The following is a 72,089-nucleotide window of genomic DNA, read 5'->3' as shown; positions in this document are numbered from 1 at the left end:
AATCTAAAACAATTCCTCCATTAATTCTTAACAACTATACCAATAATTTATAACCATATTCTCCCATTAATTCAAAGTAATTGTGCTCTTAATTTATAACAGTTGTACCATTAATCGGAAGCAACTCTACATTCATTGATTTAAATCAGTACCATCAATGTGAGTGAATTAATGATTTATATTGTATTATTTTATTAACGAAATCTTTCAGGTCCCTGGATTGCTATTTTATTTCTATATAGCATTATTTTTTAATTTTAAATACAGTACTTAATTTCTCATTTCACTATCTTGTATAAAAGCAGTGGTAACGCAGAGTGTAATTTTAAGATGTAATTTTCCATGTCTGCTAAAAGCCAAGGAAACAACACCATATTCATGGAATCAAGGAAGCAAGTGTAGTTTAACCGAAGGCAACGACATCTTATCTGTAGCTGCACATGAGTCATAGGACATTTCAAATAGTGTTGTTGTTTTGCCTCGGAGTACCAAAACCGTTAGATTACAAGTAATTTAAAAACAAATAAACTCCGGACAAAACAATGCCGCCGCTACAATGTCGCTTTATTATAAAATAATTTTACATCTCTGCTTCCAATGCGTAAAAACTCATATGTAAACGGGACCCGAGCGTAGTTACCTCCTCGTGGTGGGTCCCGGTAATTGGTATCGTTTTCCAAATAATAATACACCAAGTACTATTTCGAATATTAGTATTATTATTCGAAAACGATATCAAGCTAAAAACTACTTGAATATAGTCTGGTCTTGATCACCCAAAATAGTTTTGGTGATCTAAACTGGACTAATACCCCCCCGCGGGGGCAACGTGGGACATCGTGGGACATCGCAGGACACCGTGGGATGCGAGCGTATTAGCTTTAATTAATCATAAGATAGATACCTATGTTATGTACATTGTAAGCTCATTCTGTACAAAGATACTTATCTATCTTGGAACGACAAATAAACATCTCGTCTCTCTTGATCCCCTCGCTTACCATACTGGAAAAATTGTTCCCGCGATATATCGGTTCGCGATCACTCAGTTCTTTCAAACTGTCGCGTGGCGTACTCGCTCGCGTGTATTTCGGGTGCGTGCGGGTCAATGTGCTCTAGACAACTCTTCGGATTCGTAAGTCGCCCAAGGACAGCTCTGTCTTGGTGACTGCTCAACGTTTGCATCGGGTCACGGGAGTTGTCGTCGTGCCGGTGATGCTTGCTAATCTGTTGGGGATTCAGTCGTGGATCTGCAGTCCTGTCCGATTGGTACTTCGGTACTCGGTCAGGGACCAGCAATTTCACGTCCTCCGTAATCCTGTTCGGCCCCGCGGGAGTGGACCCCACTGTTCAGTTGAGGTATTGCCTTCGTAATCCTGTTCAGCGGTCCCTCCCCGTGAGTGGACCCCACTGTTCAGTTGGGGCCTCGTGCCTTGGTAATCCTGTTCACCGGTCCCTCCCTGTGAGTGGACCCCACTGTTCAGTTGGGGCCTCTTGCCTTCGTAATCCTGTTCAGCGGTCCCTCCCCGGGTTCCACTTGTTCAGTTGGAGTGTGTCAAGTTGCTGGCCTATGTGCTGGATCCACGGCTGAATTACTAGTGGATCACTGGCATCATCTGTCGGCGCCATCGACCGCGACTCGTGTAAGTTTCGAACGGCGAAACAGGAATCGAGTTACGGCCAATTCTTGGGCTTTCCGTTGAACCTCGGGGTTATCTCGTGTACGGGGGTACGTCGCGTAGGTTTGTTAGTTCTTTCGAGAGATCGCGATCTCGTCCGTTTCGGGACAGTGTCAGTAGCTTCATCTTCTTCTTTTCGCTCCAAGTTAGATAAATGTGTCTTTGATACCGAATGTTGCCAGTAGGGATGCGAATTATTGTTTATTTGTACTGATCGATGTAATCGTTGTGTGGGAGATAGATGATGCGTTACGTATGCCTTGTTCTACGTTTGTAAAGATTCATGTTAGCGCTGCGTTGGAGATATGTGTTTCGCAGTTAGACTACGAAACAACTATTTCTTTACGCAGGCCCATGGTCAAGTAGTGTCAAAACTGGACATTCTGCCAATAGGTTGAATGTCGAGATCGATGTGTAGTGTTAAATAACCCATGGGCGGGTCTCGTGCGTAGTCACCTCCTCGTGGTGAGACCTGGTAATTGGCATCGTTTTCCAAAAATTAATCAGTCGATTAATCTTTGGAAAACGATACCAAGCCAAGAACTACGCAACAGTCCAGTTTGGATCAACAAAAGCCCCTAAGATCATTTTGGATGATCTACACTGGACTGCACTATTAATTTATAACATTTAAGCCATTAATTTACAATATTTACGTCATGAATTTACAACAATAAGTCACAAATTCATAACATTTAAGCTATTAATTTTTACATTTATACCATTAATTCCTAACACTCAAACTATTAATTTATAACACGTAAGCTATTAATTTATAACATTTAAGCAAATAATTAACAACGATTAAACTATTAATTTATAACAATTGAAACAATAATTGGCACATTTAAAACATTAATTTATAAGAATCAAACCATTCCTCGAGGAATCAGTAAGTCTCGCGCTAATAGCCCAATACATCGATAGATTTAACGAAGAAATACGTAACCGCGATTACAACCAATTAGATCATATTATTTGCTACATAATTAATAACTGTATCACGTACAGCGATGCAGGCGGTATTGAAGAAATAAAGCCATTTTATGTTACAACTATAACGAGTAAATTTAATCGTTTAACTTGTGAAGAATTAAAAAGGTACCTGACTTCTAAATAAGCATTAAATAAGAATCTTAAATATCGCAAACAGTGATGTAGGTGTTACTCAAGAAAAAGAACGTATTATTTTTTAATTAGCACGAGTAAATGAACGAATATCGATAATATAATATAACGCTTAATATGAATTTTATCTGTCTGATTATTTAATAGCTTAACTTATTTCACAGTAACGTCATCGACTGCACTTAGGCTCCTTTCCCTTTTTGTCCAAACTAATCGATAGTCGAAAACTAGTATCATGTAGGTGTGAATATAGTCTTAGTTTGTAGAAACTATTAAAATGATAAAAATGGATATCGTATTAAATCGTAAAAGATGGCTATTTACGATAAAAATTAAGAAATCGTTCAATTTGATTTTGTTACAATGGAAAAACCGTCTCCTGCTATGTCAAAAAATCGTTACCGTTTGATTAACAAACCGACGCCTTGTTATGTTATATAAGGAACACGGAGGTCGCGCGCGAGCTCTTTTGTGCCTGAAATTCCGGAGAGTGAACATCGAAGAAGAACATAAATATCAGGTAAGTAAGAAAAAATATCAACAACAACATTGTAACTAGTAATTTATAACGTCTAAACTATTAATTTACAACACTTAAGCTATTAATTTATAACATTCAAGCCATTAATTTATAACATTTAAGGAATTAATTATAACGTCTAAACTATTAATTTATAACATTTATGCTATTAATTTATAACATTTAAGCCATTAATTTCTAACTTTTGAACTGTTATTTTATACATTTAGCCATTAATTTATAACATTTAAACTATTAATTTATATCATCTAAGCCATTAAATTATAACATTCAAGCTATTAATTTATAACATTTAAACTGTTAATTTATAACATTTAAACCATTAATTTACAGCATTTAATGTGTTATTTTATACATTTAAGCCATTAATTTATAACATTTAAGCTATTAATTTATAACATTTAAGCCATTAATTTCTAACTTTTGAACTGTTATTTTATACATTTTGCCAATAATTTATAACATTTAAACTATTAATTTATATCATCTAAGCCATTAAATTATAACATTTAAGCTATTAATTTACAACATCTAAGCCACTAATTTACAATATTTAAACTATTAATTTATATCATCTAAGCCATTAATTTATAATATTTGAGCCATTAATCTAAAACAATTCCTCCATTAATTCTTAACAACTATACCAATAATTTATAACCATATTCTCCCATTAATTCAAAGTAATTGTGCTCTTAATTTATAACAGTTGTACCATTAATCGGAAGCAACTCTACATTCATTGATTTAAATCAGTACCATCAATGTGAGTGAATTAATGATTTATATTGTATTATTTTATTAACGAAATCTTTCAGGTCCCTGGATTGCTATTTTATTCCTATATAGCATTATTTTTTAATTTTAAATACAGTACTTAATTTCTCATTTCACTATCTTGTATAAAAGCAGTGGTAACGCAGAGTGTAATTTTAAGATGTAATTTTCCATGTCTGCTAAAAGCCAAGGAAACAACACCATATTCATGGAATCAAGGAAGCAAGTGTAGTTTAACCGAAGGCAACGACATCTTATCTGTAGCTGCACATGAGTCATAGGACATTTCAAATAGTGTTGTTGTTTTGCCTCGGAGTACCAAAACCGTTAGATTACAAGTAATTTAAAAACAAATAAACTCCGGACAAAACAATGCCGCCGCTACAATGTCGCTTTATTATAAAATAATTTTACATCTCTGCTTCCAATGCGTAAAAACTCATATGTAAATGGGACCCGAGCGTAGTTACCTCCTCGTGGTGGGTCCCGGTAATTGGTATCGTTTTCCAAATAATAATACACCAAGTACTATTTCGAATATTAGTATTATTATTCGAAAACGATATCAACCTAAAAACTACTTGAATATAGTCTGGTCTTGATCACCCAAAATAGTTTTGGTGATCTAAACTGGACTAATACCCCCCCGCGGGGGCAACGTGGGACATCGCAGGACACCGTGGGATGCGAGCGTATTAGCTTTAATTAATCATAAGATAGATACCTATGTTATGTACATTGTAAGCTCATTCTGTACAAAGATACTTATCTATCTTGGAACGACAAATAAAGATCTCGTCTCTCTTGATCCCCTCGCTTACCATACTGGAAAAATTGTTCCCACGATATATCGGTTCGCGATCACTCAGTTCTTTCAAACTGTCGCGTGGCGTACTCGCTCGCGTGTATTTCGGGTGCGTGCGGGTCAATGTGCTCTAGACAACTCTTCGGATTCGTAAGTCGCCCAAGGACAGCTCTGTCTTGGTGACTGCTCAACGTTTGCATCGGATCACGGGAGTTGTCGTCGTGCCGGTGATGCTTGCTAATCTGTTGGGGATTCAGTCGTGGATCTGCAGTCCTGTCCGATTGGTACTTCGGTACTCGGTCAGGGACCAGCAATTTCACGTCCTCCGTAATCCTGTTCGGCCCCGCGGGAGTGGACCCCACTGTTCAGTTGAGGTATTGCCTTCGTAATCCTGTTCAGCGGTCCCTCCCCGTGAGTGGACCCCACTGTTCAGTTGGGGCCTCGTGCCTTGGTAATCCTGTTCAGCGGTCCCTCCCTGTGAGTGGACCCCACTGTTCAGTTGGGGCCTCTTGCCTTCGTAATCCTGTTCAGCGGTCCCTCCCCGGGTTCCACTTGTTCAGTTGGAGTGTGTCAAGTTGCTGGCCTATGTGCTGGATCCACGGCTGAATTACTAGTGGATCACTGGCATCATCTGTCGGCGCCATCGACCGCGACTCGTGTAAGTTTCGAACGGCGAAACAGGAATCGAGTTACGGCCAATTCTTGGGCTTTCCGTTGAACCTCGGGGTTATCTCGTGTACGGGGGTACGTCGCGTAGGTTTGTTAGTTCTTTCGAGAGATCGCGATCTCGTCCGTTTCGGGACAGTGTCAGTAGCTTCATCTTCTTCTTTTCGCTCCAAGTTAGATAAATGTGTCTTTGATACCGAATGTTGCCAGTAGGGATGCGAATTATTGTTTATTTGTACTGATCGATGTAATCGTTGTGTGGGAGATAGATGATGCGTTACGTATGCCTTGTTCTACGTTTGTAAAGATTCATGTTAGCGCTGCGTTGGAGATATGTGTTTCGCAGTTAGACTACGAAACAACTATTTCTTTACGCAGGCCCATGGTCAAGTAGTGTCAAAACTGGACATTCTGCCAATAGGTTGAATGTCGAGATCGATGTGTAGTGTTAAATAACCCATGGGCGGGTCTCGTGCGTAGTCACCTCCTCGTGGTGAGACCTGGTAATTGGCATCGTTTTCCAAAAATTAATCAGTCGATTAATCTTTGGAAAACGATACCAAGCCAAGAACTACGCAACAGTCCAGTTTGGATCAACAAAAGCCCCTAAGATCATTTTGGATGATCTACACTGGACTGCACTATTAATTTATAACATTTAAGCCATTAATTTACAATATTTACGTCATGAATTTACAACAATAAGTCACAAATTCATAACATTTAAGCTATTAATTTTTACATTTATACCATTAATTCCTAACACTCAAACTATTAATTTATAACACTTAAGCTATTAATTTATAACATTTAAGCAAATAATTAACAACGATTAAACTATTAATTTATAACAATTGAAACAATAATTGGCACATTTAAAACATTAATTTATAAGAATCAAACCATTCCTCGAGGAATCAGTAAGTCTCGCGCTAATAGCCCAATACATCGATAGATTTAACGAAGAAATACGTAACCGCGATTACAACCAATTAGATCATATTATTTGCTACATAATTAATAACTGTATCACGTACAGCGATGCAGGCGGTATTGAAGAAATAAAGCCATTTTATGTTACAACTATAACGAGTAAATTTAATCGTTTAACTTGTGAAGAATTAAAAAGGTACCTGACTTCTAAATAAGCATTAAATAAGAATCTTAAATATCGCAAACAGTGATGTAGGTGTTACTCAAGAAAAAAGAACGTTTATTTTTAATTAGCACGAGTAAATGAACGAATATCGATAATATAATATAACGCTTAATATGAATTTTATCTGTCTGATTATTTAATAGCTTAACTTATTTCACAGTAACGTCATCGACTGCACTTAGGCTCTTTTCCCTTTTTGTCCAAACTAATCGATAGTCGAAAACTAGTATCATGTAGGTGTGAATATAGTCTTAGTTTGTAGAAACTATTAAAATGATAAAAATGGATATCGTATTAAATCGTAAAAGATGCCAATTTACGATAAAAATTAAGAAATCGTTCAATTTGATTTGTTACAATGAAAAAACCGTCTCCTGCTATGTCAAAAAATCGTTACCGTTTGATTAACAAACCGACGCCTTGTTATGTTATATAAGGAACACGGAGGTCGCGCGCGAGCTCTTTTGTGCCTGAAATTCCGGAGAGTGAACATCGAAGAAGAACATAAATATCAGGTAAGTAAGAAAAAATATCAAACAACAACATTGTAACTAGTAATTTATAACGTCTAAACCATTAATTTACAACACTTAAGCTATTAATTTATAACATTCAAGCCATTAATTTATAACATTTAAGGAATTAATTTATAACGTCTAAACTATTAATTTATAACATTTATGCTATTAATTTATAACATTTAAGCCATTAATTTCTAACTTTTGAACTGTTATTTTATACATTTAGCCATTAATTTATAACATTTAAACTATTAATTTATATCATCTAAGCCATTAAATTATAACATTCAAGCTATTAATTTATAACATTTAAACTGTTAATTTATAACATTTAAACCATTAATTTACAGCATTTAATGTGTTATTTTATACATTTAAGCCATTAATTTATAACATTTAAGCTATTAATTTATAACATTTAAGCCATTAATTTCTAACTTTTGAACTGTTATTTTATACATTTTGCCAATAATTTATAACATTTAAACTATTAATTTATATCATCTAAGCCATTAAATTATAACACTTAAGCTATTAATTTACAACATCTAAGCCACTAATTTACAATATTTAAACTATTAATTTATATCATCTAAGCCATTAATTTATAATATTTAAGCCATTAATCTAAAACAATTCCTCCATTAATTCTTAACAACTATACCAATAATTTATAACCATATTCTCCCATTAATTCAAAGTAATTGTGCTCTTAATTTATAACAGTTGTACCATTAATCGGAAGCAACTCTACATTCATTGATTTAAGTCAGTACCATCAACGTGAGTGAATTAATGATTTATATTGTATTATTTTATTAACGAAATCTTTCAGGTCCCTGGATTGCTATTTTATTTCTATATAGCATTATTTTTTAATTTTAAATACAGTACTTAATTTCTCATTTCACTATCTTGTATAAAAGCAGTGGTAACGCAGAGTGTAATTTTAAGATGTAATTTTCCATGTCTGCTAAAAACCAAGGAAACAACACCATATTCATGGAATCAAGGAAGCAAGTGTAGTTTAACCGAAGGCAACGACATCTTATCTGTAGCTGCACATGAGTCATAGGACATTTCAAATAGTGTTGTTGTTTTGCCTCGGAGTACCAAAACCGTTAGATTACAAGTAATTTTGAAAACAAATAAACTCCGGACAAAACAATGCCGCCGCTACAATGTCGCTTTATTATAAAATAATTTTACATCTCTGCTTCCAATGCGTAAAAACTCATATGTAAATGGGACCCGAGCGTAGTTACCTCCTCATGGTGGGTCCCGGTAATTGGTATCGTTTTCCAAATAATAATACACCAAGTACTATTTCGAATATTAGTATTATTATTCGAAAACGATATCAAGCTAAAAACTACATGAATATAGTCTGGTCTTGATCACCCAAAATAGTTTTGGTGATCTAAACTGGACTAATACCCCCCCGCGGGGGCAACGTGGGACATCGTGGGACATCGCAGGACACCGTGGGATGCGAGCGTATTAGCTTTAATTAATCATAAGATAGATACCTATGTTATGTACATTGTAAGCTCATTCTGTACAAAGATACTTATCTATCTTGGAACGACAAATAAAGATCTCGTCTCTCTTGATCCCCTCGCTTACCATACTGGAAAAATTGTTCCCACGATATATCGGTTCGCGATCACTCAGTTCTTTCAAACTGTCGCGTGGCGTACTCGCTCGCGTGTATTTCGGGTGCGTGCGGGTCAATGTGCTCTAGACAACTCTTCGGATTCGTAAGTCGCCCAAGGACAGCTCTGTCTTGGTGACTGCTCAACGTTTGCATCGGATCACGGGAGTTGTCGTCGTGCCGGTGATGCTTGCTAATCTGTTGGGGATTCAGTCGTGGATCTGCAGTCCTGTCCGATTGGTACTTCGGTACTCGGTCAGGGACCAGCAATTTCACGTCCTCCGTAATCCTGTTCGGCCCCGCGGGAGTGGACCCCACTGTTCAGTTGAGGTATTGCCTTCGTAGTCCTGTTCAGCGGTCCCTCCCCGTGAGTGGACCCCACTGTTCAGTTGGGGCCTCGTGCCTTGGTAATCCTGTTCAGCGGTCCCTCCCTGTGAGTGGACCCCACTGTTCAGTTGGGGCCTCTTGCCTTCGTAATCCTGTTCAGCGGTCCCTCCCCGGGTTCCACTTGTTCAGTTGGAGTGTGTCAAGTTGCTGGCCTATGTGCTGGATCCACGGCTGAATTACTAGTGGATCACTGGCATCATCTGTCGGCGCCATCGACCGCGACTCGTGTAAGTTTCGAACGGCGAAACAGGAATCGAGTTACGGCCAATTCTTGGGCTTTCCGTTGAACCTCGGGGTTATCTCGTGTACGGGGGTACGTCGCGTAGGTTTGTTAGTTCTTTCGAGAGATCGCGATCTCGTCCGTTTCGGGACAGTGTCAGTAGCTTCATCTTCTTCTTTTCGCTCCAAGTTAGATAAATGTGTCTTTGATACCGAATGTTGCCAGTAGGGATGCGAATTATTGTTTATTTGTACTGATCGATGTAATCGTTGTGTGGGAGATAGATGATGCGTTACGTATGCCTTGTTCTACGTTTGTAAAGATTCATGTTAGCGCTGCGTTGGAGATATGTGTTTCGCAGTTAGACTACGAAACAACTATTTCTTTACGCAGGCCCATGGTCAAGTAGTGTCAAAACTGGACATTCTGCCAATAGGTTGAATGTCGAGATCGATGTGTAGTGTTAAATAACCCATGGGCGGGTCTCGTGCGTAGTCACCTCCTCGTGGTGAGACCTGGTAATTGGCATCGTTTTCCAAAAATTAATCAGTCGATTAATCTTTGGAAAACGATACCAAGCCAAGAACTACGCAACAGTCCAGTTTGGATCAACAAAAGCCCCTAAGATCATTTTGGATGATCTACACTGGACTGCACTACTAATTTATAACATTTAAGCCATTAATTTACAATATTTACGTCATGAATTTACAACAGTAAGTCACAAATTCATAACATTTAAGCTATTAATTTTTACATTTATACCATTAATTCCTAACACTCAAACTATTAATTTATAACACTTAAGCTATTAATTTATAACATTTAAGCAAATAATTAACAACGATTAAACTATTAATTTATAACAATTGAAACAATAATTGGCACATTTAAAACATTAATTTATAAGAATCAAACCATTCCTCGAGGAATCAGTAAGTCTCGCGCTAATAGCCCAATACATCGATAGATTTAACGAAGAAATACGTAACCGCGATTACAACCAATTAGATCATATTATTTGCTACATAATTAATAACTGTATCACGTACAGCGATGCAGGCGGTATTGAAGAAATAAAGCCATTTTATGTTACAACTATAACGAGTAAATTTAATCGTTTAACTTGTGAAGAATTAAAAAGGTACCTGACTTCTAAATAAGCATTAAATAAGAATCTTAAATATCGCAAACAGTGATGTAGGTGTTACTCAAGAAAAAAGAACGTATTATTTTTTAATTAGCACGAGTAAATGAACGAATATCGATAATAAAATATAACGCTTAATATGAATTTTATCTGTCTGATTATTTAATAGCTTAACTTATTTCACAGTAACGTCATCGACTGCACTTAGGCTCCTTTCCCTTTTTGTCCAAACTAATCGATAGTCGAAAACTAGTATCATGTAGGTGTGAATATAGTCTTAGTTTGTAGAAACTATTAAAATGATAAAAATGGATATCGTATTAAATCGTAAAAGATGGCAATTTACGATAAAAATTAAGAAATCGTTCAATTTGATTTTGTTACAATGGAAAAACCGTCTCCTGCTATGTCAAAAAATCGTTACCGTTTGATTAACAAACCGACGCCTTGTTATGTTATATATGGAACACGGAGGTCGCGCGCGAGCTCTTTTGTGCCTGAAATTCCGGAGAGTGAACATCGAAGAAGAACATAAATATCAGGTAAGTAAGAAAAAATATCAAACAACAACATTGTAACTAGTAATTTATAACGTCTAAACCATTAATTTACAACACTTAAGCTATTAATTTATAACATTCAAGCCATTAATTTATAACATTTAAGGAATTAATTTATAACGTCTAAACTATTAATTTATAACATTTATGCTATTAATTTATAACATTTAAGCCATTAATTTCTAACTTTTGAACTGTTATTTTATACATTTAGCCATTAATTTATAACATTTAAACTATTAATTTATATCATCTAAGCCATTAAATTATAACATTCAAGCTATTAATTTATAACATTTAAACTGTTAATTTATAACATTTAAACCATTAATTTACAGCATTTAATGTGTTATTTTATACATTTAAGCCATTAATTTATAACATTTAAGCTATTAATTTATAACATTTAAGCCATTAATTTCTTACTTTTGAACTGTTATTTTATACATTTTGCCAATAATTTATAACATTTAAACTATTAATTTATATCATCTAAGCCATTAAATTATAACATTTAAGCTATTAATTTACAACATCTAAGCCACTAATTTACAATATTTAAACTATTAATTTATATCATCTAAGCCATTAATTTATAATATTTGAGCCATTAATCTAAAACAATTCCTCCATTAATTCTTAACAACTATACCAATAATTTATAACCATATTCTCCCATTAATTCAAAGTAATTGTGCTCTTAATTTATAACAGTTGTACCATTAATCGGAAGCAACTCTACATTCATTGATTTAAATCAGTTCCATCAATGTGAGTGAATTAATGATTTATATTGCATTATTTTATTAACGAAATCTTTCAGGTCCCTGGATTGCTATTTTATTTCTATATAGCATTATTTTTTAATTTTAAATACAGTACTTAATTTCTCATTTCACTATCTTGTATAAAAGCAGTGGTAACGCAGAGTGTAATTTTAAGATGTAATTTTCCATGTCTGCTAAAAACTAAGGAAACAACACCATATTCATGGAATCAAGGAAGCAAGTGTAGTTTAACCGAAGGCAACGACATCTTATCTGTAGCTGCACATGAGTCATAGGACATTTCAAATAGTGTTGTTGTTTTGCCTCGGAGTACCAAAACCGTTAGATTACAAGTAATTTAAAAACAAATAAACTCCGGACAAAACAATGCCGCCGCTACAATGTCGCTTTATTATAAAATAATTTTACATCTCTGCTTCCAATGCGTAAAAACTCATATGTAAATGGGACCCGAGCGTAGTTACCTCCTCGTGGTGGGTCCCGGTAATTGGTATCGTTTTCCTAATAATAATACACCAAGTACTATTTCGAATATTAGTATTATTATTCGAAAACGATATCAAGCTAAAAACTACTTGAATATAGTCTGGTCTTGATCACCCAAAATAGTTTTGGTGATCTAAACTGGACTAATACCCCCCCGCGGGGGCAACGTGGGACATCGCAGGACACCGTGGGATGCGAGCGTATTAGCTTTAATTAATCATAAGATAGATACCTATGTTATGTACATTGTAAGCTCATTCTGTACAAAGATACTTATCTATCTTGGAACGACAAATAAAGATCTCGTCTCTCTTGATCCCCTCGCTTACCATACTGGAAAAATTGTTCCCACGATATATCGGTTCGCGATCACTCAGTTCTTTCAAACTGTCGCGTGGCGTACTCGCTCGCGTGTATTTCGGGTGCGTGCGGGTCAATGTGCTCTAGACAACTCTTCGGATTCGTAAGTCGCCCAAGGACAGCTCTGTCTTGGTGACTGCTCAACGTTTGCATCGGATCACGGGAGTTGTCGTCGTGCCGGTGATGCTTGCTAATCTGTTGGGGATTCAGTCGTGGATCTGCAGTCCTGTCCGATTGGTACTTCGGTACTCGGTCAGGGACCAGCAATTTCACGTCCTCCGTAATCCTGTTCGGCCCCGCGGGAGTGGACCCCACTGTTCAGTTGAGGTATTGCCTTCGTAATCCTGTTCAGCGGTCCCTCCCCGTGAGTGGACCCCACTGTTCAGTTGGGGCCTCGTGCCTTGGTAATCCTGTTCAGCGGTCCCTCCCTGTGAGTGGACCCCACTGTTCAGTTGGGGCCTCTTGCCTTCGTAATCCTGTTCAGCGGTCCCTCCCCGGGTTCCACTTGTTCAGTTGGAGTGTGTCAAGTTGCTGGCCTATGTGCTGGATCCACGGCTGAATTACTAGTGGATCACTGGCATCATCTGTCGGCGCCATCGACCGCGACTCGTGTAAGTTTCGAACGGCGAAACAGGAATCGAGTTACGGCCAATTCTTGGGCTTTCCGTTGAACCTCGGGGTTATCTCGTGTACGGGGGTACGTCGCGTAGGTTTGTTAGTTCTTTCGAGAGATCGCGATCTCGTCCGTTTCGGGACAGTGTCAGTAGCTTCATCTTCTTCTTTTCGCTCCAAGTTAGATAAATGTGTCTTTGATACCGAATGTTGCCAGTAGGGATGCGAATTATTGTTTATTTGTACTGATCGATGTAATCGTTGTGTGGGAGATAGATGATGCGTTACGTATGCCTTGTTCTACGTTTGTAAAGATTCATGTTAGCGCTGCGTTGGAGATATGTGTTTCGCAGTTAGACTACGAAACAACTATTTCTTTACGCAGGCCCATGGTCAAGTAGTGTCAAAACTGGACATTCTGCCAATAGGTTGAATGTCGAGATCGATGTGTAGTGTTAAATAACCCATGGGCGGGTCTCGTGCGTAGTCACCTCCTCGTGGTGAGACCCGGTAATTGGCATCGTTTTCCAAAAATTAATCAGTCGATTAATCTTTGGAAAACGATACCAAGCCAAGAACTACGCAACAGTCCAGTTTGGATCAACAAAAGCCCCTAAGATCATTTTGGATGATCTACACTGGACTGCACTATTAATTTATAACATTTAAGCCATTAATTTACAATATTTACGTCATGAATTTACAACAGTAAGTCACAAATTCATAACATTTAAGCTATTAATTTTTACATTTATACCATTAATTCCTAACACTCAAACTATTAATTTATAACACTTAAGCTATTAATTTATAACATTTAAGCAAATAATTAACAACGATTAAACTATTAATTTATAACAATTGAAACAATAATTGGCACATTTAAAACATTAATTTATAAGAATCAAACCATTCCTCGAGGAATCAGTAAGTCTCGCGCTAATAGCCCAATACATCGATAGATTTAACGAAGAAATACGTAACCGCGATTACAACCAATTAGATCATATTATTTGCTACATAATTAATAACTGTATCACGTACAGCGATGCAGGCGGTATTGAAGAAATAAAGCCATTTTATGTTACAACTATAACGAGTAAATTTAATCGTTTAACTTGTGAAGAATTAAAAAGGTACCTGACTTCTAAATAAGCATTAAATAAGAATCTTAAATATCGCAAACAGTGATGTAGGTGTTACTCAAGAAAAAAGAACGTATTATTTTTTAATTAGCACGAGTAAATGAACGAATATCGATAATAAAATATAACGCTTAATATGAATTTTATCTGTCTGATTATTTAATAGCTTAACTTATTTCACAGTAACGTCATCGACTGCACTTAGGCTCCTTTCCCTTTTTGTCCAAACTAATCGATAGTCGAAAACTAGTATCATGTAGGTGTGAATATAGTCTTAGTTTGTAGAAACTATTAAAATGATAAAAATGGATATCGTATTAAATCGTAAAAGATGGCAATTTACGATAAAAATTAAGAAATCGTTCAATTTGATTTTGTTACAATGGAAAAACCGTCTCCTGCTATGTCAAAAAATCGTTACCGTTTGATTAACAAACCGACGCCTTGTTATGTTATATATGGAACACGGAGGTCGCGCGCGAGCTCTTTTGTGCCTGAAATTCCGGAGAGTGAACATCGAAGAAGAACATAAATATCAGGTAAGTAAGAAAAAATATCAAACAACAACATTGTAACTAGTAATTTATAACGTCTAAACCATTAATTTACAACACTTAAGCTATTAATTTATAACATTCAAGCCATTAATTTATAACATTTAAGGAATTAATTTATAACGTCTAAACTATTAATTTATAACATTTATGCTATTAATTTATAACATTTAAGCCATTAATTTACAGCATTTAAAGTGTTATTTTATACATCTAAGCCATTAATTTATAACATTTAAGCAAATAATTTATAACATTTAAACTATTAATTTCTAACATTTAAGCCATTAATTTCTAACATTTAAGCAATTAATTGACAACATCTGAGCCACTAATTTACAACATTTAAACTGTTGTTTTATACATTTAAGCTATTATTTTATAACATTTAAGCTATTAATTAACAACATCTAAGCCATTAATTTACAACATTTAAAGTGTTATTTTATACATTTAAGCCATTAATTTATAACATTTAAGCTAATAATTTATAACATTTAAGCCATTAATTTCTAACTTTTGAACTGTTATTTTATACATTTAGCCATTAATTTATAACATTTAAACTATTAATTTATATCATCAAAGCCATTAAATTATAACATTTAAGCTATTAATTTACAACATCTAAGCCACTAATTTACAATATTTAAACTATTAATTTATATCATCTAAGCCATTAATTTATAATATTTAAGCCATTAATCTAAAACAATTCCTCCATTAATTCTTAACAACTATACCAATAATTTATAACCATATTCTCCCATTAATTCAAAGTAATTGTGCTCTTAATTTATAACAGTTGTACCATTAATCGGAAGCAACTCTACATTCATTGATTTAAATCAGTACCATCAATGTGAGTGAATTAATGATTTATATTGTATTATTTTATTAACGAAATCTTTCAGGTCCCTGGATTGCTATTTTATTTCTATATAGCATTATTTTTTAATTTTAAATACAGTACTTAATTTCTCATTTCACTATTTTGTATAAAAGCAGTGGTAACGCAGAGTGTAATTTTAAGATGTAATTTTCCATGTCTGCTAAAAACCAAGGAAACAACACCATATTCATGGAATCAAGGAAGCAAGTGTAGTTTAACCGAAGGCAACGACATCTTATCTGTAGCTGCACATGAGTCATAGGACATTTCAAATAGTGTTGTTGTTTTGCCTCGGAGTACCAAAACCGTTAGATTACAAGTAATTTAAAAACAAATAAACTCCGGACAAAACAATGCCGCCGCTACACTGTCGCTTTATTATAAAATAATTTTACATCTCTGCTTCCAATGCGTAAAAACTCATATGTAAATGGGACCCGAGCGTAGTTACCTCCTCGTGGTGGGTCCCGGTAATTGGTATCGTTTTCCAAATAATAATACACCAAGTACTACTTCGAATATTAGTATTATTATTCGAAAACGATATCAAGCTAAAAACTACTTGAATATAGTCTGGTCTTGATCACCCAAAATAGTTTTGGTGATCTAAACTGGACTAATACCCCCCCGCGGGGGCAACGTGGGACATCGCAGGACACCGTGGGATGCGAGCGTATTAGCTTTAATTAATCATAAGATAGATACCTATGTTATGTACATTGTAAGCTCATTCTGTACAAAGATACTTATCTATCTTGGAACGACAAATAAAGATCTCGTCTCTCTTGATCCCCTCGCTTACCATACTGGAAAAATTGTTCCCACGATATATCGTTTCGCGATCACTCAGTTCTTTCAAACTGTCGCGTGGCGTACTCTCTCGCGTGTATTTCGGGTGCGTGCGGGTCAATGAGCCCTAGACAACTCTTCGGATTCGTAAGTCGCCCAAGGACAGCTCTGTCTTGGTGACTTCTCAACGTTTGCATCGGATCACGGGAGTTGTCGTCGTGCCGGTGATGCTTGCTAATCTGTTGGGGATTCAGTCGTGGATCTGCAGTCCTGTCCGATTGGTACTTCGGTACTCGGTCAGGGACCAGCAATTTCACGTCCTCCGTAATCCTGTTCGGCCCCGCGGGAGTGGACCCCACTGTTCAGTTGAGGTATTGCCTTCGTAATCCTGTTCAGCGGTCCCTCCCCGTGAGAGGACCCCACTGTTCAGTTGGGGCCTCGTGCCTTGGTAATCCTGTTCAGCGGTCCCTCCCTGTGAGTGGACCCCACTGTTCAGTTGGTGCCTCTTGCCTTCGTAATCCTGTTCAGCGGTCCCTCCCCGGGTTCCACTTGTTCAGTTGGAGTGTGTCAAGTTGCTGGCCTATGTGCTGGATCCACGGCTGAATTACTAGTGGATCACTGGCATCATCTGTCGGCGCCATCGACCGCGACTCGTGTAAGTTTCGAACGGCGAAACAGGAATCGAGTTACGGCCAATTCTTGGGCTTTCCGTTGAACCTCGGGGTTATCTCGTGTACGGGGGTACGTCGCGTAGGTTTGTTAGTTCTTTCGAGAGATCGCGATCTCGTCCGTTTCGGGACAGTGTCAGTAGCTTCATCTTCTTCTTTTCGTTCCAAGTTAGATAAATGTGTCTTTGATACCGAATGTTGCCAGTAGGGATGCGAATTATTGTATATTTCTACTGATCGATGTAATCGTTGTGTGGGAGATAGATGATGCGTTACGTATGCCTTGTTCTACGTTTGTAAAGATTCATGTTAGCGCTGCGTTGGAGATATGTGTTTCGCAGTTAGACTACGAAACAACTATTTCTTTACGCAGGCCCATGGTCAAGTAGTGTCAAAACTGGACATTCTGCCAATAGGTTGAATGTCGAGATCGATGTGGAGTGTTAAATAACCCATGGGCGGGTCTCGTGCGTAGTCACCTCCTCGTGGTGAGACCTGGTAATTGGCACCGTTTTCCAAAAATTAATCAGTCGATTAATCTTTGGAAAACGATACCAAGCCAAGAACTACGCAACAGTCCAGTTTGGATCACCAAAAGCCCCTAAGATCATTTTGGATGGTCTACACTGGACTGCACTATTAATTTATAACATTTAAGCCATTAATTTACAATATATACGTCATGAATTTACAACAATAAGTCACAAATTCATAACATTTAAGCTATTAATTTTTACATTTATACCATTAATTCCTAACATTCAAACTATTAATTTATAACACTTAAGCTATTAATTTATAACATTTAAGCAAATAATTAACAACGATTAAACTATTAATTTATAACAATTGAAACATTAATTGGCACATTTAAAACATTAATTTATAAGAATCAAACCATTCCTCGAGGAATCAGTAAATCTCGCGCTAGTAGCCCAATACATCGATAGATTTAACGAAGAAATACGTAACCGCGATTACAGCCAATTAGATCATATTATTTGCTACATAATTAATAACTGTATCACGTACAGCGATGCAGGCGGTATTGAAGAAATAAAGCCATTTTATGTTACAACTATAACGAGTAAATTTAATCGTTTAACTTGTGAAGAATTAAAAAGGTACCTAACTTCTAAATAAGCATTAAATGAGAATCTTAAATATCGCAAACAGTGATGTAGGTGTTACTCAAGAAAAAAGAACGTTTTATTTTTTAATTAGCACGAGTAAATGAACGAATATCGATAATATAATATAACGCTTAATATGAATTTTATCTGTCTGATTATTTAATAGCTTAACTTATTTCACAGTAACGTCATCGACTGCCCTTAGGCTCTTTTCCCTTTTTGTCTAAACTAATCGATACTCGAAAACTAGTATCATGTAGGTGTGAATTTAGTCTTAGTTTGTAGAAACTATTAAAATGATAAAAATGGATATCGTATTAAATCGTAAAAGATGCCAATTTACGATAAAAATTAAGAAATCGTTCAATTTGATTTTGTTACAATGGAAAAACCGTCTCCTGCTATGTCAAAAAATCGTTACCGCTTGATTAACAAACCGACGCCTTGTTAAGTTATATAAGGAACACGGAAGTCGCGCGCGAGCTCTTTTGTGCCTGAAATTCCGGAGAGTGAACATCGAAGAAGAACATAAATATCAGGTGAGAAAGAAAAAATATCAAACAACAACATTGTAACTAGTAATTTATAACGTCTAAACCATTAATTTACAACACTTAAGCTATTAATTTATAACATTCAAGCCATTAATTTATAACATTTAAGGAATTAATTTATATAGTCTAAACTATTAATTTATAACATTTATGCTATTAATTTATGACATTTAAGCCATTAATTTCTAACTTTTGAACTGTTATTTTATACATTTAGCCATTAATTTATAACATTTAAACTATTAATTTATATCATCTAAGCCATTAAATTATAACATTCAAGCTATTAATTTATAACATTTAAACTGTTAATTTATAACATTTAAACCATTAATTTACAGCATTTAAAGTGTTATTTTATACATCTAAGCCATTAATTTAAAACATATAAGCAAATAATTTATAACATTTAAACTATTAATTTCTAACATTTAAGCAATTAATTGACAACATCTGAGCCACTAATTAACAACATTTAAACTGTTGTTTTATACATTTAAGCTATTATTTTATAACATTTAAGCTATTAATTAACAACATCTAAGCCATTAATTTACAACATTTAAAGTGTTATTTTATACATTTAAGCTATTAATTTATTACATTTAAGCTATTATTTTATAACATTTAAGCTATTAATTTATAACATTTAAGCCATTAATTTCTAACTTTTGAACTGTTATTTTATACATTTAGCCATTAATTTATAACATTTAAGCTATTAATTTACAACATCCAAGCCACTAATTTGCAATATTTAAACTATTAATTTATATCATCAAGCCATTAATTTATAATATTTAAGCCATTAATCTAAAACAATTCCTCCCTTAATTCTTAACAACTATACCAATAATTTATAACCATATTCTCCCATTAATTCAAAGTAATTGTGCTCTTAATTTATAACAGTTGTACCATTAATCGGAAGCAACTCTACATTCATTGATTTAAATCAGTACCATCAATGTGAGTGAATTAATGATTTATATTGTATTATTTTATTAACGAAATCTTTCAGGTACCTGGATTGCTATTTTATTTCTATATAGCATTATTTTTTAATTTTAAATACAGTACTTAATTTCCCATTTCACTATTTTGTATAAAAGCAGTGGTAACGCAGAGTGTAATTTTAAGATGTAATTTTCCATGTCTGCTAAAAGCCAAGAAAACAACACCATATTCATGGAATCAAGGAAGCAAGTGTAGTTTAACCGAAGGCAACGACATCTTATCTGTAGCTGCACATGAGTCATAGGACATTTCAAATAGTGTTGTTGTTTTGCCTCGGAGTACCAAAACCGTTAGATTACAAGTAATTTAAAAACAAATAAACTCCGGACAAAACAATGCCGCCGCTACAATGTCGCTTTATTATAAAATAATTTTACATCTCTGCTTCCAATGCGTAAAAACTCATATGTAAATGGGACCCGAGCGTAGTTACCTCCTCGTGGTGGGTCCCGGTAATTGGTATCGTTTTCCAAATAATAATACACCAAGTACTATTTCGAATATTAGTATTATTATTCGAAAACGATATCAAGCTAAAAACTACTTGAATATAGTCTGGTCTTGATCACCCAAAATAGTTTTGGTGATCTAAACTGGACTAATACCCCCCCGCGGGGGCAACGTGGGACATCGTGGGACATCGCAGGACACCGTGGGATGCGAGCGTATTAGCTTTAATTAATCATTAGATAGATACCTATGTTATGTACATTGTAAGCTCATTCTGTACAAAGATACTTATCTATCTTGGAACGACAAATAAAGATCTCGTCTCTCTTGATCCCCTCGCTTACCATACTGGAAAAATTGTTCCCACGATATATCGGTTCGCGATCACTCAGTTCTTTCAAACTGTCGCGTGGCGTACTCGCTCGCGTGTATTTCGGGTGCGTGCGGGTCAATGTGCTCTAGACAACTCTTCGGATTCGTAAGTCGCCCAAGGACAGCTCTGTCTTGGTGACTGCTCAACGTTTGCATCGGATCACGGGAGTTGTCGTCGTGCCGGTGATGCTTGCTAATCTGTTTTGGATTCACTCGTGGATCTGCAGTCCTGTCCGATTGGTACTTGGGTACTGGATCAGAGACCACCAATTTCACGTCCTCCGTAATCCTGTTCGGCCCCGCGGGAGTGGACCCCACTGTTCAGTTGAGGTATTGCCTTCGTAATCCTGTTCAGCGGTCCCTCCCCGGGTTCCACTTGTTCAGTTGGAGTGTGTGAAGTTGCTGGCCTACGTGCTGGATCCACGGCTGAATTACTAGCGGATCACTGGCATCATCTGTCGGCGCCATCGACCGCGACTCGTGTAAGTTTCGAACGGCGAAACAGGAATCGAGTTACGGCCAATTCTTGGGCTTTCCGTTGAACCTCGGGGTTATCTCGTGTACGGGGGTACGTCGCGTAGGTTTGTTAGTTCTTTCGAGAGATCGCGATCTCGTCCGTTTCGGGACAGTGTCAGTAGCTTCATCTTCTTCTTTTCGTTCCAAGTTAGATAAATGTGTCTTTGATACCGAATGTTGCCAGTAGGGATGCGAATTATTGTATATTTGTACTGAACGATGTAATCGTTGTGTGGGAGATAGATGATGCGTTACGTATGCCTTGTTCTACGTTTGTAAAGATTCATGTTCGCGCTGCGTTGGAGATATGTGCTTCGCAGTTAGACTACGAAACAACTATTTCTTTACGCAGGCCCATGGTCAAGTAGTGTCAAAACTGGACATTCTGCCAATAGGTTGAATGTCGAGATCGATGTGTAGTGTTAAATAACCCATGGGCGGGTCTCGTGCGTAGTCACCTCCTCGTGGTGAGACCTGGTAATTGGCATCGTTTTCCAAAAATTAATCAGTCGATTAATCTTTGGAAAACGATACCAAGCCAAGAACTACGCAACAGTCCAGTTTGGATAACCAAAAGCCCCTAAGATCATTTTGGATGATATACACTGGACTGCACTATTAATTTATAACATTTAAGCCATTAATTTACAATATTTACGTCATGAATTTACAACAATAAGTCACAAATTCATAACATTTAAGCTATTAATTTTTACATTTATACCATTAATTCCTAACATTCAAACTATTAATTTATAACACTTAAGCTATTTATTTATAACATTTAAGCAAATAATTAACAACGATTAAACTATTAATTTATAACCATTGAAACATTAATTGGCACATTTAAAACATTAATTTATAAGAATCAAACCATTCCTCGAGGAATCAGTAAGTCTCGCGCTAATAGTCCAATACATCGATAGATTTAACGAAGAAATACGTAACCGCGATTACAGCCAATTAGATCATATTATTTGCTACATAATTAATAACTGTATCACTTACAGCGTTGCAGGCGGTATTGAAGAAATAAAGCCATTTTATGTTACAACTAGAACGAGTAAATTTAATCGTTTAACTCGTGAAGAAATAAAAAGGTACCTGACTTCTAAATAAGCATTAAATAAGAATCTTAAATATCGCAAACAGTGATGTAGGTGTTACTCAAGAAAAAAGAACGTTTTATTTTTTAATTAGCACGAGTAAATGAACGAATATCGATAATATAATATAACGCTTAATATGAATTTTATCTGTCTGATTATTTAATAGCTTAACTTATTTCACAGTAACGTCATCGACTGCCCTTAGGCTCTTTTCCCTTTTTGTCCAAACTAATCGATAGCCGAAAACTAGTATCATGTAGGTGTGAATATAGTCTTAGTTTGTAGAAACTTTTAAAATGATAAAAATGGATATCGTATTAAATCGTAAAAGATGCCAATTTACGATAAAAATTAAGAAATCGTTCAATTTGATTTTGTTACAATGGAAAAACCGTCTCCTGCTATGTCAAAAAATCGTTACCGTTTGATTAACAAACCGACGCCTTTTTAAGTTATATAAGGAACACGGAAGTCGCGCGCGAGCTCTTTTGTGCCTGAAATTCCGGAGAGTGAACATCGAAGAAAAACATAAATATCAGGTAAGTAAGAAAAAATATCAAACAACAACATTGTAACTAGTAATTTATAACGTCTAAACCATTGATTTACAACACTTAAGCTATTCATTTATAACATTCAAGCCATTAATTTATAACATTTAAGGAATTAATTTATAACATTTAAACTATTAATTTCTAACATTTAAGCCATTAATTTCTAACATTTAAGCAATTAATTGACAACATCTGAGCCACTAATTTACAACATTTAAACTGTTGTTTTATACATTTAAGCTATTATTCTATAACATATAGCTATTAATTAACAACATCTAAGCCATTAATTTACAACATTTAAAGTGTTATTTTATACATTTAAGCTATTAATTTATAACATTTAAGCTATTAATTTATAACATTTAAGCCATTAATTTCTAACTTTTGAACTGTTATTTTATACATTTAGCCATTAATTTATAACATTTAAGCTATTAATTTACAACATCTAAGCCATTAAATTATAACATTCAAGCTATTAATTTATAACATTTAAACTGTTAATTTATAACATTTAAACCATTAATTTACAGCATTTAAAGTGGTATTTTATACATTTAAGCCATTAATTTATAACATTCAAGCCATTAATTTATAACATTTAAGGAATTAATTTATATCGTCTAAACTATTAATTTATAACATTTATGCTATTAATTTATAACATTTAAGCCATTAATTTATAACATTTAAGAAATTAATTTATAACGTCTAATCTATTAATTTATAACATTTATGCTATTAATTTATAACATTTAAGCCATTAATTTCCAACTTTTTAACTGTTATTTTATACATTTAGCCATTAATTTATAACATTTAAACTATTAATTTATATCATCTAAGCCATTAAATTATAACATTCAAGCTATTAATTTATAACATTTAAACTGTTAATTTATAACATTTAAACCATTAATTTACAGCATTTAATGTGTTATTTTATACATTTAAGCCATTAATTTATAACATTTAAGCTATTAATTTATAACATTTAAGCCATTAATTTCTAACTTTTGAACTGTTATTTTATACATTTTGCCAATAATTTATAACATTTAAACTATTAATTTATATCATCTAAGCCATTAAATTATAACATTTAAGCTATTAATTTACAACATCTAAGCCACTAATTTACAATATTTAAACTATTAATTTATATCATCTAAGCCATTAATTTATAATATTTAAGCCATTAATCTAAAACAATTCCTCCATTAATTCTTAACAACTATACCAATAATTTATAACCATATTCTCCCATTAATTCAAAGCAATTGTGCTCTTAATTTATAACAGTTGTACCATTAATCGGAAGCAACTCTACATTCATTGATTTAAATCAGTACCATCAATGTGAGTGAATTGATGATTTATATTGTATTATTTTATTAACGAAATCTTTCAGGTCCCTGGATTGCTATTTTATTTCTATATAGCATTATTTTTTAATTTTAAATACAGTACTTAATTTCTCATTTCACTATTTTGTATAAAAGCAGTGGTAACGCAGAGTGTAATTTTAAGATGTAATTTTCCATGTCTGCTAAAAACCAAGGAAACAACACCATATTCATGGAATCAAGGAAGCAAGTGTAGTTTAACCGAAGGCAACGACATCTTATCTGTAGCTGCACATGAGTCATAGGACATTTCAAATAGTGTTGTTGTTTTGCCTCGGAGTACCAAAACCGTTAGATTACAAGTAATTTAAAAACAAATAAACTCCGGACAAAACAATGCCGTCGCTACAATGTCGCTTTATTATAAAATAATTTTACATCTCTGCTTCCAATGCGTAAAAACTCATATGTAAATGGGACCCGAGCGTAGTTACCTCCTCGTGGTGGGTCCCGGTAATTGGTATCGTTTTCCAAATAATAATACACCAAGTACTATTTCGAATATTAGTATTATTATTCGAAAACGATATCAAGCTAAAAACTACTTGAATATAGTCTGGTCTTGATCACCCAAAATAGTTTTGGTGATCTAAACTGGACTAATACCCCCCCGCGGGGGCAACGTGGGACATCGTGGGACATCGCAGGATACCGTGGGATGCGAGCGTATTAGCTTTAATTAATCATAAGATAGATACCTATGTTATGTACATTGTAAGCTCATTCTGTACAAAGATACTTATCTATCTTGGAACGACAAATAAAGATCTCGTCTCTCTTGATCCCCTCGCTTACCATACTGGAAAAATTGTTCCCACGATATATCGGTTCGCGATCACTCAGTTCTTTCAAACTGTCGCGTGGCGTACTCGCTCGCGTGTATTTCGGGTGCGTGCGGGTCAATGTGCTCTAGACAACGCTTCGGATTCGTAAGTCGCCCAAGGACAGCTCTGTCTAGGTGACTGCTCAACGTTTGCATCGGATCACGGGAGTTGTCGTCGTGCCGGTGATGCTTGCTAATCTGTTGAGGATTCAGTCGTGGATCTGCAGTTCTGTCCGATTGGTACTTGGGTACTCGATCAGAGACCACCAATTTCACGTCCTCCGTAATCCTGTTCGGCCCCGCTGGAGTGGACCCCACTGTTCAGTTGAGGTATTGCCTTCGTAATCCTGTTCAGCGGTCCCGCCCCGTGAGTGGACCCCACTGTTCAGTTGGGGCCTCGTGCCTCGGTAATCCTGTTCAGCGGTCCCTCCCTGTGAGTGGACCCCACTGTTCAGTTGGGGCCTCTTGCCTTCGTAATCCTGTTCAGCGGTCCCTCCCCGGGTTCCACTTGTTCAGTTGGAGTGTGTCAAGTTGCTGGCCTATGTGCTGGATCCACGGCTGAATTACTAGTGGATAACTGGCATCATCTGTCGGCGCCATCGACCGCGACTCGTGTAAGTTTCGAACGGCGAAACAGGAAACGAGTTACGGCCAATTCTTGGGCTTTCCGTTGAACCTCGGGGTTATCTCGTGTACGGGGGTACGTCGCGTAGGTTTGTTAGTTTTTTCGAGAGATCGCGATCTCGTCCGTTTCGGGACAGTGTCAGTAGCTTCATCTTCTTCTTTTCGCACCAAGTTAGATAAATGTGTCTTTGATACCGAATGTTGCCAGTAGGGATGCGAATTATTGTATATTTGTACTGATGGATGTAATCGTTGTGTGGGAGATAGATGATGCGTTACGTATGCCTTGTTCTACGTTTGTAAAGATTCATGTTAGCGCTGCGTTGGAGATATGTGTTTCGCAGTTAGACTACGAAACAACTATTTCTTTACGCAGGCCCATGGTCAAGTAGTGTCAAAACTGGACATTCAGCCAATAGGTTGAATGTCGAGATCGATGTGTAGTGTTAAATAACCCATGGGCGGGTCTCGTGCGTAGTCACCTCCTCGTGGTGAGACCTGGTAATTGGCATCGTTTTCCAAAAATTAATCAGTCGATTAATCTTTGGAAAACGATACCAAGCCAAGAACTACGCAACAGTCCAGTTTGGATCACCAAAAGCCCCTAAGATCATTTTGGATGGTCTACACTGGAATGCACTATTAATTTATAACATTTAAGCCATTAATTTACAATATTTACGTCATGAATTTACAACAATAAGTCACAAATTCATAACATTTAAGCTATTAATTTTTACATTTATACCATTAATTCCTAACATTCAAACTATTAATTTATAACACTTAAACTATTAATTTATAACATTTACGCAAATAATTAACAACGATTAAACTATTAATTTATAACAATTGAAACATTAATTGGCACATTTAAAACATTAATTTATAAGAATCAAACCTTTCCTCGAGGAATCAGTAAGTCTCGCGCTAATAGCCCAATACATCGATAGATTTAACGAAGAAATACGTAACCGCGATTACAGCCTATTAGATCATATTATTTGCTACATAATTAATAACTGTATCACGTACAGCGATGCAGGCGGTATTGATGAAACTAAAGCCATTTTATGTTACAACTATAACGAGTAAATTTAATCGTTTAACTTGTGAAGAATTAAAAAGGTACCTGACTTCTAAATAAGCATTAAATAAGAATCCTAAATATCGCAAACAGTGATGTAGGTGTTACTCAAGAAAAAAGAACGTTTTATTTTTTAATTAGCACGAGTAAATGAACGAATATCGATAATATAATATAACGCTTAATATGAATTTTATCTGTCTGATTATTTAATAGCTTAACTTATTTCACAGTAACGTCATCGACTGCCCTTAGGCTCTTTTCCCTGTTTGTCCAAACTAATCGATAGTCGAAAACTAGTATCATGTAGGTGTGAATTTAGTCTTAGTTTGTAGAAACTATTAAAATGATAAAAATGGATAGAGTATTAAATCGTAAAAGATGCCAATTTACGATAAAAATTAAGAAATCGTTCAATTTGATTTTGTTACAATGGAAAAACCGTCTCCTGCTATGTCAAAAAATCGTTACCGTTTGATTAACAAACCGACGCCTTGTTAAGTTATATAAGGAACACGGAAGTCGCGCGCGAGCTCTTTTGTGCCTGAAATTCCGGAGAGTGAACATCGAAGACGAGCATAAATATCAGGTACGTAAGAAAAAATATCGAACAACAACATTGTAACTAGTAATTTATAACGTCTAAACCATTAATTTACAACACTTAAGCTATTAATTTATAACATTCAAGCCATTAATTTATAACATTTAAGGAATTAATTTATAACGTCTAAACTACTAATTTATAACATTTATGCTATTAATTTATAACATTTAAGCCATTAATTTCTAACTTTTGAACTGTTATTTTATACATTTAGCCATTAATTTATAACATTTAAACTATTAATTTATATCATCTAAGAAATTAAATTATAACATTCAAGCTATTAATTTATAACATTTAAACTGTTAATTTATAACATTTAAACCATTAATTTACAGCATTTAAAGTGGAATTTTATACATTTAAGCCATTAATTTATAACATTTAAGCAATTAATTGACAACATCTGAGCCACTAATTTACAACATTTAAACTGTTGTTTTATACATTTAAGCTATTATTTTATAACATTTAAGCTATTAATTAACAACATCTAAGCCATTAATTTACAACATTTAAAGTGTTATTTTATACATTTAAGCTATTAATTTATAACATTTAAGCTATTAATTTATAACATTTAAGCCATTAATTTCTAACTTTTGAACTGTTATTATATACATTTAGCCATTAATTTATAACATTTAAACTATTAATTTAAATCATCTATTAGCTTTAATTAATCATAAGATAGATACCTATGGTATGTACATTGTAAGCTCATTCTGTACAAAGATACTTATCTATCTTGGAACGACAAATAAAGATCTCGTCTCTCTTGATCCCCTCGCTTACCATACTGGAAAAATTGTTCCCACGATATATAGGTTCGCGATCACTCAGTTCTTTCAAACTGTCGCGTGGCGTACTCGCTCGCGTGTATTTCGGGTACGTGCGGGTCAATGTGCTCTAGACAACTCTTCGGATTCGTAAGTCGCCCAAGGACAGCTCTGTCTTGGTGAATGCTCAACGTTTGCATCGGATCACGGGAGTTGTCGTCGTGCCGGTGATGCTTGCTAATCTGTTGGGAATTCACTCGTGGATCTGCAGTCCTGTCCGATTGGTACTTGGGTACTCGATCAGAGACCACCAATTTCACATCCTCCGTAATCCTGTTCGGCCCCGCGGGAGTGGACCCCACTGCTCAGTTGAGGTATTGCCTTCGTAATCCTGTTCAGCGGTCCCTCCCCGTGAGTGGACCCCACTGTTCAGTTGGGGCCTCGTGCCTTGGTAATCCTGTTCAGCGGTCCCTCCCCGTGAGTGGACCCCACTGTTCAGTTGGGGCCTCGTGCCTTGGTAATCCTGTTCAGCGGTCCCTCCCTGTGAGTGGACCCCACTGTTCAGTTGGGGCCTCTTGCCTTCGTAATCCTGTTCGGCGGTCCCTCCCCGGGTTCCACTTGTTCAGTTGGAGTGTGTCAAGTTGCTGGCCTATGTGCTGGATCCACGGCTGAATTACTAGTGGATCACTGGCATCATCTGTCGGCGCCATCGACCGCGACTCGTGTAAGTTTCGAACGGCGAAACAGGAATCGAGTTACGGCCAATTCTTGGGCTTTCCGTTGAACCTCGGGGTTATCTCGTGTACGGGGGTACGTCGCGTAGGTTTGTTAGTTCTTTCGAGAGATCGCGATCTCGTCCGTTTCGGGACAGTGTCAGTAGCTTCATCTTCTTCTTTTCGCTCCAAGTTAGATAAATGTGTCTTTGATACCGAATGTTGCCAGTAGGGATGCGAATTATTGTTTATTTGTACTGATCGATGTAATCGTTGTGTGGGAGATAGATGATGCGTTACGTATGCCTTGTTCTACGTTTCTAAAGATTCATGTTAGCGCTGCGTTGGAGATATGTGTTTCGCAGTTAGACTACGAAACAACTATTTCTTTACGCAGGCCCATGGTCAAGTAGTGTCAAAACTGGACATTCTGCCAATAGGTTGAATGTCGAGATCGATGTGTAGTGTTAAATAACCCATGGGCGGGTCTCGTGCGTAGTCACCTCCTCGTGGTGAGACCTGGTAATTGGCATCGTTTTCCAAAAATTAATCAGTCGATTAATCTTTGGAAAACGATACCAAGCCAAGAACTACGCAACAGTCCAGTTTGGATCAACAAAAGCCCATAAGATCATTTTGGATGATCTGCACTGGACTGCACTATTAATTTATAACATTTAAGCCATTAATTTACAATATTTACGTCATGTATTTACAACAATAAGTCACAAATTCATAACATTTAAGCTATTAATTTTTACATTTATACCATTAATTCCTAACACTCAAACTATTAATTTATAACACTTAAGCTATTAATTTATAACATTTAAGCAAATAATTAACAACGATTAAACTATTAATTTATAACAATTGAAATAATAATTGGCACATTTAAAACATTAATTTATAAGAATCAAACCATTCCTCGAGGAATCAGTAAGTCTCGCGCTAATAGCCCAATACATCGATAGATTTAACGAAGAATTACGTAACCGCGATTACAACCAATTAGATCATATTATTTGCTACATAATTAATAACTGTATCACGTACAGCGATGCAGGCGGTATTGAAGAAATAAAGCCATTTTATGTTACAACTATAACGAGTAAATTTAATCGTTTAACTTGTGAAGAATTAAAAAGGTACCTGACTTCTAAATAAGCATTAAATAAGAATCTTAAATATCGCAAACAGTGATGTAGGTGTTACTCAAGAAAAAAGAACGTTTTATTTTTTAATTAGCACGAGTAAATGAACGAATATAGATAATACAATATAACGCTTAATATGAATTTTATCTGTCTGATTATTTAATAGCTTAACTTATTTCACAGTAACGTCATCGACTGCACTTAGGCTCTTTTCCCTTTTTGTCCAAACTAATGGATAGTCGAAAACTAGTATCATGTAGGTGTGAATATAGTCTTAGTTTGTAGAAACTATTAAAATGATAAAAATGGATATCGTATTAAATCGTAAAAGATGCCAATTTACGATAAAAATTAAGAAATCGTTCAGTTTGATTTTGTTACAATGGAAAAACCGTCTCCTGCTATGTCAAAAAATCGTTACCGTTTGATTAACAAACCGACGCCTTGTTAAGTTATATAAGGAACACGGAAGTCGCGCGCGAGCTCTTTTGTGCCTGAAATTCCGGAGAGTGAACATCGAAGAAGAACACAAATATCAGGTAAGTAAGAAAAAATATCAAACAACAACATTGTAACTAGTAATTTATAACGTCTAAACCATTAATTTACAACACTTAAGCTATTAATTTATAACATTCAAGCCATTAATTTATAACATTTAAGGAATTAATTTATAACGTCTAAACTATTAATTTATAACATTTATGCTATTAATTTATAACATTTAAGCCATTAATTTCTAACTTTTGAACTGTTATTTTATACATTTAGCCATTAATTTATAACATTTAAACTATTAATTTATATCATCTAAGCCATTAAATTATAACATTCAAGCTATTAATTTATAACATTTAAACTGTTAATTTATAACATTTAAACCATTAATTTACAGCATTTAAAGTGTTATTTTACACATTTAAGCCATTAATTTATAACATTCAAGCCATTAATTTATAACATTTATGCTATTAATTTATAACATTTAAGCCATTAATTTCTAACTTTTGAACTGTTATTTTATACATGTAGCCATTAATTTATAACATTTAAACTATTAATTTATATCATCTAAGCCATTAAATTATAACATTCAAGCTATTAATTTATAACATTTAAACTGTTAATTTATAACATTTAAACCATTAATTTACAGCATTTAATGTGTTATTTTATACATTTAAGCCATTAATTTATAACATTTAAGCAAATAATTTATAACATTTAAACTATTAATTTCTAACATTTAAGCCATTAATTTCTAACATTTAAGCAATTAATTGACAACATCTGAGCCACTAATTTACAACACTTAAACTGTTGTTTTATACATATAAGCTATAATTTTATAACATTTAAGCTATTAATTAACAACATCTAAGCCATTAATTTACAACATTTAAAGTGTTATTTTATACATTTAAGCTATTAATTTATAACATTTAAGTTATTAATTTATAACATTTAAGCCATTAATTTCTAACTTTTGAACTGTTATTTTATACATTTAGCCATTAATTTATAACATATAAACTATTAATTTATATCATCTAAGCCATTAAATTATAACATTTAAGCTATTAATTTACAACATCTAAGCCACTAATTTACAATATTTAAACTATTAATTTATATCATCTAAGCCATTAATTTATAATATTTAAGCCATTAATCTAAAACAATTCCTCCATTAATTCTTAACAACTATACCAATAATTTATAACCATATTCTCCCATTAATTCAAAGTAATTGTGCTCTTAATTTATAACAGTTGTACCATTAATCGGAAGCAACTCTACATTCATTGATTTAAATCAGTACCATCAATGTGAGTGAATTAATGATTTATATTGTATTATTTTATTAACGAAATCTTTCAGGTCCCTGGATTGCTATTTTATTTCTATATAGCATTATTTTTTAATTTTAAATACAGTACTTAATTTCTCATTTCACTATTCTGTATAAAAGCAGTGGTAACGCAGAGTGTAATTTTAAGATGTAATTTTCCATGTCTGCTAAAAACCAAGGAAACAACACCATATTCATGGAATCAAGGAAGCAAGTGTAGTTTAACCGAAGGCAACGACATCTTATCTGTAGCTGCACATGAGTCATAGGACATTTCAAATAGTGTTGTTGTTTTGCCTCGGAGTACCAAAACCGTTAGATTACAAGTAATTTAAAAACAAGTAAACTCCGGACAAAACAATGCCGCCGCTACAATGTCGCTTTATTATAAAATAATTTTACATCTCTGCTTCCAATGCGTAAAAACTCATATGTAAATGGGACCCGAGCGTAGTTACCTCCTCGTGGTGGGTCCCGGTAATTGGTATCGTTTTCCAAATAATAATACACCAAGTACTATTTCGAATATTAGTATTATTAGTCGAATACGATATCAAGCTAAAAACTACTTGAATATAGTCTGGTCTTGATCACCCAAAATAGTTTTGGTGATCTAAACTGGACTAATACCACCCCGCTGGGACAACGAGGGACATCGTGGGACATCGCAGGACACCGTGGGATTCGAGCGTATTAGCTTTAATTAATCATAAGATAGATACCTATGGTATGTACATTGTAAGCTCATTCTGTACAAAGATACTTATCTATCTTGGAACGACAAATAAAGATCTCGTCTCTCTTGATCCCCTCGCTTACCATACTGGAAAAATTGTTCCCACGATATATCGGTTCGCGATCACTCAGTTCTTTCAAACTGTCGCGTGGCGTACTCGCTCGCGTGTATTTCGGGTGCGTGCGGGTCAATGTGCTCTAGACAACTCTTCGGATTCGTAAGTCGCCCAAGGACAGCTCTGTCTTGGTGACTGCTCAACGTTTGCATCGGATCACGGGAGTTGTCGTCGTGCCGGTGATGCTTGCTAATCTGTTGGGAATTCACTCGTGGATCTGCAGTCCTGTCCGATTGGTACTTGGGTACTCGATCAGAGACCACCAATTTCACGTCCTCCGTAATCCTGTTCGGCCCCGCGGGAGTGGACCCCACTGCTCAGTTGAGGTATTGCCTTCGTAATCCTGTTCAGCGGTCCCTCCCCGTGAGTGGACCCCACTGTTCAGTTGGGGCCTCGTGCCTCGGTAATCCTGTTCAGCGGTCCCTCCCTGTGAGTGGACCCCACTGTTCAGTTGGGGCCTCTTGCCTTCGTAATCCTGTTCAGCGGTCCCTCCCCGGGTTCCACTTGTTCAGTTGGAGTGTGTCAAGTTGCTGGCCTATGTGCTGGATCCACGGCTGAATTACTAGTGGATCACTGGCATCATCTGTCGGCGCCATCGACCGCGACTCGTGTGAGTTTCGAACGGCGAAACAGGAATCGAGTTACGGCCAATTCTTGGGCTTTCCGTTGAACCTCGGGGTTATCTCGTGTACGGGGGTACGTCGCGTAGGTTTGTTAGTTCTTTCGAGAGATCGCGATCTCGTCCGTTTCGGGACAGTGTCAGTAGCTTCATCTTCTTCTTTTCGCTCCAAGTTAGATAAATGTGTCTTTGATACCGAATGTTGCCAGTAGGGAAGCGAATTATTGTTTATTTGTACTGATCGATGTAATCGTTGTGTGGCAGATAGATGATGCGTTACGTATGCCTTGTTCTACGTTTGTAAAGATTCATGTTAGCGCTGCGTTGGAGATATGTGTTTCGCAGTTAGACTACGAAACAACTATTTCTTTACGCAGGCCCATGGTCAAGTAGTGTCAAAACTGGACATTCTGCCAATAGGTTGAATGTCGAGATCGATGTGTAGTGTTAAATAACCCATGGGCGGGTCTCGTGCGTAGTCACCTCCTCGTGGTGAGACCTGGTAATTGGCATCGTTTTCCAAAAATTAATCAGTCGATTAATCTTTGGAAAACGATACCAAGCCAAGAACTACGCAACAGTCCAGTTTGGATCAACAAAAGCCCCTAAGATCATTTTGGATGATCTACACTGGACTGCACTATTAATTTATAACATTTAAGCCATTAATTTACAATATTTACGTCATGAATTTACAACAATAAGTCACATATTCATAACATTTAAGCTATTAATTTTTACATTTATACCATTAATTCCTAACACTCAAACTATTAATTTATAACACTTAAGCTATTAATTTATAACATTTAAGCAAATAATTAACAACGATTAATCTATTAATTTATAACAATTGAAACAATAATTGGCACATTTAAAACATTAATTTATAAGAATCAAACCATTCCTCGAGGAATCAGTAAGTCTCGCGCTAATAGCCCAATACATCGATAGATTTAACGAAGAAATACGTAACCGCGATTACAACCAATTAGATCATATTATTTGCTACATAATTAATAACTGTATCACGTACAGCGATGCAGGCGGTATTGAAGAAATAAAGCCATTTTATGTTACAACTATAACGAGTAAATTTAATCGTTTAACTTGTGAAGAATTAAAAAGGTACCTGACTTCTAAATAAGCATTAAATAAGAATCTTAAATATCGCAAACAGTGATGTAGGTGTTACTCAAGAAAAAAGAACGTTTTATTTTTTAATTAGCACGAGTAAATGAACGAATATCGATAATATAATATAACGCTTAATATGAATTTTATCTGTCTGATTATTTAATAGCTTAACTTATTTCACAGTAACGTCATCGACTGCACTTAGGCTCTTTTCCCTTTTTGTCCAAACTAATCGATAGTCGAAAACTAGTATCATGTAGGTGTGAATATAGTCTTAGTTTGTAGAAACTATTAAAATGATAAAAATGGATATCGTATTAAATCGTAAAAGATGCCAATTTACGATAAAAATTAAGAAATCGTTCAATTTTATTTTGTTACAATGGAAAAACCGTCTCCTGCTATGTCAAAAAATCGTTACCGTTTGATTAACAAACCGACGCCTTGTTATGTTATATAAGGAACACGGAGGTCGCGCGCGAGCTCTTTTGTGCCTGAAATTCCGGAGAGTGAACATCGAAGAAGAACATAAATATCAGGTAAGTAAGAAAAAATATCAAACAACAACATTGTAACTAGTAATTTATAACGTCTAAACCATTAATTTACAACACTTAAGCTATTCATTTATATCATTCAAGCCATTAATTTATAACATTTAAGGAATTAATTTATAACGTCTAAAGTATTAATTTATAACATTTATGCTATTAATTTATAACATTTAAGCCATTAATTTCTAACTTTTGAACTGTTATTTTATACATTTAGCCATTAATTTATAACATTTAAACTATTAATTTATATCATCTAAGCCATTAAATTATAACATTCAAGCTATTAATTTATAACATTTAAACTGTTAATTTATAACATTTAAACCATTAATTTACAGCATTTAAAGTGGTATTTTATACATTTAAGCCATTAATTTATAACATTTAAGCAATTAATTTATAACATTTAAACTATTAATTTCTAACTTTTGAACTGTTATTTTATACATTTTGCCAATAATTTATAACATTGAAACTATTAATTTATATCATCTAAGCCATTAAATTATAACATTTAAGCTATTAATTTACAACATCTAAGCCACTAATTTACAATATTTAAACTATTAATTTATATCATCTAAGCCATTAATTTATAATATTTAAGCCATTAATCTAAAACAATTCCTCCATTAATTCTTAACAACTATACCAATAATTTATAACCATATTCTCCCATTAATTCAAAGTAATTGTGCTCTTAATTTATAACAGTTGTACCATTAATCGGAAGCAACTCTACATTCATTGATTTAAATCAGTACCATCAATGTGAGTGAATTAATGATTTATATTGTATTATTTTATTAACGAAATCTTTCAGGTCCCTGGATTGCTATTTTATTTCTGTATAGCATTATTTTTTATTTTAAATACAGTACTTAATTTCTCATTTCACTATTTTGTATAAAAGCAGTGGTAACGCAGAGTGTAATTTTAAGATGTAATTTTCCATGTCTGCTAAAAACGAAGGAAACAACACCATATTCATGGAATCAAGGAAGCAAGTGTAGTTTAACCGAAGGCAACGACATCTTATCTGTAGCTGCACATGAGTCATAGGACATTTCAAATAGTGTTGTTGTTTTGCCTCGGAGTACCAAACCCGTTAGATTACAAGTAATTTAAAAACAAATAAACTCCGGACAAAACAATGCCGCCGCTACAATGTCGCTTTATTATAAAATAATTTTACATCTCTGTTACGTCGCCTAAAACATCTGCGCTGCAGCTCTCGCGACTGGCCAGCCGACGGCCTGCGTAACGTCATTTCGACCCTCAATAAACCTGAGGACCAACCATAACTTTCTCTTGCATTGTGTACACATGTATCTGCATTCCATCCGTCGTCCTGAAAGCTTTCTTAAGGCTAGAAATATTTGCGACGCACATCTGGTTTTTAGAGACGTCCTTGGGTTTATTAGGCGCAATTAAAAACACGGAGAAAGCGGGTACGCGCCCATTAGGAAAAATCGAACATCTGTCTAATAGAACAGGCTGGGTTTTCCCATGCACAAGGTCACTCACGAACCACGTTGGTCGGAGGTTTCCTACTCGTCACTTCTCCTACGACTCTCGGAGAGTCAAGTCGCAGACTTCTCCTGCTACATCAGGAGGGTCAAGTCAACTTACTTCTTCTACATACGACAACGTCGAAGTCTAACATCAAAATCTAGTGTCTATCAAGTATCCTCTAGTGCTACGTCCACTAACATACGAAATTCGATTGTACGAACCTTGCTCTATTAGTCATATCTATCTCATATTCGTGCGACAAGGTGTTATCGACGATCTGTATCTACTCAACAGTGTAGTTTAGGTGTTGGAAATATATATTTTATAATTCTGTGAATCACAGTGTTATATAAACTTAATCACCCCTATTATCTTAACGGAAATCAGGGGATCGATCTACTCGTGGTGTCGATTAGTATAATCGTAACGGGAATTTACGACTCCCGTTGACGTCTCTCCTCGCGATTGCGTCTCCCCGCGATTGGTCGAAATAACAATCTCTGCTTCCAATGCGTAAAAACTCATATGTAAATGGGACCCGAGCGTAGTTACCTCCTCGTGGTGGGTCCCGGTAATTGGTATCGTTTTCCAAATAATAATACACCAAGTACTATTTCGAATATTAGTATTATTATTCGAAAACGATATCAAGCTAAAAACTACTTGAATATAGTCTGGTCTTGATCACCCAAAATAGTTTTGGTGATCTAAACTGGACTAATACCCGCCCCCCCCCCGCGGGCGCAACGTGGGACATCGTGGGACATCGCAGGACACCGTGGGATGCGAGCGTATTAGCTTTAATTAATCATAAGATAGATACCTATGTTATGTACATTGTAAGCTCATTCTGTACAAAGATACTTATCTATCTTGGAACGACAAATAAAGATCTCGTCTCTCTTGATCCCCTCGCTTACCATACTGGAAAAATTGTTCCCACGATATATCGGTTCGCGATCACTCAGTTCTTTCAAACTGTCGCGTGGCGTACTCGCTCGCGTGTATTTCGGGTGCGTGCGGATCAATGTGCTCTAGACAACTCTTCGGATTCGTAAGTCGCCCAAGGACAGCTCTGTCTTGGTGACTGCTCAACGTTTGCATCGGATCACGGGAGTTGTCGTCGTGCCGGTGATGCTTGCTAATCTGTTGGGGATTCAGTCGTGGATCTGCAGTCCTGTCCGATTGGTACTTCGGTACTCGGTCAGGGACCAGCAATTTCACGTCCTCCGTAATCCTGTTCGGCCCCGCGGGAGTGGACCCCACTGTTCAGTTGAGGTATTGCCTTCGTAATCCTGTTCAGCGGTCCCTCCCCGTGAGTGGACCCCACTGTTCAGTTGGGGCCTCGTGCCTTGGTAATCCTGTTCAGCGGTCCCTCCCTGTGAGTGGACCCCACTGTTCAGTTGGGGCCTCTTGCCTTCGTAATCCTGTTCAGCGGTCCCTCCCCGGGTTCCACTTGTTCAGTTGGAGTGTGTCAAGTTTCTGGCCTATGTGCTGGATCCACGGCTGAATTACTAGTGGATCACTGGCATCATCTGTCGGCGCCATCGACCGCGACTCGTGTAAGTTTCGAACGGCGAAACAGGAATCGAGTTACGGCCAATTCTTGGGCTTTCCGTTGAACCTCGGGGTTATCTCGTGTACGGGGGTACGTCGCGTAGGTTTGTTAGTTCTTTCGAGAGATCGCGATCTCGTCCGTTTCGGGACAGTGTCAGTAGCTTCATCTTCTTCTTTTCGCTCCAAGTTAGATAAATGTGTCTTTGATACCGAATGTTGCCAGTAGGGATGCGAATTATTGTTTATTTGTACTGATCGATGTAATCGTTGTGTGGGAGATAGATGATGCGTTACGTATGCCTTGTTCTACGTTTGTAAAGATTCATGATAGCGCTGCGTTGGAGATATGTGTTTCGCAGTTAGACTACGAAACAACTATTTCTTTACGCAGGCCCATGGTCAAGTAGTGTCAAAACTGGACATTCTGCCAATAGGTTGAATGTCGAGATCGATGTGTAGTGTTAAATAACCCATGGGCGGGTCTCGTGCGTAGTCACCTCCTCGTGGTGAGACCTGGTAATTGGCATCGTTTTCCAAAAATTAATCAGTCGATTAATCTTTGGAAAACGATACCAAGCCAAGAACTACGCAACAGTCCAGTTTGGATCAACAAAAGCCGCTAAGATCATTTTGGATGATCTACACTGGACTGCACTATTAATTTATAACATTTAAGCCATTAATTTACAATATTTACGTCATGAATTTACAACAATAAGTCACAAATTCATAACATTTAAGCTATTAATTTTTACATTTATACCATTAATTCCTAACACTCAAACTATTAATTTATAACACTTAAGCTATTAATTTATAACATTTAAGCAAATAATTAACAACGATTAAACTATTAATTTATAACAATTGAAACAATAATTGGCACATTTAAAACATTAATTTATAAGAATCAAACCATTCCTCGAGGAATCAGTAAGTCTCGCGCTAATAGCCCAATACATCGATAGATTTAACGAAGAAATACGTAACCGCGATTACAACCAATTAGATCATATTATTTGCTACATAATTAATAACTGTATCACGTACAGCGATGCAGGCGGTATTGAAGAAATAAAGCCATTTTATGTTACAACTATAACGAGTAAATTTAATCGTTTAACTTGTGAAGAATTAGAAAGGTACCTGACTTCTAAATAAGCATTAAATAAGAATCTTAAATATCGCAAACAGTGATGTAGGTGTTACTCAAGAAAAAAGAACGTTTTATTTTTTAATTAGCACGAGTAAATGAACGAATATCGATAATATAATCTAACGCTTAATATGAATTTTATCTGTCTGATTATTTAATAGCTTAACTTATTTCACAGTAACGTCATCGACTGCACTTAGGCTCCTTTCCCTTTTTGTCCAAACTAATCGATAGTCGAAAACTAGTATCATGTAGGTGTGAATATAGTCTTAGTTTGTAGAAACTATTAAAATGATAAAAATGGATATCGTATTAAATCGTAAAATATGCCAATTTACGATAAAAATTAAGAAATCGTTCAATTTGATTTTGTTACAATGGAAAAACCGTCTCCTGCTATGTCAAAAAATCGTTACCGTTTGATTAACAAACCGACGCCTTGTTAAGTTATATAAGGAACACGGAAGTCGCGCGCGAGCTCTTTTGTGCCTGAAATTCCAGAGAGTGAACATCGAAGAAGAACATAAATATCAGGTAAGTAAGAAAAAATATCAAGCAACAACATTGTAACTAGTAATTTATAACGTCTAAACCATTAATTTACAACACTTAAGCTATTAATTTATAACATTCAAGCCATTAATTTATAACATTTAAGGAATTAATTTATAACGTCTAAACTATTAATTTATAACATTTATGCTATTAATTTATAACATTTAAGCCATTAATTTCTAACTTTTGAACTGTTATTTTATACATTCAGCCATTAATTTATAACATTTAAACTATTAATTTATATCATCTAAGCCATTAAATTATAACATTCAAGCTATTAATTTATAACATTTAATCTGTTAATTTATAACATTTAAACCATTAATTTACAGAATTTAAAGTGTTATTTTATACATTTAAGCCATTAATTTATAACATTTAAGCAATTAATTGACAACATCTGAGCCACTAATTTACAACATTTAAACTGTTGTTTTATACATTTAAGCTATTATTTTATAACATTTAAGCTATTAATTAACCACATCTAAGCCATTAATTTACAACATTTAAAGTGTTATTTTATACATTTAAGCTATTAATTTATAACATTTAAGCTATTAATTTATAACATTTAAGCCATTAATTTCTAACTTTTGAACTGTTATTTCATACATTTAGCCATTAATTTATAACATTTAAACTATTAATTTATATCATCTAAGCCATTAAATTATAACATTTAAGCTATTAATTTACAACATCTAAGCCACTCATTTACAATATTTAAACTATTAATTTATATCATCTAAGCCATTAATTTATAATATTTAAGCCATTAATCTAAAACAATTCCTCCATTAATTCTTAACAACTATTCCAATAATTTATATCCATATTCTCCCATTAATTCAAAGTAATTGTGCTCTTAATTTATAACAGTTGTACCATTAATCGGAAGCAACTCTACATTCATTGATTTAAATCAGTACCATCAATGTGAGTGAATTAATGATTTATATTGTATTATTTTATTAACGAAATCTTTCAGGTCCCTGGATTGCTATTTTATTTCTATATAGCATTATTTTTTAATTTTAAATACAGTACTTAATTTCCAATTTCACTATTTTGTATAAAAGCAGTGGTAACGCAGAGTGTAATTTTAAGATGTAATTTTCCATGTCTGCTAAAAACCAAGGAAACAACACCATATTCATGGAATCAAGGAAGCAAGTGTAGTTTAACCGAAGGCAACGACATCTTATCTGTAGCTGCACATGAGTCATAGGACATTTCAAATAGTGTTGTTGTTTTGCCTCGGAGTACCAAAACCGTTAGATTACAAGTAATTTAAAAACAAATAAACTCCGGACAAAACAATGCCGCCGCTACAATGTCGCTTTGTTATAAAATAATTTTTCATCTCTGCTTCCAATGCGTAAAAACTCATATGTAAATGGGACCCGAGCGTAGTTACCTCCTCGTGGTGGGTCCCGGTAATTGGTATCGTTTTCCAAATAATAATACACCAAGTACTATTTCGAATATTAGTATTATTATTCGAAAACGATATCAACCTAAAAACTACTTGAATATAGTCTGGTCTTGATCACCCAAAATAGTTTTGGTGATCTAAACTGGACTAATACCCCCCCGCGGGGGCAACGTGGGACATCGTGGGACATCGCAGGACACCGTGGGATGCGAGCGTATTAGCTTTAATTAATCATAAGATAGATACCTATGTTATGTACATTGTAAGCACATTCTGTACAAAGATACTTATCTATCTTGGAACGACAAATAAAGATCTCGTCTCTCTTGATTCCCTCGCTTACCATACTGGAAAAATTGTTCCAACGATATATCGGTTCGCGATCACTCAGTTCTTTCAAACTGTCGCGTGGCGTAATCGCTCGCGTGTATTTCGGGTGCGTGCGGGTCAATGTGCTCTAGACAACTCTTCGGATTCGTAAGTCGCCCAAGGACAGCTCTGTCTTGGTGACTGCTCAACGTTTGCATCGGATCACGGGAGTTGTCGTCGTGCCGGTGATGCTTGCTAATCTGTTGGGGATTCACTCGTGGATCTGCAGTCCTGTCCGATTGGAACTTGGGTACTCGATCAGAGACCACCAATTTCACGTCCTCCGTAATCCTGTTCGGCCCCGCGGGAGTGGACCCCACTGTTCAGTTGAGGTATTGCCTTCGTAATCCTGTTCAGCGGTCCCTCCCCGTGAGTGGACCCCACTGTTCAGTTGAGGTATTGCCTTCGTAATCCTGTTCAGCGGTCCCGCCCCGGGTTCCACTTGTTCAGTTGGAGTGTGTCAAGTTCCTGGCCTATGTGATGGATCCACGGCTGAATTACTAGTGGATCACTGGCATCATCTGTCGGCGCCATCGACCGCGACTCGTGTAAGTTTCGAACGGCGAAGCAGGAATCGAGTTACGGCCAATTCTTGGGCTTTCCGTTGAACCTCGGGGTTATCTCGTGTACGGGGGTACGTCGCGTAGGTTTGTTAGTTCTTACGAGAGATCGCGATCTCGTCCGTTTCGGGACAGTGTCAGTAGCTTCATCTTCTTCTTTTCGCTCCAAGTTAGATAAATGTGTCCTTGATACCGAATGTTGCCAGTAGGGATGCGAATTATTGTTTATTTGTACTGATCGATGTAATCGTTGTGTAGGAGATAGATGATGCGTTACGTATGCCTTGTTCTACGTTTGTAAAGATTCATGTTAGCGCTGCGTTGGAGATATGTGTTTCGCAGTTAGACTACGAAACAACTATTTCTTTAGGCAGGCCCATGGTCAAGTAGTGTCAAAACTGGACATTCTGCCAATAGGTTGAATGTCGAGATCGATGTGTAGTGTTAAATAACCCATGGGCGGGTCTCGTGTGTAGTCACCTCCTCGTGGTGAGACCTGGTAATTGGCATCGTTTTCCAAAAATTAATCAGTCGATTAATCTTTGGAAAACGATACCAAGCGAAGAACTACGCAACAGTCCAGTTTGGATCACCAAAAGCCCCTAAGATCATTTTGGATGACCTACACTGGAATGCACTATTAATTTATAACATTTAAGCCATTAATTTACAATATTTACGTCATGAATTTACAACAATAAGTCACAAATTCATAACATTTAAGCTATTAATTTTTACATTTATACCATTAATTCCTAACATTCAAACTATTAATTTATAACACTTAAACTATTAATTTATAACATTTAAGCAAATAATTAACAACGATTAAACTATTAATTTATAACAGTTGAAACATTAATTGGCACATTTAAAACATTAATTTATAAGAATCAAACCTTTCCTCGAGGAATCAGTAAGTCTCGCGCTAATAGCCCAATACATCGATAGATTTAACGAAGAAATACGTAACCGCGATTACAGCCAATTAGATCATATTATTTGCTACATAATTAATAATTGTATCACGTACAGCGATGCAGGCGGTATTGAAGAAATAAAGCCATTTTATGTTACAACTATAACGAGTAAATTTAATCGTTTAACTTGTGAAGAATTAAAAAGGTACCTGACTTCTAAATAAGCATTAAATAAGAATCTTAAATATCGCAAACAGTGATGTAGGTGTTACTCAAGAAAAAAGAACGTTTTATTTTTTAATTAGCACGAGTAAATGAACGAATATCGATAATATAATATAACGCTTAATATGAATTTTATCTGTCTGATTATTTAATAGCTTAACTTATTTCACAGTAACGTCATCGACTGCTCTTAGGCTCTTTTCTCTTTTTGTCCAAACTAATCGATAGTCGAAAACTAGTATCATGTAGGTGTGAATATAGTCTTAGTTTGTAGAAACTATTAAAATGATAAAAATGGATATCGTATTAAATCGTAAAAGATGCCAATTTACGATAAAAATTAAGAAATCGTTCAATTTGATTTTGTTACAATGGAAAAACCGTCTCCTGCTATGTCAAAAAATCGTTACCGTTTGATTAACAAACCGACGCCTTGTTAAGTTATATAAGGAACACGGAAGTCGCGCGCGAGCTCTTTTGTGCCTGAAATTCCGGAGAGTGAACATCGAAGAAGAACATAAATATCAGGTAAGTAAGAAAAAATATCGAACAACAACATTGTAACTAGTAATTTATAACGTCTAAACCATTAATTTACAACACTTAAGCTATTAATTTATAACATTCAAGCCATTAATTTATAACATTTAAGGAATTAATTTATAACGTCTAAACTATTAATTTATAACATTTATGCTATTAATTTATAACATTTAAGCCATTAATTTCTAACTTTTGAACTGTTATTTTATACATTTAGCCATTAATTTATAACATTTAAACTATTAATTTATATCATCTAAGCCATTAAATTATAACATTCAAGCTATTAATTTATAACATTTAAGCTATTAATTAACAACATCTAAGCCATTAATTTACAACATTTAAAGTGTTATTTTATACATTTAAGCCATTAATTTATAACATTTAAGCTATTAATTTATAACATTTAAGCCATTAATTTCTAACTTTTGAACTGTTATTTTATACATTTAGCCATTAATTTATAACATTTAAACTATTAATTTATATCATCTAAGCCATTAAATTATAACATTCAAGCTATTAATTTATAACATTTATACTGTTAATTTATAACATTTAAACCATTAATTTACAGCATTTAAAGTGTTATTTTATACATTTAAGCCATTAATTTATAACATTTAAGCAATTAGTTTCTAACATTTAAACTATTAATTTCTAACATTTAAGCCATTAATTTCTAACATTTAAGCAATTAATTGTCAACATCTGAGCCACTAATTTACAACATTTAAACTGTTGTTTTATACATTTAAGCTATTATTTTATAACATTTAAGCTATTAATTAACAACATCTAAGCCATTAATTTACAACATTTAAAGTGTTATTTTATACATTTAAGCTATTAATTTATAACATTTAAGCTATTAATTTATAACATTTAAGCCATTAATTTCTAACTTTTGAACTGTTATTTTATACATTTAGCCATTAATTTATAACATTTAAACTATTAATTTATATCATCTAAGCCATTAAATTATAACATTTAAGCTATTAATTTACAACATCTAAGCCACTAATTTACAATATTTAAACTATTAATTTATATCATCTAAGCCATTAATTTATAATATTTAAGCCATTAATCTAAAACAATTCCTCCATTAATTCTTAACAACTATACCAATAATTTATAACCATATTCTCCCATTAATTCAAAGTAATTGTGCTCTTAATTTATAACAGTTGTACCATTAATCGGTAGCAACTCTACATTCATTGATTTAAATCAGTACCATCAATGTGAGTGAATTAATGATTTATATTGTATTATCTTATTAACGAAATCTTTCAGGTCCCTGGATTGCTATTTTATTTCTATATTGCATTATTTTTTAATTTTAAATACAGTACTTAATTTCTCATTTCACTATTTTGTATAAAAGCAGTGGTAACGCAGAGTGTTATTTTAAGATGTAATTTTCCATGTCTGCTATAAACCAAGGAAACAACACCATATTCATGGAATCAAGGAAGCAAGTGTAGTTTAACCGAAGGCAACGACATCTTATCTGTAGCTGCACATGAGTCATAGGACATTTCAAATAGTGTTGTTGTTTTGCCTCGGAGTACCAAAACCGTTAGATTACAAGTAATTTAAAAACAAATAAACTCCGGACAAAACAATGCCGCCGCTACAATGTCGCTTTATTATAAAATAATTTTACATCTCTGCTTCCAATGCGTAAAAACTCATATGTAAATGGGACCCGAGCGTAGTTACCTCCTCGTGGTGGGTCCCGGTAATTGGTATCGTTTTCCAAATAATAATACACCAAGTACTATTTCGAATATTAGTATTATTATTCGAAAACGATATCAAGCTAAAAACTACATGAATATAGTCTGGTCTTGATCACCCAAAATAGTTTTGGTGATCTAAACTGGACTAATACCCCCCCGCGGGGGCAACGTGGGACATCGTGGGACATCGCAGGACACCGTGGGATGCGAGCGTATTAGCTTTAATTAATCATAAGATAGATACCTATGTTATGTACATTGTAAGCTCATTCTGTACAAAGATACTTATCTATCTTGGAACGACAAATAAAGATCTCGTCTCTCTTGATCCCCTCGCTTACCATACTGGAAAAATTGTTCCCACGATATATCGGTTCGCGATCACTCAGTTCTTTCAAACTGTCGCGTGGCGTACTCGCTCGCGTGTATTTCGGGTGCGTGCGGGTCAATGTGCTCTAGACAACTCTTCGGATTCGTAAGTCGCCCAAGGACAGCTCTGTCTTGGTGACTGCTCAACGTTTGCATCGGATCACGGGAGTTGTCGTCGTGCCGGTGATGCTTGCTAATCTGTTGGGGATTCAGTCGTGGATCTGCAGTCCTGTCCGATTGGTACTTCGGTACTCGGTCAGGGACCAGCAATTTCACGTCCTCCGTAATCCTGTTCGGCCCCGCGGGAGTGGACCCCACTGTTCAGTTGAGGTATTGCCTTCGTAATCCTGTTCAGCGGTCCCTCCCCGTGAGTGGACCCCACTGTTCAGTTGGGGCCTCGTGCCTTGGTAATCCTGTTCAGCGGTCCCTCCCTGTGAGTGGACCCCACTGTTCAGTTGGGGCCTCTTGCCTTCGTAATGCTGTTCGGCGGTCCCTCCCCGGTTCCACTTGTTCAGTTGGAGTGTGTCAAGTTGCTGGCCTATGTGCTGGATCCACGGCTGAATTACTAGTGGATCACTGGCATCATCTGTCGGCGCCATCGACCGCGACTCGTGTAAGTTTCGAACGGCGAAACAGGAATCGAGTTACGGCCAATTCTTGGGCTTTCCGTTGAACCTCGGGGTTATCTCGTGTACGGGGGTACGTCGCGTAGGTTTGTTAGTTCTTTCGAGAGATCGCGATCTCGTCCGTTTCGGGACAGTGTCAGTAGCTTCATCTTCTTCTTTTCGCTCCAAGTTAGATAAATGTGTCTTTGATACCGAATGTTGCCAGTAGGGATGCGAATTATTGTTTATTTGTACTGATCGATGTAATCGTTGTGTGGGAGATAGATGATGCGTTACGTATGCCTTGTTCTACGTTTGTAAAGATTCATGTTAGCGCTGCGTTGGAGATATGTGTTTCGCAGTTAGACTACGAAACAACTATTTCTTTACGCAGGCCCATGGTCAAGTAGTGTCAAAACTGGACATTCTGCCAATAGGTTGAATGTCGAGATCGATGTGTAGTGTTAAATAACCCATGGGCGGGTCTCGTGCGTAGTCACCTCCTCGTGGTGAGACCTGGTAATTGGCATCGTTTTCCAAAAATTAATCAGTCGATTAATCTTTGGAAAACGATACCAAGCCAAGAACTACGCAACAGTCCAGTTTGGATCAACAAAAGCCCCTAAGATCATTTTGGATGATCTACACTGGACTGCACTATTAATTTATAACATTTAAGCCATTAATTTACAATATTTACGTCATGAATTTACAACAATAAGTCACAAATTCATAACATTTAAGCTATTAATTTTTACATTTATACCATTAATTCCTAACACTCAAACTATTAATTTATAACACTTAAGCTATTAATTTATAACATTTAAGCAAATAATTAACAACGATTAAACTATTAATTTATAACAATTGAAACAATAATTGGCACATTTAAAACATTAATTTATAAGAATCAAACCATTCCTCGAGGAATCAGTAAGTCTCGCGCTAATAGCCCAATACATCGATAGATTTAACGAAGAAATACGTAACCGCGATTACAACCAATTAGATCATATTATTTGCTACATAATTAATAACTGTATCACGTACAGCGATGCAGGCGGTATTGAAGAAATAAAGCCATTTTATGTTACAACTATAACGAGTAAATTTAATCGTTTAACTTGTGAAGAATTAAAAAGGTACCTGACTTCTAAATAAGCATTAAATAAGAAAATCTTAAATATCGCAAACAGTGATGTAGGTGTTACTCAAGAAAAAAGAACGTTTTATTTTTAATTAGCACGAGTAAATGAACGAATATCGATAATACAATATAACGCTTAATATGAATTTATCTGTCTGATTATTTAATAGCTTAACTTATTTCACAGTAACGTCATCGACTGCACTTAGGCTCTTTTCCCTTTTTGAACAAACTAATCGATAGTCGAAAACTAGTATCATGTATGTGTTAATTTGGTCTTAGTTTGTAGAAACTATTAAAATGATAAAAATGGATATCGTATTAAATCGTAAAAGATGGCAATTTACGATAAAAATTAAGAAATCGTTCAATTTGATTTTGTTACAATGGAAAAACCGTCTCCTGCTATGTCAAAAAATCGTTACCGTTTGATTAACAAACCGACGCCTTGTTATGTTATATATGGAACACGGAGGTCACGCGCGAGCTCTTTTGTGCCTGAAATTCCGGAGAGTGAACATCGAAGAAGAACATAAATATCAGGTAAGTAAGAAAAAATATCAAACAACAACATTGTAACTAGTAATTTATAACGTCTAAACCATTAATTTACAACACTTAAGCTATTAATTTATAACATTCAAGCCATTAATTTATAACATTTAAGGAATTAATTTATAACGTCTAAACTATTAATTTATAACATTTATGCTATTAATTTATAACATTTAAGCCATTAATTTCTAACTTTTGAACTGTTATTTTATACATTTAGCCATTAATTTATAACATTTAAAACTATTAATTTATATCATCTAAGCCATTAAATTATAACATTCAAGCTATTAATTTATAACATTTAAACTGTTAATTTATAACATTTAAACCATTAATTTACAGCATTTAATGTGTTATTTTATACATTAAAGCCATTAATTTATAACATTTAAGCTATTAATTTATAACATTTAAGCCATTAATTTCTTACTTTTGAACTGTTATTTTATACATTTTGCCAATAATTTATAACATTTAAACTATTAATTTATATCATCTAAGCATTAAATTATAACATTTAAGCTATTAATTTACAACATCTAAGCCACTAATTTACAATATTTAAACTATTAATTTATATCATCTAAGCCATTAATTTATAATATTTGAGCCATTAATCTAAAACAATTCCTCCATTAATTCTTAACAACTATACCAATAATTTATAACCATATTCTCCCATTAATTCAAAGTAATTGTGCTCTTAATTTATAACAGTTGTACCATTAATCGGAAGCAACTCTACATTCATTGATTTAAATCAGTTCCATCAATGTGAGTGAATTAATGATTTATATTGTATTATTTTATTAACGAAATCTTTCAGGTCCCTGGATTGCTATTTTATTTCTATATAGCATTATTTTTTAATTTTAAATACAGTACTTAATTTCTCATTTCACTATCTTGTATAAAAGCAGTGGTAACGCAGAGTGTAATTTTAAGATGTAATTTTCCATGTCTGCTAAAAACTAAGGAAACAACACCATATTCATGGAATCAAGGAAGTAAGTGTAGTTTAACCGAAGGCAACGACATCTTATCTGTAGCTGCACATGAGTCATAGGACATTTCAAATAGTGTTGTTGTTTTGCCTCGGAGTACCAAAACCGTTAGATTACAAGTAATTTAAAAACAAATAAACTCCGGACAAAACAATGCCGCCGCTACAATGTCGCTTTATTATAAAATAATTTTACATCTCTGCTTCCAATGCGTAAAAACTCATATGTAAACGGGACCCGAGCGTAGTTACCTCCTCGTGGTGGGTCCCGGTAATTGGTATCGTTTTCCAAATAATAATACACCAAGTACTATTTCGAATATTAGTATTATTATTCGAAAACGATATCAAGCTAAAAACTACATGAATATAGTCTGGTCTTGATCACCCAAAATAGTTTTGGTGATCTAAACTGGACAAATACCCCCCCGCGGGGGCAACGTGGGACATCGCAGGACACCGTGGGATGCGAGCGTATTAGCTTTAATTAATCATAAGATAGATACCTATGTTATGTACATTGTAAGCTCATTCTGTACAAAGATACTTATCTATCTTGGAACGACAAATAAAGATCTCGTCTCTCTTGATCCCCTCGCTTACCATACTGGAAAAATTGTTCCCACGATATATCGGTTCGCGATCACTCAGTTCTTTCAAACTGTCGCGTGGCGTACTCGCTCGCGTGTATTTCGGGTGCGTGCGGGTCAATGTGCTCTAGACAACTCTTCGGATTCGTAAGTCGCCCAAGGACAGCTCTGTCTTGGTGACTGCTCAACGTTTGCATCGGATCACGGGAGTTGTCGTCGTGCCGGTGATGCTTGCTAATCTGTTGGGGATTCAGTCGTGGATCTGCAGTCCTGTCCGATTGGTACTTCGGTACTCGGTCAGGGACCAGCAATTTCACGTCCTCCGTAATCCTGTTCGGCCCCGCGGGAGTGGACCCCACTGTTCAGTTGAGGTATTGCCTTCGTAATCCTGTTCAGCGGTCCCTCCCCGTGAGTGGACCCCACTGTTCAGTTGGGGCCTCGTGCCTTGGTAATCCTGTTCAGCGGTCCCTCCCTGTGAGTGGACCCCACTGTTCAGTTGGGGCCTCTTGCCTTCGTAATCCTGTTCAGCGGTCCCTCCCCGGGTTCCACTTGTTCAGTTGGAGTGTGTCAAGTTGCTGGCCTATGTGCTGGATCCACGGCTGAATTACTAGTGGATCACTGGCATCATCTGTCGGCGCCATCGACCGCGACTCGTGTAAGTTTCGAACGGCGAAACAGGAATCGAGTTACGGCCAATTCTTGGGCTTTCCGTTGAACCTCGGGGTTATCTCGTGTACGGGGGTACGTCGCGTAGGTTTGTTAGTTCTTTCGATAGATCGCGATCTCGTCCGTTTCGGGACAGTGTCAGTAGCTTCATCTTCTTCTTTTCGCTCCAAGTTAGATAAATGTGTCTTTGATACCGAATGTTGCCAGTAGGGATGCGAATTATTGTTTATTTGTACTGATCGATGTAATCGTTGTGTGGGAGATAGATGATGCGTTACGTATGCCTTGTTCTACGTTTGTAAAGATTCATGTTAGCGCTGCGTTGGAGATATGTGTTTCGCAGTTAGACTACGAAACAACTATTTCTTTACGCAGGCCCATGGTCAAGTAGTGTCAAAACTGGACATTCTGCCAATAGGTTGAATGTCGAGATCGATGTGTAGTGTTAAATAACCCATGGGCGGGTCTCGTGCGTAGTCACCTCCTCGTGGTGAGACCTGGTAATTGGCATCGTTTTCCAAAAATTAATCAGTCGATTAATCTTTGGAAAACGATACCAAGCCAAGAACTACGCAACAGTCCAGTTTGGATCAACAAAAGCCCCTAAGATCATTTTGGATGATCTACACTGGACTGCACTATTAATTTATAACATTTAAGCCATTAATTTACAATATTTACGTCATGAATTTACAACAATAAGTCACAAATTCATAACATTTAAGCTATTAATTTTTACATTTATACCATTAATTCCTAACACTCAAACTATTAATTTATAACACTTAAGCTATTAATTTATAACATTTAAGCAAATAATTAACAACGATTAAACTATTAATTTATAACAATTGAAACAATAATTGGCACATTTAAAACATTAATTTATAAGAATCAAACCATTCCTCGAGGAATCAGTAAGTCTCGCGCTAATAGCCCAATACATCGATAGATTTAACGAAGAAATACGTAACCGCGATTACAACCAATTAGATCATATTATTTGCTACATAATTAATAACTGTATCACGTACAGCGATGCAGGCGGTATTGAAGAAATAAAGCCATTTTATGTTACAACTATAACGAGTAAATTTAATCGTTTAACTTGTGAAGAATTAAAAAGGTACCTGACTTCTAAATAAGCATTAAATAAGAATCTTAAGTATCGCAAACAGTGATGTAGGTGTTACTCAAGAAAAAAGAACGTATTATTTTTTAATTAGCACGAGTAAATGAACGAATATCGATAATATAATATAACGCTTAATATGAATTTTATCTGTCTGATTATTTAATAGCTTAACTTATTTCACAGTAACGTCATCGACTGCACTTAGGCTCCTTTCCCTTTTTGTCCAAACTAATCGATAGTCGAAAACTAGTATCATGTAGGTGTGAATATAGTCTTAGTTTGTAGAAACTATTAAAATGATAAAAATGGATATCGTATTAAATCGTAAAAGATGCCAATTTACGATAAAAATTAAGAAATCGTTCAATTTGATTTTGTTACAATGGAAAAACCGTCTCCTGCTATGTCAAAAAATCGTTACCGTTTGATTAACAAACCGACGCCTTGTTATGTTATATAAGGAACACGGAGGTCGCGCGCGAGCTCTTTTGTGCCTGAAATTCCGGAGAGTGAACATCGAAGAAGAACATAAATATCAGGTAAGTAAGAAAAAATATCAAACAACAACATTGTAACTAGTAATTTATAACGTCTAAACCATTAATTTACAACACTTAAGCTATTAATTTATAACATTCAAGCCATTAATTTATAACATTTAAGGAATTAATTTATAACGTCTAAACTATTAATTTATAACATTTATGCTATTAATTTATAACATTTAAGCCATTAATTTCTAACTTTTGAACTGTTATTTTATACATTTAGCCATTAATTTATAACATTTAAACTATTAATTTATATCATCTAAGCCATTAAATTATAACATTCAAGCTATTAATTTATAACATTTAAACTGTTAATTTATAACATTTAAACCATTAATTTACAGCATTTAATGTGTTATTTTATACATTTAAGCCATTAATTTATAACATTTAAGCTATTAATTTATAACATTTAAGCCACTAATTTCTTACTTTTGAACTGTTATTTTATACATTTTGCCAATAATTTATATCATTTAAACTATTAATTTATATCATCTAAGCCATTAAATTATAACATTTAAGCTATTAATTTACAACATCTAAGCCACTAATTTACAATATTTAAACTATTAATTTATATCATCTAAGCCATTAATTTATAATATTTGAGCCATTAATCTAAAACAATTCCTCCATTAATTCTTAACAACTATACCAATAATTTATAACCATATTCTCCCATTAATTCAAAGTAATTGTGCTCTTAATTTATAACAGTTGTACCATTAATCGGAAGCAACTCTACATTCATTGATTTAAATCAGTACCATCAATGTGAGTGAATTAATGATTTATATTGTATTATTTTATTAACGAAATCTTTCAGGTCCCTGGATTGCTATTTTATTTCTATATAGCATTATTTTTTAATTTTAAATACAGTACTTAATTTCTCATTTCACTATCTTGTATAAAAGCAGTGGTAACGCAGAGTGTAATTTTAAGATGTAATTTTCCATGTCTGCTAAAAGCCAAGGAAACAACACCATATTCATGGAATCAAGGAAGCAAGTGTAGTTTAACCGAAGGCAACGACATCTTATCTGTAGCTGCACATGAGTCATAGGACATTTCAAATAGTGTTGTTGTTTTGCCTCGGAGTACCAAAACCGTTAGATTACAAGTAATTTAAAAACAAATAAACTCCGGACAAAACAATGCCGCCGCTACAATGTCGCTTTATTATAAAATAATTTTACATCTCTGCTTCCAATGCGTAAATACTCATATGTAAACGGGACCCGAGCGTAGTTACCTCCTCGTGGTGGGTCCCGGTAATTGGTATCGTTTTCCAAATAATAATACACCAAGTACTATTTCGAATATTAGTATTATTATTCGAAAACGATATCAAGCTAAAAACTACTTGAATATAGTCTGGTCTTGATCACCCAAAATAGTTTTGGTGATCTAAACTGGACTAATACCCCCCCGCGGGGGCAACGTGGGACATCGCAGGACACCGTGGGATGCGAGCATATTAGCTTTAATTAATCATAAGATAGATACCTATGTTATGTACATTGTAAGCTCATTCTGTACAAAGATACTTATCTATCTTGGAACGACAAATAAAGATCTCGTCTCTCTTGATCCCCTCGCTTACCATACTGGAAAAATTGTTCCCAACGATATATCGGTTCGCGATCACTCAGTTCTTTCAAACTGTCGCGTGGCGTACTCGCTCGCGTGTATTTCGGGTGCGTGCGGGTCAATGTGCTCTAGACAACTCTTCGGATTCGTAAGTCGCCCAAGGACAGCTCTGTCTTGGTGACTGCTCAACGTTTGCATCGGATCACGGGAGTTGTCGTCGTGCCGGTGATGCTTGCTAATCTGTTGGGGATTCAGTCGTGGATCTGCAGTCCTGTCCGATTGGTACTTCGGTACTCGGTCAGGGACCAGCAATTTCACGTCCTCCGTAATCCTGTTCGGCCCCGCGGGAGTGGACCCCACTGTTCAGTTGAGGTATTGCCTTCGTAATCCTGTTCAGCGGTCCCTCCCCGTGAGTGGACCCCACTGTTCAGTTGGGGCCTCGTGCCTTGGTAATCCTGTTCAGCGGTCCCTCCCTGTGAGTGGACCCCACTGTTCAGTTGGGGCCTCTTGCCTTCGTAATCCTGTTCAGCGGTCCCTCCCCGGGTTCCACTTGTTCAGTTGGAGTGTGTCAAGTTGCTGGCCTATGTGCTGGATCCACGGCTGAATTACTAGTGGATCACTGGCATCATCTGTCGGCGCCATCGACCGCGACTCGTGTAAGTTTCGAACGGCGAAACAGGAATCGAGTTACGGCCAATTCTTGGGCTTTCCGTTGAACCTCGGGGTTATCTCGTGTACGGGGGTACGTCGCGTAGGTTTGTTAGTTCTTTCGAGAGATCGCGATCTCGTCCGTTTCGGGACAGTGTCAGTAGCTTCATCTTCTTCTTTTCGCTCCAAGTTAGATAAATGTGTCTTTGATACCGAATGTTGCCAGTAGGGATGCGAATTATTGTTTATTTGTACTGATCGATGTAATCGTTGTGTGGGAGATAGATGATGCGTTACGTATGCCTTGTTCTACGTTTGTAAAGATTCATGTTAGCGCTGCGTTGGAGATATGTGTTTCGCAGTTAGACTACGAAACAACTATTTCTTTACGCAGGCCCATGGTCAAGTAGTGTCAAAACTGGACATTCTGCCAATAGGTTGAATGTCGAGATCGATGTGTAGTGTTAAATAACCCATGGGCGGGTCTCGTGCGTAGTCACCTCCTCGTGGTGAGACCTGGTAATTGGCATCGTTTTCCAAAAATTAATCAGTCGATTAATCTTTGGAAAACGATACCAAGCCAAGAACTACGCAACAGTCCAGTTTGGATCAACAAAAGCCCCTAAGATCATTTTGGATGATCTACACTGGACTGCACTATTAATTTATAACATTTAAGCCATTAATTTACAATATTTACGTCATGAATTTACAACAATAAGTCACAAATTCATAACATTTAAGCTATTAATTTTTACATTTATACCATTAATTCCTAACACTCAAACTATTAATTTATAACACTTAAGCTATTAATTTATAACATTTAAGCAAATAATTAACAACGATTAAACTATTAATTTATAACAATTGAAACAATAATTGGCACATTTAAAACATTAATTTATAAGAATCAAACCATTCCTCGAGGAATCAGTAAGTCTCGCGCTAATAGCCCAATACATCGATAGATTTAACGAAGAAATACGTAACCGCGATTACAACCAATTAGATCATATTATTTGCTACATAATTAATAACTGTATCACGTACAGCGATGCAGGCGGTATTGAAGAAATAAAGCCATTTTATGTTACAACTATAACGAGTAAATTTAATCGTTTAACTTGTGAAGAATTAAAAAGGTACCTGACTTCTAAATAAGCATTAAATAAGAATCTTAAATATCGCAAACAGTGATGTAGGTGTTACTCAAGAAAAAAGAACGTATTATTTTTTAATTAGCACGAGTAAATGAACGAATATCGATAATATAATATAACGCTTAATATGAATTTTATCTGTCTGATTATTTAATAGCTTAACTTATTTCACAGTAACGTCATCGACTGCACTTAGGCTCCTTTCCCTTTTTGTCCAAACTAATCGATAGTCGAAAACTAGTATCATGTAGGTGTGAATATAGTCTTAGTTTGTAGAAACTATTAAAATGATAAAAATGGATATCGTATTAAATCGTAAAAGATGCCAATTTACGATAAAAATTAAGAAATCGTTCAATTTGATTTTGTTACAATGGAAAAACCGTCTCCTGCTATGTCAAAAAATCGTTACCGTTTGATTAACAAACCGACGCCTTGTTATGTTATATAAGGAACACGGAGGTCGCGCGCGAGCTCTTTTGTGCCTGAAATTCCGGAGAGTGAACATCGAAGAAGAACATAAATATCAGGTAAGTAAGAAAAAATATCAAACAACAACATTGTAACTAGTAATTTATAACGTCTAAACCATTAATTTACAACACTTAAGCTATTAATTTATAACATTCAAGCCATTAATTTATAACATTTAAGGAATTAATTTATAACGTCTAAACTATTAATTTATAACATTTATGCTATTAATTTATAACATTTAAGCCATTAATTTCTAACATTTGAACTGTTATTTTATACATTTAGCCATTAATTTATAACATTTAAACTATTAATTTATATCATCTTAGCCATTAAATTATAACATTCAAGCTATTAATTTATAAAATTTAAACTGTTAATTTATAACATTTAAACCATTAATTTACAGCATTTAATGTGTTATTTTATACATTTAAGCCATTAATTTATAACATTTAAGCTATTAATTTATAAGATTTAAGCCATTAATTTCTAACTTTTGAACTGTTATTTTATACATTTAGCCATTAATTTATAACATTTAAACTATTAATTTATATCATCCAAGCCATTAAATTATAACATTTAAGCTATTAATTTACAACATCTAGGCCACTAATTTACAATATTTAAACTATTAATTTATATCATCTAAGCCATTAATTTATAATATTTGAGCCATTAATCTAAAACAATTCCTCCATTAATTCTTAACAACTATACCAATAATTTATAACCATATTCTCCCATTAGTTCAAAGTAATTGTGCTCTTAATTTATAACAGTTGTACCATTAATCGGAAGCAACTCTACATACATTGATTTAAATCAGTACCATCAATGTGAGTGAATTAATGATTTATATTGTATTATTTTATTAACGAAATCTTTCAGGTCCCTGGATTGCTATTTTATATCTATATAGCATTATTTTTTAATTTTAAATACAGTACTTAATTTCTCATTTCACTATTTTGTATAAAAGCAGTGGTACCGCAGAGTGTAATTTTAAGATGTAATTTTCCATGTCTGCTAAAAACCAAGGAAACAACACCATATTCATGGAATCAAGGAAGCAAGTGTAGTTTAACCGAAGGCAACGACATCTTATCTGTAGCTGCACATGAGTCATAGGACATTTCAAATAGTGTTGTTGTTTTGCCTCGGAGTACCAAAACCGTTAGATTACAAGTAATTTAAAAACAAATAAACTCCGGACAAAACAATGCCGCCGCTACAATGTCGCTTTGTTATAAAATAATTTTACATCTCTGCTTCCAATGCGTAAAAACTCATATGTAAATGGGACCCGAGCGTAGTTACCTCCTCGTGGTGGGTCCCGGTAATTGGTATCGTTTTCCAAATAATAATACACCAAGTACTATTTCAAATATTAGTATTATTATTCGAAAACGATATCAAGCTAAAAACTACTTGAATATAGTCTGGTCTTGATCACCCAAAATAGTTTTGGTGATCTAAACTGGACTAATACCCCCCCGCGGGGGCAACGTGGGACATCGTGGGACATCGCAGGACACCGTGGGATGCGCGCGTATTAGCTTTAATTAATCATAAGATAGATACCTATGTTATGTACATTGTAAGCTCATTCTGTACAAAGATACTTATCTATCTTGGAACGACAAATAAAGATCTCGTCTCTCTTGATCCCCACGCTTACCATACTGGAAAAATTGTTCCCACGATATATCGGTTCGCGATCACTCAGTTCTTTCAAACTGTCGCGTGGCGTACTCGCTCGCGTGTATTTCGGGTGCGTGCGGGTCAATGTGCTCTAGACAACTCTTCGGATTCGTAAGTCGCCCAAGGACAGCTCTGTCTTGGTGACTGCTCAACGTTTGCATCGGATCACGGGAGTTGTCGTCGTGCCGGTGATGCTTGCTAATCTGTTGGGGATTCAGTCGTGGATCTGCAGTCCTGTCCGATTGGTACTTCGGTACTCGGTCAGGGACCAGCAATTTCACGTTCTCCGAAATCCTGTTCGGCCCCGCGGGAGTGGACCCCACTGTTCAGTTGAGGTATTGCCTTCGTAATCCTGTTCAGCGGTCCCTCCCCGTGAGTGGACCCCACTGTTCAGTTGGGGCCTCGTGCCTTGGTAATCCTGTTCACCGGTCCCTCCCTGTGAGTGGACCCCACTGTTCAGTTGGGGCCTCTTGCCTTCGTAATCCTGTTCAGCGGTCCCTCCCCGGGTTCCACTTGTTCAGTTGGAGTGTGTCAAGTTGCTGGCCTATGTGCTGGATCCACGGCTGAATTACTAGTGGATCACTGGCATCATCTGTCGGCGCCATCGACCGCGACTCGTGTAAGTTTCGAACGGCGAAACAGGAATCGAGTTACGGCCAATTCTTGGGCTTTCCGTTGAACCTCGGGGTTATCTCGTGTACGGGGGTACGTCGCGTAGGTTTGTTAGTTCTTTCGAGAGATCGCGATCTCGTCCGTTTCGGGACAGTGTCAGTAGCTTCATCTTCTTCTTTTCGCTCCAAGTTAGATAAATGTGTCTTTGATACCGAATGTTGCCAGTAGGGATGCGAATTATTGTATATTTGTCCTGATCGATGTAATCGTTGTGTGGGAGATAGATGATGCGTTACGTATGCCTTGTTCTACGTTTGTAAAGATTCATGTTAGCGCTGCGTTGGAGATATGTGTTTCGCAGTTAGACTACGAAACAACTATTTCTTTACGCAGGCCCATGGTCAAGTAGTGTCAAAACTGGACATTCTGCCAATAGGTTGAATGTCGAGATCGATGTGGAGTGTTAAATAACCCATGGGCGGGTCTCGTGCGTAGTCACCTCCTCGTGGTGAGACCTGGTAATTGGCATCGTTTTCCAAAAATTAATCAGTCGATTAATCTTTGGAAAACGATACCAAGCCAAGAATTACGCAACAGTCCAGTTTGGATCAACAAAAGCCGCTAAGATCATTTTGGATGATCTACACTGGACTGCACTATTAATTTATAACATTTAAGCCATTAATTTACAATATTTACGTCATGAATTTACAACAATAAGTCAGAAATTCATAACATTTAAGCTATTAATTTTTACATTTATACCATTAATTCCTAACACTCAAACTATTAATTTATAACACTTAAGCTATTAATTTATAACATTTAAGCAAATAATTAACAACGATTAAACTATTAATTTATAACAATTGAAACAATAATTGGCACATTTAAAACATTAATTTATAAGAATCAAACCATTCCTCGAGGAATCAGTAAGTATCGCGCTAATAGCCCAATACATCGATAGATTTAACGAAGAAATACGTAACCGCGATTACAACCAATTAGATCATATTATTTGCTACATAATTAATAACTGTATCACGTACAGCGATGCAGGCGGTATTGAAGAAATAAAGCCATTTTATGTTGCAACTATAACGAGTAAATTTAATCGTTTAACTTGTGAAGAATTAAAAAGGTACCTGACTTCTAAATAAGCTTTAAATAAGAATCTTAAATATCGCAAACAGTGATGTAGGTGTTACTCAAGAAAAAAGAACGTTTTATTTTTTAATTAGCACGAGTAAATGAACGAATATCGATAATATAATATAACGCATAATATGAATTTTATCTGTCTGATTATTTAATAGCTTAACTTATTTCACAGTAACGTCATCGACTGCACTTAGGCTCTTTTCCCTTTTTGTCCAAACTAATCGATAGTCGAAAACTAGTATCATGTAGGTGTGAATATAGTCTTAGTTTGTAGAAACTATTAAAATGATAAAAATGGATATCGTATTGTAATATCGGAATATATTGAAGATGTAGTTTTGTCCGATTTATTATAATTTATTAATAATGGATTGAAATTACAGATATTAGTTAGACAGAAAACGATGTTTGATTAACAGGAAAACTAAATACAACGCTCGTATTTGTATCAAATAACTCGACAGCTATTTGGTAATACTCTCTCTCTCTCGACTCTCTCACTAGCAACTCTAACAACTCTACAACACTAACAGCTCAACTCTCACGACTCTACTCTTCGACGACTCGGTTAGCTCTCGACTCTACTCTTCGACGTCTCGATCAACTCTGATCCTAGCAACACACTCGCTTTTCGACTTGCACACTCTGACCTCTCGGTCATTGCTCCTTGAACCCGAAACCGTCCTTTTTTGTTCTAACGCTGTTTATCGTTTTTCCGCATACCTCTGTAAGAACTAGGTCACTTTAGTCACATAGGCGCTCTTAGATATAAACAAACCACAAAGGACAACGTACACGGTGTTTTTCTAGTTTCAGCCGATTTCCAATCGAAGCTATTTTACGATATTACAATCGGCCTTTCCTGACAATCACATCTGCCCTCAGATGTGCTCGTCGTCGCTGCTCGTATTTTCATCACTATTATCGGCACTCCACCACTTCATGTGATCGGCTGCCGTGGAAGTTGTACGTGGCCCTTCGTGCTCTCCCTCTCGCTGCACTATGTATCGGTCATTACGCAGGACTTTTACCACCCGATACGGTCCAAGAAACTTCGGATGCAGCTTTAGCCCAGGACCGCCCTGCGTTCTCTTGATCGCCACCAGATCTCCCGTCTTGTATGCTGTCGCCTTCTTGCGTCTCCTGTTATACGCCCGCTTGTTCCGGATTTGAATCTCCTCAATCCGTCTTCTTGCGTCTGCGCGCAGCTGATCCCGTTCCTCTTGGAACACCGCTGCCTGTTCGTCCTCAATTAGCTGACTGATCTGCGGATCATCTCGCAGCCTCATTCGTGTTCCGAACAACAACTGGAACGGGGCAGCGTTCGTACTTACATTGGGAGCTGCATTTAGATACTTCTGCGCTGTCTCCAGGTGTTTGAACCACTTGTCCGGCGTTGGCGCAGATAGCTTCGTCAACAGTGGAATAAGCGTCCGGTTCACTCTTTCCACTTGTCCGTTTGCCCGCGGGATCCCAGTCGTAGTCCGAACGTGTTGAATGCCTTCCTCTCTGCAGTAGTCTTCGAAGGCGCCGGCCGTGAACGCTGTTCCGCGATCGGAGATGATTCTCCTTGGGTTCCCAAAGTTCACGGACTGCTTCCTCAGGCGACTAATGACCTCGGCAGAACCTGTCGACTTAGTGGGATACAACCATACAAACTTTGTGAACGCGTCCACCACCACAAAGATATGTCGGTAGCTTTTTTTTGTGGAGGGTAATGTTCCAAGGTGGTCGACGTGATAGGTGTCGAGCGGCAATTCCCCCTTGTCGATGGTATTTAGCAACCCTTCCTGTTTTCCCTGTTTTCTCTCTGCAAGGATACAGTCGATGCAGCTCTGCACTACCTTTTCCACTTTTTCGCGCATTCCTCTAAACCAATAGTCCCTCCTTAATAATGCTTCTGTTTTGGTGATGCCAAAGTGACCGCGTTCGTGAGCCCGTCGAACCACCTGAGTTTGCATTGACTTTGGCACGACCAACAACGGTGTATCCTTTATTTCTCGGTATAAAATGCCGTTCTTTACGATGTACCCGTCGGCCTCATGTTGTTCCACGTTGTCTCGGATCTGCCGCAAGTCGTCTTCCTCCAGCTGCGCGTTCCTTATTCGTGCAACAATCCCTCGCTCGTCTTCGTCTATCAGCATGACTTCAGGTAGCGGATTTCGACTCAACGCATCGACATGCATCATACTGCTCCCGGGTCTATGTTCCACCTTGTAGTCGAATTCCTCTAAAAGGATCGCCCACCTCGCAACACGTACACACAGGTCCCTTTTCTGCATCGTTAATGCAAACGCCTTACAGTCCGTAACGATCTTAAATGGGATACCTAGCAGGTAAACGCGGAACTTCTTTAACGCTTTCACGATGGCCAGGACTTCAAGCTCGTAGCTGGTGTATTTCTCCTCAGCCGGCGAAGTCTTTCCACTCGAATAGTATACAGGGTGAAAAGCGTTGTCCTCACTGTCGCGTTGCAACAAAATTGCACCGTATCCCATACTACACGCATCTGTATGCAGCTGAGTTTCCGCCCCCATGCAGTATAGCTTCAACACCGGTTTCTCGCTCAGCGCTGCTTTCAGTCTTATGAACGCTTCTCGCTCGCGCAGCTCGAACCTAAATGGGACATCTTTTTTCAGCAGATCCGACAATGGTCTCGCAATGATAGAATATCGGGGCACAAACTTTCTAAAATATCCTGTTAAACCCAGGAAACTCTGAACATCTCTAGCGGACCGGGGCTCCGGGAAATTAGTGACGGCCCTGGTTTTGCATTCCGATGGCTGAACGTTACCACCTTCGATAATATGGCCCAGATACTCTATCCTTGTTTGTAGGAATCGGCACTTATTCCAGTTTACGAGTAGTCCGTGTTCGCTAGCAACACGCAATACCGACCTTAATTTTTCGATTCCATTCGAAAAGTCAGTCGACGGCACAATTAAATCGTCCATGTACGTTAGTACAACCCCCGTCGCGATCAGCTCTTTAAAAATTGCATTTATGAATTTTTGGAAGACAGCTGGCGAATTACACAATCCAAATGGCATCTTAAGGAATTCGTATTGGCCCGTGGGGACTACGAATGCCGTATACTTTCTACTACTTTCCCCAACAGGAACATGAAAGAATCCGTTCTTGAGATCTAGAGTACTAAATACTCTCGAGCCCTGTAACGAATCTAATTGGTCTTCGATCAAGGGCAGCGGGTATCTGTCCTTCACTACTTTTTGATTTAGTCGTCTATAATCGACACAAATTCTAGTCGAGCCATCTTTTTTTTTGACTAGAACGATCGGACTGGCATAATCGGAATGTGACTGGCGTATTATGCCGTCCTCCAGCCACATTTCGATTTGTTTATCGACTTCGACCTTGTCTTGTGGAGATAGTCTTCGCGGCCTTTCGTAAACTGGAATATCATCCCGTAATATCATATTCATCTCGATTCCTACTTCGCGCGTTTTCAATGGTCTATATTCTCGGATCAGATTTTCCACTGCCTGCCTATGTTGCATGTCCTTAACGTGTGACAAATCTATCTCACTCGCCTGTGTCTCTACATCTATCTTGAGGATTTCCGGACACTTATCGGGATTTTCGTCCTTTATTCTACTAATAAAAGATTCTCCCCTTTTTATTCTTATCTCAACAGTGTCCAAAAAGTCTGTGCCAATAATAAGCGAATATTGCATCACTGTGTTTGGAACTACGTGTACGGTTATACAGTACGACTCATCGTCTATAATGATGTTCGTTGAAAATTTCCCGAGCGTAAAATTCCTTCCGAAACCGACACCGCGAAATCCAACGATTTCCCGACTTAATCGGGGCGCTCCGATTTTCATATGCTGATCTGCTCGCATTAGAGTCAACTCACTACCGGTGTCTATCAACGCGCTCAACTCGAAGTTTCCGATCTTAACGTTTTTACCACGCTTCGTCGGTAATGATCGAAACGCGCTAGAAATTTTTTTTAAGGACTCACCCAAACTGTCGCATTTTGATGCGACGTGTCCGTACTCCCTACACTTGAAGCATTTAGGCCCTTTCGACCTGCTCGGACACTCCGCACACACGTGCTCCGCATCACCGCAATTGTAGCATCGCACCTTCTTCGCGTCTCCAGATCGACCGGGCTCCTCGTTCCTCTCGGTTTCGGACAGCTTCGCCACCGGCTTTAACCTGTTACTCTTCGGCTTCTCAATTTTCATCCTCGCCTCCATATCTCTTTTTATCGCCTCGTAGTGCCTGAAACGCTCTTTTAACTGCTCAATACTTCTGGCTCCGTATAACACAGTCTTGTTCGCGACTGCGTCGGGAATTCCTTGAATAATGTAGTTTATCAAGGATTGCGTATCAACCCTTCCTTGTTTTGCGATCCCGCACATGTGGTACATGTATTGTTGCAAACTCTCACATGCTTTCTTTTTCCTATGGGATAGCTCGTGATGTATCTGTTGGTCGCTTACTACACTTTCAAATTCATTCCTCAGCGCCGTTTTTAGCTTTGCCCAAGATTTCGCGCATCGTTCTTGTTGTATGAAGGCCTGAGCGGAGCCTACGAGCAGTTTCTTAGCATAGGCCACCATGTGGGAGTCTGACCAACCCCACACTTCTGCCATTTCCTCGAAGTCTTCCACCCACTGATCTACACTCAGCAGGTCATCCCCGCTGAATTTCTTTAACGAGCCCTCTACGTCTTTAAGACTCAACGTCGAACCGACACATACCTTCTGGTGATATTCATCGTGGTTCTGATACACCGCGCGCGTACCTCTCCTGTATTCTCGCGCGCCTCGTTTATCGTCCTCACCCTCACTTTCGTCGGAGCTCTCTTCTTCCGACGATACATCATTTCCTTCTAGGGCCGCCTGCAACCGTGCGCGTAATTCGGATTTTCTTCCCGTTACTTTCAACCCCAAGCTAGCGAGACGCGTTCTCAACTCTTTCGTCCTCAGCTTCTCGAGGTCTTCCTCTCCCTCTTGACTGCGTTCAGCTCTCTGCTTGCTTCTTAGACCTCGCTGGTTTGTTGGTTCTTCACCGCGCTTCGAATCCTTAGGAGTAGATCGACCAGGCTTTCACGCTCTGTTCAACCTGGCGACCAGCACCGATCTCGCACCAGATATAGGCAGATTCATCTGTGCGAGCTTACTCCTCAGCTCCTCCAGCGTCAAATCCTCTTCACCCGACAAACGTTCATCCTCAACGTTTGCCATTTTACTCTATTCTTTTTCTACTCCCACACAAATAGCTCCGTTAAATCGTGTCGTTCTCTGTCTTATTCAATCCCGGACGAGCCCCCAAGTTGTAATATCGGAATATATTGAAGATGTAGTTTTGTCCGATTTATTATAATTTATTAATAATGGATTGAAATTACAGATATTAGTTAGACAGAAAACGATGTTTGATTAACAGGAAAACTAAATACAACGCTCGTATTTGTATCAAATAACTCGACAGCTATTTGGTAATACTCTCTCTCTCTCTCGACTCTCTCACTAGCAACTCTAACAACTCTACAACACTAACAGCTCAACTCTCACGACTCTACTCTTCGACGACTCGGTTAGCTCTCGACTCTACTCTTCGACGTCTCGATCAACTCTGATCCTAGCAACACACTCGCTTTTCGACTTGCACACTCTGACCTCTCGGTCATTGCTCCTTGAACCCGAAACCGTCCTTTTTTGTTCTAACGCTGTTTATCGTTTTTCCGCATACCTCTGTAAGAACTAGGTCACTTTAGTCACATAGGCGCTCTTAGATATAAACAAACCACAAAGGACAACGTACACGGTGTTTTTCTAGTTTCAGCCGATTTCCAATCGAAGCTACTTTACGATATTACAGTATTAAATCGTAAAAGATGCCAATTTACGATAAAAATTAAGAAATCGTTCAATTTGATTTTGTTACAATGGAAAAACTGTCTCCTGCTATGTCAAAAAATCGTTACCGTTTGATTAACAAACCGACGCCTTGTTAAGTTATATAAGGAACACGGAAGTCTCGCGCGAGCTCTTTTGTGCCTGAAATTCCGGAGAGTGAACATCGAAGAAGAACATAAATATCAGGTAAGTAAGAAAAAATATCGAACAACAACATTGTAACTAGTAATTTATAACGTCTAAACCATTAATTTACAACACTTAAGCTATTAATTTATAACATTCAAGCCATTAATTTATAACATTTAAGGAATTAATTTATAACGTCTATACTATTAATTTATAACATTTATGCTATTAATTTATATCATTTAAGCCATTAATTTCTAACTTTTGAACTGTTATTTTATACATTTAGCCATTAATTTTTAACATTTAAACCATTAATTTATATCATCTAAGCCATTAAATTATAACATTCAAGCTATTAATTTATAACATTTAAACTGTTAATTTATAACATTTAAACCATTAATTTACAGCATTTAAAGTGTTATTTTATACATTTAAGCCATTAATTTATAACATTTAAGCAATTAATTTATAACATTTAAACTATTAATTTCTAACATTTAAGCCATTAATTTCTAACATTTAAGCAATTAATTGACAACATCTGAGCCACTAATTTACAACGTTTAAACTGTTGTTTTATACATTTAAGCTATTATTTTATAACATTTAAGCTATTAATTAACAACATCTAAGCCATTAGTTTACAACATTTAAAGTGTTATTTTATACATTTAAGCTCTTAATTTATAACATTTAAGCTATTAATTTATAACATTTAAGCCATTAATTTCTAACTTTTGAACTGTTATTTTATAGATTTAGCCATTAATTTATAACATTTAAACTATTAATTTATATCATCTAAGCCATTAAATTAAAACATTTAAGCTATTAATTTACAACATCTAGGCCACTAATTTACAATATTTAAACTATTAATTTATATCATCTAAGCCATTAATTTATAATATTTAAGCCATTAATCTAAAACAATTCCTCCATTAATTCTTAACAACTATACCAATAATTTATAACCATATTCTCCCATTAATTCAAAGTAATTGTGCTCTTAATTTATAACAGTTGTACCATTAATCGGAAGCAACTCTACATTCATTGATTTAAATCAGTACCATCAATGTGAGTGAATTAATGATTTATATTGTATTATTTTATTAACGAAATCTTTCAGGTCCCTGGATTGCTATCTTATTTCTATATAGCATTATTTTTTAATTTTAAATACAGTACTTAATTTCTCATTTCACTATTTTGTATAAAAGCAGTGGTACCGCAGAGTGTAATTTTAAGATGTAATTTTCCATGTCTGCTAAAAACCAAGGAAACAACACCATATTCATGGAATCAAGGAAGCAAGTGTAGTTTAACCGATGGCAACGACATCTTATCTGTAGCTGCACATGAGTCATAGGACATTTCAAATAGTGTTGTTGTTTTGCCTCGGAGTACCAAAACTGTTAGATTACAAGTAATTTAAAAACAAATAAACTCCGGACAAAACAATGCCGCCGCTACAATGTCGCTTTATTATAAAATAATTTTACATCTCTGCTTCCAATGCGTAAAAACTCATATGTAAATGAGACCCGAGCGTAGTTACCACCTCGTGGTGGGTCCCGGTAATTGGTATCGTTTTCCAAATAATAATACACCAAGTACTATTTCGAATATTAGTATTATTATTCGAAAACGATATCAAGCTAAAAACTACTTGAATATAGTCTGGTCTTGATCACCCAAAATAGTTTTGGTGATCTAAACTGGACTAATACCCCCCCGCGGGGGCAACGTGGGACATCGTGGGACATCGCAGGACACCGTGGGATGCGAGCGTATTAGCTTTAATTAATCATAAGATAGATACCTATGTTATGTACATTGTAAGCTCATTCTGTACAAAGTTACTTATCTATCTTGGAACGACAAATAAAGATCTCGTCTCTCTTGATGCCCTCGCTTACCATACTGGAAAAATTGTTTCCACGATATATCGGTTCGCGATCACTCAGGTCTTTCAAACTGTCCCGTGGCGTACTCGCTCGCGTGTATTTCGGGTGCGTGCGGGTCAATGTGCTCTAGACAACTCTTCGGATTCGTAAGTCGCCAAGGACAGCTCTGTCTTGGTGACTGCTCAACGTTTACATCGGATCACGGGAGTTGTCGTCGTGCAGGTGATGCTTGCTAATCTGTTGGGGATTCAGTCGTGGATCTGCAGTCCTGTCCGATTGGTACTTCGGTACTCGGTCAGGGACCAGCAATTTCACGTCCTCCGTAATCCTGTTCGGCCCCGCGGGAGTGGACCCCACTGTTCAGTTGAGGTATTGCCTTCGTAATCCTGTTCAGCGGTCCCTCCCTGTGAGTGGACCCCACTGTTCAGTTGGGGCCTCTTGCCTTCGTAATCCTGTTCAGCGGTCCCTCCCCGGGTTCCACGTGTTCAGTTGGAGTGTGTCAAGTTGCTGGCCTATGTGCTGGATCCACGGCTGAATTACTAGTGGATCACTGGCATCATCTGTCGGCGCCATCGACCGCGACTCGTGTAAGTTTCGAACGGCGAAACAGGAATCGAGTTACGGCCAATTCTTGGGCTTTCCGTTGAACCTCGGGGTTATCTCGTGTACGGGGGTACGTCGCGGAGGTTTGTTAGTTCTTTCGAGAGATCGCGATCTCGTCCGTTTCGGGACAGTGTCAGTAGCTTCATCTTCTTCTTTTCGCTCCAAGTTAGATAAATGTGTCTTTGATACCGATTGTTGCCAGTAGGGATGCGAATTATTGTATATTTGTACTGATCGATGTAATCGTTGTGTGGGAGATAGATGATGCGTTACGTATGCCTTGTTCTACGTTTGTAAAGATTCATGTTAGCGCTGCGTTGGAGATATGTGTTTCGCAGTTAGACTACGAAACAACTATTTCTTTACGCACGCCCATGGTCAAGTAGTGTCAAAACTGGACATTCTGCCAATAGATTGAATGTCGAGATCGATGTGTAGTGTTAAATAACCCATGGGCGGGTCTCGTGCGTAGTCACCTCCTCGTGGTGAGACCTGGTAATTGGCATCGTTTTCCAAAAATTAATCAGTCGATTAATCTTTGGAAAACGATACCAAGCCAAGAACTACGCAACAGTCCAGTTTGGATCACCAAAAGCCCCTAAGATCACTTTGGATGATCTACACTGGACTGCACTATTAATTTATAACATTTAAGCCATTAATTTACAACATTTGCGTCATGAATTTACAACAATAAGTCACAAATTCATAACATTTAAGCTATTAATTTTTACATTTATACCATTAATTCCTAACATTCAAACTATTAATTTATAACACTTAAGCTATTTATTTATAACATTTAAGCAAATAATTAACAACGATTAAACTATTAATTTATAACAATTGAAACATTAATTGGCACATTTAAAACATTAATTTATAAGAATCAAACCATTCCTCGAGGAATCAGTAAGTCTCGCGCTAATAGCCCAATACATCGATAGATTTAATGAAGAAATACGTAACCGCGATTACAACCAATTAGATCATATTATTTGCTACATAATTAATAACTGTATCACGTACAGCGATGCAGGCGGTATTGAAGAAATAAAGCCATTTTATGTTACAACTATAACGAGTAAATTTAATAGTTTAACTAGTGAAGAATTAAAAAGGTACCTGACTTCTAAATAAGCATTAAATAAGAATCTTAAATATCGCAAACAGTGATGTAGGTGTTACTCAAGAAAAAAGAACGTTTTATTTTTTAATTAGCACGAGTAAATGAACGAATATCGATAATATAATATAACGCTTAATATGAATTTTATCTGTCTGATTATTTAATAGCTTAACTTATTTCACAGTAACGTCATCGACTGCCCTTAGGCTCTTTTCCCTTTTTGTCCAAACTAATCGATACTCGAAAACTAGTATCATGTAGGTGTGAATTTAGTCTTAGTTTGTAGAAACTATTAAAATGATAAAAATGGATATCGTATTAAATCGTAAAAGATGCCAATTTACGATAAAAATTAAGAAATCGTTCAATTTGATTTTGTTACAATGGAGAAACCGTCTCCTGCTATGTCAAAAAATCGTTACCGTTTGATTAACAAACCGACGCCTTGTTAAGTTATATAAGGAACACGGAAGTCGCGCGCGAGCTCTTTTGTGCCTGAAATTCCGGAGAGTGAACATCGAAGAAGAACATAAATATCAGGTAAGTAAGAAAAAATATCAAACAACAACATTGTAACTAGTAATTTATAACGTCTCAACCATTTATTTACAACACTTAGGCTATTAATTTATAACATTCAAGCCATTAATTTATAACATTTAAGGAATTAATTTATAACGTCTAAACTATTAATTTATAACATTTATGCTATTAATTTATAACATTTAAGCCATTAATTTCTAACTTTTGAACTGTTATTTTATACATTTAGCCATTAATTTATAACATTTAAACTATTAATTTATATCATCTAAGCCATTAAATTATAACATTCAAGCTATTAATTTATAACATTTATACTGTTAATTTATAACATTTAAACCATTAATTTACAGCATTTAAAGTGTTATTTTATACATTTAAGCCATTAATTTATAACATTTAAGCTATTAATTTATAACATTTAAGCCATTAATTTCTAACTTTTGAACTGTTATTTTATACATTTTGCCAATAATTTATACCATTTAAACTATTAATTTATATCATCTAAGCCATTAGATTATAACATTTAAGCTATTAATTTACAACATCTAAGCCACTAATTTACAATATTTAAACTATTAATTTATATCATCTAAGCCATTAATTTATAATATTTAAGCCATTAATCTAAAACAATTCCTCCATTAATTCTTAACAACTATACCAATAATTTATAACCATATTCTCCCATTAATTCAAAGTAATTGTGCTCTTAATTTATAACAGTTGTACCATTAATCGGAAGCAACTCTACATTCATTGATTTAAATCAGTACCATCAATGTGAGTGAATTAATGATTTATATTGTATTATTTTATTAACGAAATCTTTCAGGTCCCTGGATTGCTATTTTATTTCTATATAGCATTATTTTTTAATTTTAAATACAGTACTTAATTTCTCATTTCACTATTTTGTATAAAAGCAGTGGTAACGCAGAGTGTAATTTTAAGATGTAATTTTCCATGTCTGCTAAAAACCAAGGAAACAACACCATATTCATGGAATCAAGGAAGCAAGTGTAGTTTAACCGAAGGCAACGACATCTTATCTGTAGCTGCACATGAGTCATAGGACATTTCAAATAGTGTTGTTGTTTTGCCTCGGAGTACCAAAACCGTTAAATTACAAGTAATTTAAAAACAAATAAACTCCGGACAAAACAATGCCGCCGCTACAATGTCGCTTTATTATAAAATAATTTTACACCTCTGCTTCCAATGCGTAAAAACTCATATGTAAATGGGACCCGAGCGTAGTTACCTCCTCGTGGTGCTTCCCGGTAATTGGTATCGTTTTCCAAATAATAATACACCAAGTACTATTTCGAATGTTAGTATTATTATTCGAAAACGATATCAAGCTAAAAACTACTTGAATATAGTCTGGTCTTGATCACCCAAAATAGTTTTGGTGATCTAAACTGGACTAATACCCCCCCGCGGGGGCAACGTGGGACATCGTGGGACATCGCAGGACACCGTGGGATGCGAGCGTATTAGCTTTAATTAATCATATGATAGATACCTATGTTATGTACATTGTAAGCTCATTCTGTACAATGATACTTATCTATCTTGGAACGACAAATAAAGATCTCGTCTCTCTTGATCCCCTCGCTTACCATACTGGAAAAATTGTTCCCACGATATATCGGTTCGCGATCACTCAGTTCTTTCAAACTGTCGCGTGGCGTACTCGCTCGCGTGTATTTCGGGTGCGTGCGGGTCAATGTGCTCTAGACAACTCTTCGGATTCGTAAGTCGCCCAAGGACAGCTCTGTCTTGGTGACTGCTCAACGTTTGCATCGGATCACGG

This window comes from Bombus flavifrons, unplaced genomic scaffold (assembly GCF_040668555.2).
Source record: "Bombus flavifrons isolate JBK064 unplaced genomic scaffold, iyBomFlav1_principal scaffold0022, whole genome shotgun sequence".
Lineage (NCBI taxonomy): Eukaryota > Metazoa > Arthropoda > Insecta > Hymenoptera > Apidae > Bombus > Bombus flavifrons.
This window is presented reverse-complemented; position numbering follows the sequence as displayed.